Source organism: Mangifera indica, chromosome 1, assembly GCF_011075055.1.
Source record: "Mangifera indica cultivar Alphonso chromosome 1, CATAS_Mindica_2.1, whole genome shotgun sequence".
Lineage (NCBI taxonomy): Eukaryota > Viridiplantae > Streptophyta > Magnoliopsida > Sapindales > Anacardiaceae > Mangifera > Mangifera indica.
The window spans coordinates 28,083,971-28,144,918 of NC_058137.1; the positions used below are offsets into that span (position 1 = coordinate 28,083,971).

The 60,948-nt window shown below is 33.7% G+C and overlaps 11 protein-coding genes across 18 annotated transcripts; 5 read left to right on the plus strand and 6 right to left on the minus strand.

Moving 5' to 3' along the window:
* The first annotated feature begins 3,653 nt into the window (after positions 1 to 3,653).
* On the plus strand, positions 3,654 to 6,545 carry LOC123196169 (receptor-like protein 33). Its single transcript, XM_044610112.1, has one exon. The coding sequence runs from the start codon at positions 3,654 to 3,656 to the stop codon at positions 6,543 to 6,545; it is 2,892 nt and encodes a 963-aa protein (XP_044466047.1).
* A 9,146-nt stretch (positions 6,546 to 15,691) lies between these two features.
* On the plus strand, positions 15,692 to 19,133 carry LOC123229991 (receptor-like protein 6). The gene is made up of 2 exons (XM_044656077.1): positions 15,692 to 18,809; positions 18,885 to 19,133. The coding sequence occupies exon 1, from the start codon at positions 15,871 to 15,873 to the stop codon at positions 18,700 to 18,702; it is 2,832 nt and encodes a 943-aa protein (XP_044512012.1). The 5' UTR covers positions 15,692 to 15,870; the 3' UTR covers positions 18,703 to 18,809; positions 18,885 to 19,133.
* Positions 19,134 to 19,720: 587 nt separating this feature from the next.
* On the minus strand, positions 19,721 to 21,648 carry LOC123229999 (glucan endo-1,3-beta-D-glucosidase). Its single transcript, XM_044656087.1, has 3 exons — positions 21,499 to 21,648; positions 20,065 to 21,423; positions 19,721 to 19,975 (listed from the first exon to the last, which is right to left on the minus strand). Exons 1-3 carry the CDS (start codon positions 21,578 to 21,580, stop codon positions 19,938 to 19,940), a joined length of 1,479 nt encoding a protein of 492 aa, XP_044512022.1. The 5' UTR covers positions 21,581 to 21,648; the 3' UTR covers positions 19,721 to 19,937.
* A 6,664-nt stretch (positions 21,649 to 28,312) lies between these two features.
* On the plus strand, positions 28,313 to 31,397 carry LOC123193151 (endoglucanase 11-like). Its single transcript, XM_044605947.1, has 5 exons — positions 28,313 to 28,551; positions 28,626 to 28,838; positions 29,101 to 29,301; positions 29,419 to 29,673; positions 30,551 to 31,397. The coding sequence occupies exons 1-5, from the start codon at positions 28,324 to 28,326 to the stop codon at positions 31,202 to 31,204; spliced, it is 1,551 nt and encodes a 516-aa protein (XP_044461882.1). The 5' UTR covers positions 28,313 to 28,323; the 3' UTR covers positions 31,205 to 31,397.
* Positions 31,398 to 31,934: 537 nt separating this feature from the next.
* LOC123222700 (50S ribosomal protein L30) lies at positions 31,935 to 33,937 on the minus strand. Of its 5 annotated transcripts, none has more exons than XM_044645609.1 (5): positions 33,694 to 33,937; positions 33,139 to 33,293; positions 32,822 to 32,858; positions 32,439 to 32,654; positions 31,935 to 32,312 (listed from the first exon to the last, which is right to left on the minus strand). In XM_044645609.1, exons 3-5 carry the CDS (start codon positions 32,822 to 32,824, stop codon positions 32,181 to 32,183), a joined length of 351 nt encoding a protein of 116 aa, XP_044501544.1. In that variant the 5' UTR covers positions 32,825 to 32,858; positions 33,139 to 33,293; positions 33,694 to 33,937; the 3' UTR covers positions 31,935 to 32,180. The 5 variants fall into 5 exon arrangements, with proteins under 5 accessions (XP_044501544.1, XP_044501563.1, XP_044501554.1 ...); XM_044645628.1 differs by having other exon boundaries at positions 33,139 to 33,334; XM_044645619.1 differs by lacking the exon at positions 33,139 to 33,293 and having other exon boundaries at positions 33,694 to 33,936.
* A 256-nt stretch (positions 33,938 to 34,193) lies between these two features.
* On the minus strand, positions 34,194 to 34,857 carry LOC123222720. Its single transcript, XM_044645655.1, has 2 exons — positions 34,664 to 34,857; positions 34,194 to 34,580 (listed from the first exon to the last, which is right to left on the minus strand). Exons 1-2 carry the CDS (start codon positions 34,766 to 34,768, stop codon positions 34,314 to 34,316), a joined length of 372 nt encoding a protein of 123 aa, XP_044501590.1. The 5' UTR covers positions 34,769 to 34,857; the 3' UTR covers positions 34,194 to 34,313.
* A 485-nt stretch (positions 34,858 to 35,342) lies between these two features.
* Positions 35,343 to 39,203, plus strand: LOC123222691 (adenylyltransferase and sulfurtransferase MOCS3). Its single transcript, XM_044645598.1, has 11 exons — positions 35,343 to 35,713; positions 35,807 to 35,899; positions 36,152 to 36,207; positions 36,440 to 36,504; positions 36,666 to 36,740; positions 36,865 to 36,943; positions 37,334 to 37,372; positions 37,499 to 37,607; positions 37,998 to 38,116; positions 38,442 to 38,558; positions 38,670 to 39,203. Exons 1-11 carry the CDS (start codon positions 35,470 to 35,472, stop codon positions 39,060 to 39,062), a joined length of 1,389 nt encoding a protein of 462 aa, XP_044501533.1. The 5' UTR covers positions 35,343 to 35,469; the 3' UTR covers positions 39,063 to 39,203.
* Positions 39,204 to 39,780: 577 nt separating this feature from the next.
* Positions 39,781 to 40,709, minus strand: LOC123194999 (stigma-specific STIG1-like protein 4). Its single transcript, XM_044608549.1, has one exon. The coding sequence runs from the start codon at positions 40,679 to 40,681 to the stop codon at positions 40,145 to 40,147; it is 537 nt and encodes a 178-aa protein (XP_044464484.1). The 5' UTR covers positions 40,682 to 40,709; the 3' UTR covers positions 39,781 to 40,144.
* A 991-nt stretch (positions 40,710 to 41,700) lies between these two features.
* On the minus strand, positions 41,701 to 43,537 carry LOC123216318. 3 transcript variants are annotated; one of them, XM_044636762.1, is made up of 2 exons: positions 43,341 to 43,442; positions 41,701 to 42,124 (listed from the first exon to the last, which is right to left on the minus strand). In XM_044636762.1, exon 2 carries the CDS (start codon positions 42,112 to 42,114, stop codon positions 41,905 to 41,907), a length of 210 nt encoding a protein of 69 aa, XP_044492697.1. In that variant the 5' UTR covers positions 42,115 to 42,124; positions 43,341 to 43,442; the 3' UTR covers positions 41,701 to 41,904. The 3 variants fall into 3 exon arrangements, 2 of the variants coding, with proteins under 2 accessions (XP_044492697.1, XP_044492691.1); XM_044636756.1 differs by lacking the exon at positions 43,341 to 43,442 and adding an exon at positions 43,137 to 43,285; XR_006502216.1 differs by having other exon boundaries at positions 43,318 to 43,537.
* Positions 43,538 to 45,009: 1,472 nt separating this feature from the next.
* On the minus strand, positions 45,010 to 47,749 carry LOC123222433 (GDP-L-galactose phosphorylase 2). The gene is made up of 7 exons (XM_044645197.1): positions 47,088 to 47,749; positions 46,879 to 47,000; positions 46,705 to 46,764; positions 46,365 to 46,607; positions 46,089 to 46,274; positions 45,726 to 45,974; positions 45,010 to 45,609 (listed from the first exon to the last, which is right to left on the minus strand). The coding sequence occupies exons 1-7, from the start codon at positions 47,206 to 47,208 to the stop codon at positions 45,241 to 45,243; spliced, it is 1,350 nt and encodes a 449-aa protein (XP_044501132.1). The 5' UTR covers positions 47,209 to 47,749; the 3' UTR covers positions 45,010 to 45,240.
* An 8,050-nt stretch (positions 47,750 to 55,799) lies between these two features.
* LOC123211514 (uncharacterized membrane protein YuiD-like) lies at positions 55,800 to 59,701 on the plus strand. 2 transcript variants are annotated; one of them, XM_044630297.1, is made up of 6 exons: positions 55,800 to 56,417; positions 57,416 to 57,572; positions 58,265 to 58,315; positions 58,548 to 58,640; positions 58,854 to 58,920; positions 59,316 to 59,701. In XM_044630297.1, exons 1-5 carry the CDS (start codon positions 56,272 to 56,274, stop codon positions 58,905 to 58,907), a joined length of 501 nt encoding a protein of 166 aa, XP_044486232.1. In that variant the 5' UTR covers positions 55,800 to 56,271; the 3' UTR covers positions 58,908 to 58,920; positions 59,316 to 59,701. The 2 variants fall into 2 exon arrangements, with proteins under 2 accessions (XP_044486232.1, XP_044486224.1); XM_044630289.1 differs by lacking the exon at positions 59,316 to 59,701 and having other exon boundaries at positions 55,801 to 56,417; positions 58,854 to 59,222.
* The last annotated feature ends 1,247 nt before the right edge of the window (positions 59,702 to 60,948 follow it).

Consider the following 60,948-nt stretch of genomic DNA (forward strand, 5'->3'; position numbering starts at 1 on the left):
TGCCCATTTTTCACTGCACGAACCCATGAACAAACTATATTAATTAATAGCAGTCAAGACACGTTTAAGTTTATCTTTGCCAAAGAAAATCGACATGCTGACCAGAAAATTGATATCATGTTCACACGGTGAGTCTCACAGGTCATCATCCTGAAATCAGCCTAACTCACAGTTTTTTCTACAAGTTAGAAGAGAAAGACTTATAATTAAATTAGTCAAGTGATGTTAGCCCATTCCTCACTGCATGACCCTATCAACGTAAACCTTAAGTTTGTTAGCTTTTTCTACAAGTTAAAAGAGAACGACTTATAATTAAATTATTCAAGTGATGTTAGCCCATTCCTCACTGCATGACCCTACCAACGTAAACCTTAAGTTTGTCAGCTTTTTGTACAAGTTAGAAGAGAAAGACTTATAATTAAATTATTCAAGTGATGTTAGCCCATTCCTCACTGCATGACTCTACCAACGTAAACCTTAAGTTTGTTAGCTTTTTGTACAAGTTAGAAGAGAAAGACTTATAATTAAATTATTCAAGTGATGTTAGCCCATTCCTCACTGCATGACCCTACCAATGTAAACCTTAAGTTTGTCTTGGCATAAGAAGACGAAGACTGAAGCAGAAGACGTGTTACGTCTGGCTCATGGACGTGATAGTTACCACTTGGACAAAAAGATAATTGAATGTAATTTGGAAAAAGTGATATTTTATTTTTCATGGGCAAATAAAAAATTGAATTAACCTATCAAATTTAAATTGTATTCCATCAAATTGACAATCTAGGCAAACACCTGTAGTCCATAGGGCTCAACATTTTATCATGTATTATCTTAAGAATTTATCAAATATATGAATTTATCGAGTTTGGAAACCCATCTTGACTACTATAAGCTCGAAAAACTACCAACAACATCCCATATGTAATTTACTCATCAGTTTCCTTTTTCCTTTTCATATGTTGATGTTTGACGAAGCCCCTGTGGAAGAGTTAGAATCGGTACATTATACGCTATTGTTCTTGGACTTCAACATATATGATGTCTAAGTATCCAATAAAAAGTTCAAGTAATCGCAGCAATACATGTTACTGAGTATTTTACAAAGTAATTTTAATGAACCATTGAATGATTTTCAGAGTTAAAAAAAAAGCCTTCTAGCTCATCAACCTCTCCCTGTTTCTTGCATGGATCTGTAGTAAAAACCATATGCTACAGATCAATGACGGGGTGAGATTTTCTATCACAATCTCTCCTATGTTAAAAGTTAGCTCAAATAGTAAAGTTTTCCTCATACTTATATATCCAGTCAACGTGGGATTCTAACAAGAGATGTAAAAGATTATAATTGTATATCAATGAGAACGTGAGAATAGAGATATGCACATCAGTGTTTTTCAATTAGTAAACCAAAGACTTTGTGCTAAATAAATTATTGAAGGACCCATCATGGCCCAATCTTCACTGCATAACAGAAGAACTTTACGTTTGTCTGTGCTGAAGACATTATTGTTTCTAGTTAATTGACGAAGACTTTTATTTAAATTATTGCGGAAGTCATGTAACTCGTTCTTCATTGCATGAACCTAAGAACAGAACCCATAATTTTCAACATACGTGAACATTAAGATTTATATCGGATAAGAAGACCAAGACTGACGCAAAAGATGAATATATATTTTGAGCAAAAAACATACTCTTAAGACTCAGTAATTATTTTTATATCACTACTCTGAACATGTGTTAGACCAAATTACTAATTAAATTAGCATTAAAATAATATTTAAGATAATTTTATATAAATAATTATTAAATATAAAATCTAAATTATATTTAATCGAAATCTAATTTGGCTTGATGATGCACATATACCATGCATATTGGCAAACGTTACTTGGTGGTGTGGCTCATGCTTTTCCAATTGTGGAGATTGGAGTTCCACTCGACGAGCTCAAGAAGTTTATCATCTATTTAAGTTAAATTTAAGTCAACACATGTTCCACCTTAATTCAGCTGTCTTCAACCTAGTTATTGGTCGGACTAGCCGACCTGATTTGCGTTACTAGAACTTTTATTATTTTTTTATTAGAGAAGGATGACAAGACAGTAAAGTTAATATAAGATTATAGTTCATACCTTGAGACAGATTGTATCTCAAGATCTATTATAGTACCCCATTAATGTTACCACATCGCAGGGTATTTAATCATTCCATCACATATGGAGGACGTGATCCAACGGTTAATATTAGGTGCGTAACATTGCCCACAAATTAGACAACAAAGCAAACCCTCAAGATGATTGTAATTTTGTGGGTATGATGGCTGATTTATGGGCAATGTTACCTTCAATAGCACCTTTTTATTTGGGTTAACATTATACTTAATACCAAAGAAGAACAGCCTCTGTAACATGGTGGTTAATGTAGTCACCTCTGTAACGAAAAATTGGGAGTTCGAATCTCTTCAGTGGCACTCTGTTTATTCCAACTTGTTTTTTGGTGTGAAAAATCATCTTCTTTATTGTCTTCTGCTGAGTTAGGTTTACATATATTTAACTTTTTTTTTTAATTTTACAATTCCTGCTCCCAGGAAATTCCCCTTAATAATTCATAATTACGCCTCAAGCTTTTGCCTTTGTTGTTTCTTTTCTATGTTATCCAACAATTTTTGGGCTGTGGTGACAAGCTAAGAATGGATCTCCGGATGTTTTGTTCTGCTCTATAAAATGCCCTTGCTGAAATTACTTGTCCTATTTAAGTTTTTTGCTTCTTATGCATGAATCTTTAATATGTATAAATCATTCCGTTAAAAAAATGTGCAATCGAATGAGTCTTGGTTTCTCTCTTGTTATAGCAGTAGTGACTAATATTTTTACACCCGAACCGAGCATTGATACAGTTGAAGGGTTGGTTCGGGTCAACCGATAATCGGATCAGATTACTATTTAAATAAATATTAAAATAATATTTAAAAATAATCTTGTCTCCATTTAATTAAAATATAATTTGACAAGGTAACACACGTAACATGTGTATTGGCAAGTTTTGGTCTGGTGGTGTGGTTTGTGCCTTTCCAATGGTTGGGACTTGAGTCCCAAAAGTTGCAAAAAAATTTATGCATGATGTCAACATACATTATTGGGTTCAGTCCTGCTATATAAGTTCACTAGTAGAATGAAGAACTTTGTGGCTATGATGATCGGTTACCAATGTGAATTTGCGAGCAGGAAAGGGAATTTGAGCAATGCAGTGATTTCCAGCTTCTTTCTCTAGTTCAAAAATTTGACAATCAGTGTGAGAAAGGAGAATACTGTACTGCTTGACCAAGACTTTAATGGAGTGGTTCTCACTTGTGAATGACACCGACTCACTAGTCAAATTTCATACAGTCTGTTATAGGACCAACCATTTTTCTTTCCTATTTATAGTCCCATATCTGTTCTTGTGATTTCATCATAGAGAAAACATGGGTTCTCTAACATGGTCTTATCAACTTCTCTTCCTCCACTTTTTGTTCTTCCACTCACAAACATCTGCAACACTTTGTTCTCATCATGATAGTTTTGCTTTACTCCAATTCAAGCAACTATTTTCCTTCCAATACACTTCTTCTGAAGAATGTATATATAAAGAGGTTCCTTTTTCTCAAAAAATGATGTCTTGGAAAGAGGATAATGATTGCTGCTCTTGGGATGGAGTCACATGTGATAAGGTAACGGGTCATGTGATTGATCTCGACCTTAGTTGTAGCGGGCTTTACGGAAACATCCCTTCTAATAGTAGTGTTTTTTTCCTTCCTCAATTGCAAAAACTCAATCTAGCTTTCAATGATTTCGATTACTCTCAAATTTCCTCTAATTTTGGTCAATTGATCAGCTTGACACATCTTAATCTCTCTGCCTCAAACTTTAATGGTTCTATTCCATCTGAAATCTCACATTTGTCTAATTTGGTTTCACTAGACATCTCAAGTGTACTTGATGTCTACCCAATCATTTATCGTTCCTACTATTTGAATGTTCCATTGAGTATTGAAAGACCTGTTTTTGAAAGGATAGTTCAAAATCTGACTATGTTAAAAACCCTTGCTCTAAACTATGTAGACATGTCTACCATCATACCTAATTCATTGATGAATCTATCTTCATCTTTGACTTCTCTAAGTCTTTGTTACTCTATATTGCAAGGGAACTTTCCAACTCAAATCTTTCGCCTACCAAATCTACAAATTCTTAGGTTAAGAGGTAACTTCAACTTAACAGGTAGTTTTCCCAAAGTTAATTGGAGTAGTCCACTCAAGTCTCTGGATGTCACTGACATTAACTTTTCAAAACAGTTACCTAATTCAATAGGCAACCTCTTGTCCTTGAGGGAATTCTATCTTGAGAATTGCACTCTGATGGGATCAATTCCCACATCATTTGGAAACCTTACACAACTTAGTTATTTGAGTCTCGGGTATAACAAATTCAGTGGTCAAATACCATCATTCTTGTCAAATTTGGTCCAACTTTGTCTTTTAGATCTGTCATTCAATAATTTTATTGGTCAATTTCCAGAATTTTTTGTCAACTTAACACAACTTTCTAGTTTAGACTTGTCAAGTAATCAACTCACTGGTCCCATTTCTTCTCATGTCAATGCCCTTCAAAAGTTAGTTGATATTCGTTTGAATAGCAACAACTTGAATGACACTATACCATCTTGGTTATTCACTCTACCATTATTGGAAAGTCTAGACCTTAGTGAAAACCAATTAACGGGTCATATTGATCAATTTCAAAGTAAATCTTTGAAAAACCTTTATTTGGATGGTAATGCACTAACTGGCTCTATTTCAACTTCAATATTTGAACAAGTGAATTTAACCGTGCTCACACTTTCTTCAAACAATTTTAGTGGAATTGTAAAGCTTCACTTATTTTCAAAGCTTAAAAACCTTCTTTTGCTTGATCTTTCTCATAATAGTTTATCAATTAACACTACATTCAAAGCCAGTTCATCCTTTCCACAACTTGATTATTTGAAGTTATCTGGTTGCAACTTGAGTGAATTCCCAGATATACTAAGAAGTTTTAATCAATTAAGGTATTTAGATCTCTCTGAAAATAAAATCAGTGGTCAAATACCTAATTGGATGTGGGAAATTGGAATGGATACTTTAGCCTATCTAAATCTTTCCTTCAACTACTTGACCAACATAGAAAAGCTTCCATTGGAGAATCTTTTTATTCTAGACCTTAATTCAAACAAGCTCCAAGGATCACTTCCAATTCCACCGTCTTCCTTGACAGTCTTATTTTTGTCCAACAACAAATTGTCAGGAGAGATACCAGATTTGATTTGCAATAAGAGTGTCCTGGAAATTCTAGATCTTTCTAACAATAGCTTCAGTGGCAACATTCCAATATGCATGGGAAACTTTAGCTATCTTCATGTGTTGGATTTGAGGAAAAATAAACTCAGTGGCACAATTCCAGGAAGCTTTGCAAAAGGCAGTCTATTGAGGACCCTCAACTTGAATGAGAATGAATTGGAAGGGCCAATCCCACGATCTTTGGTCAATTGTACGATGCTTGAAGTTCTAGATATTGGCAACAACAAGGTAATTGATACCTTCCCATATTGGCTACAAAGTCTCCCTGAATTGCAAGTTCTTGTACTTCATTCAAATAAATTTTATGGTTCTGTACGAGGTTGCTCAGAAATGAATCATTGTTTTCCAAAGTTGAAAGTACTTGACCTCTCAAAGAACAAATTTGGTGGTCCATTGCCAGCCTCGTATTTCAAAAATCTTCAAGCCATGAAGGATGTTGGTGAAGTTGGGACGAAGTTACAATATATTGGTGAAAGTTATTATCAAGATTCCATTACAGTAACAATGAAAGGGCATCTGTTTGGATTTATGAGAATATTCGTGGCTTTCACTGCTATTGATTTTTCAAATAATAACTTCTGTGAAGAGATTCCAGAAGTAATTGGAGAGCTTTATTCACTTATACACCTCAATCTTTCTTCAAACAATTTAACAGGTTGCATTCCATCATCACTTGGAAATTTGAATGCTCTTGAGTCTTTAGACCTCTCTTTCAACAAGCTTGGTGGAAAAATTCCATGGCAGTTGGCAAATTTAGACTTTCTTCAAGTGCTAGACTTGTCTCAAAACCAACTCACAGGGCCCATTCCACGGGCACCGCATTTTGATACCTTTCCAAATACGTCATACGCCGGAAACACGGGATTGTGTGGATTCCCTTTGTCAAAAGAATGCAAAAGTGATGGAACACTACAACCGCGGTCAGAAATAGAAGATAATGCAGAGTCTACAAATGGATTCGGTTGGAAAGTGGTGTTGATAGGCTATGCGTCTGGAATGGTGATTGGACTGTTCATGGGATATCTTGTATTTTCAACAGGAAAGCCTCAGTTGCTTGTAAGGATAGTTGAAGGAGAAACCGTAGAAAGAGGAGGAGGCCGAATGCGAGACGTTGAGGAAGAAGAGAATAGTGGTTTCATGTTCTACAGGCCAAGTATTGTTTTGAACTAGTGAAGGAATCTTGGAGTCCTTAGACAGTCTTATCATAGCATTTCTGATAAAATTTGTAGTTATAATTAGCAGCTAGAATGTATGCTTCAATATCTTATCTTGTTGAATGCCAGTTTCATACATGTTGAAGGTCTGATATCATGAACTTGCACCCTCTGCCTCATGAATGTTGCCCTGTATTTCTACACTACAGAAATTACATCAGTTAATATGGAAGGTTATTTTCACAATATCACATGCCAATTTAGATATAGCTTCAGCAGTATTTTAATGAACTGTTTGTGTTCACTTTAACACCTCTTACACAAATAATTAAATAGATCGTAACTGAGTTATCAAAAATATCATTTCTTTTCGATTCATCATTCGAATCCAACACGTTAATCCATTTTTCGACTCATGGTAAAACATATGCAAGATTCATCTCCAGCAGTTTTTTAACTCTGTGGCGCTATTCCAGGTAGCTTTGCAAATGACAGTCCTTTAATGCTTCAGATACTACATATCGACAACAACGGGGTAATTAATATCTTCCCATACTGGCTACAAAGTCTTTCTGAAACTAATTAACAACAAACATATCACGGACTTACGTTTCTGATTGTTGGGCTAAACCCCATTAAAAAATCATTTAATTTTATTTTCATTATAATGGGGATGGAGATTTATTAGCTGATTCTAAAATCTCATTAAGAATTGACATTTTCTTCAAGGCAGTGCTCAAGCATTAGGGAGAACGATTATTTCTCACTCAAACGATGCGTTATTTTTAAATTTTGTTACATTCTAGAACAAAATCAAGAAAAAGGCGAAAATGTCATTATTACAGGAAAAGATGAAAATGCTAATATAAGACCTACATACTGGAGAGATTATAACTAAAAATGTGACTTCCAGCAGCAATACAGTGATTTCCAGCTTCTTCTCCATTAGGCAGTGCATGACCAAGACTCTAATGGAATGGTTCTCACTAGTATATGACTATATAAGACTTGGTTTTATAACTGACTCACTACCCAAAATTCGTACTGTAATCCGCTGCATGAGACAAGATTAAGTGGAAAGAGCATAACGTCAAATAAATGTAAAATATTTTCACAGTGGCTAAGAGATCTCAACATTTTATGTATGGAAACCAAAATGCTAATAATGATGGCCAATGTGTTGCACATTTTAATTACTTGACATGGCCATATCATATTGTAACCCACCATTGTTATTTCCTATTATAAATCTTCATCTGTTATGGTGACATTATCATAGCCAAAGATGGGTTGTCTAACATGGCCATATCAACTTCTATTCTACCTATTTTTGCTCTTTCATTCTCAAACTTCTGAAATAATTTGTCTTTGTAACACAGGTTTTGCTTTACTCCAATTCAAACAACTGTTTTCCTTCAAAAACACTTCTTTCAAATGGGAGGAATTAGCTTCAAAACTGATGTCTTGGAAAGAAGACACTGATTGTTGCTCATTGGATGGGATCTTATGTGATATTGAGACTAGTGATGTAATTGGCCTCGGCCTTAGTTATAGTGGGTTTTACAGGAACAATTCTTCCAATGGTAGACTCTTTTTCCTTTCTCAATTGTAAAACTCAATCTAGCTTTCAATGATCTCAATCTCTCTCAAAAGTCTCTGCTTTGGTTGATTGATCAACTTAATATATCTTAATCTCTTCACCTCAAAATTTCGTGATGTTATTTTATTTGAAATCTCTCATTTATTTAATTTAGTTCCACTAGATATTTCATGCACTTATTATTATCCCTTAACAACTATTTATGTCTACTCAAAGATTTAGAGTATTTTAATAAGAATTCAGAGACTTGTATTTAAATGGCTAGTTCAAAATTTGACTGTGTTGAAAAACCTTGCTTTCATCAATGTAGACATATCTACCATTGTACATAGTTCATTGAACAAATCTATCTTTATATCTTACTTCAAAGTCTTTGTTATTGTAAATTGAAAGGGAACTTCCCAACTAGCGTCTTTCGCTCACCAAATCTATAGATCCTTACGTTAATAGATAACTTTAACTTGATAGTTAATTATTCCAAAGTTAATTGGAGTAGCACAGTCAAGTCTCTGGATGCCTGTAACATAAGCTTGTCAGAACTATTGCCAAATTCGATCAGCAATCTCTTGTCCTAGAGGGAATTGCATATAGAGAATTGCACTCTAGTGGAATTAGTTACAAATAACTTGAAAACCTTACATAACTTCGTTATTTGAGCTTCCAATATAACAAATTCAGTAGTCAGATGCCATCAATCCTTTCAAATTTTGTCTACCTCTGTTTTTTATAGACTGCTGCATATAAAACTAGAAGGACAGAGCTTCATTTCAAGACTATTAAGAGGGCCTCTTTGTTATTGTTCCACAAACATATAAAAAATGCGTTATAGTTAGGGTTTCGTATTATTTTTTTAAATGAAATCTCTCACAATCGTTGCTAGAATCTTTCTTATTTTTCTCTATGAACCTTTCATGCGTAATTTGTGTTTGATGATTTTCTGCTAGTTCAATGATTTACTCACATAGTATCAGAGCACAAATTAAATAATAGATCTAACAGTTTAAATTGTTCTTAGATATAAGTGACAATATACCAACAATCTAGACAATTACACTTAAGTGAGAGTATTAGAGACTCAAATAAAAAAAGAAATAGAGTATCACATCTAATAAATATAATATAAGTGAGTGGTATGGTTTTGTGTAATATAAATTTCAATCTCTACACTTGTAAATTCAATATATTTCTGACAACCATCTTCTTAAACCTATCACAAGTCTTATTATGTGTTGCTCAAACAATGTAAAATTTAATTTAATGTTTCTTGATTCTAACTCTTCTTGTGCTTCCTTTTTAATCTCTTTTAATCCTTGTATTTTGATTAAAAAAATAATACATTTATATAACATTGTATTTTGAAAATTTGATAAAAAGAAATTTTGAGAGTGAAATAGATGTTAATATGGTAGATCTAAGAAAAGAAAATGTTGGCAGAAAAATGGAAGAATAAGACGGTTTAATCGAAAGAGAAAAAACAGGTGTAAACAGAAAGGCCAAAATACTTATTCCTAGCAAGGGTTAATGCAATCCCAAACTCTAACCTGTTAAGTTTTGAAAACTCAAATACTCATATATTTATTAAATTTTGTTATTATTATTAAGGGTAAAAACATCATTTAGAGATTTTATTTTATTATATATATATATATATATATATATATATATATATATATATATATATATATATATATATATATATATATCTCATTTTTCCACTTTAGTTTTAAAAACTAACAATTTCTCTCTTAGCTTAATTTTAAAAAATTAAATTTTCACTCTACCATCTAGGATTTTCATACTTTAAGGTTAATAACAACTCTCTTAAAGTTCAAAAAATTACACTTATACCTCAAAAAATTCATTATCTCTTTCTAACGACCATTCAGTGATTTACTCTGGTGCATCATCAACCCCACCATCGATACTCTCTCCCTTCTCGATGGTTTTTCAGCACAAAAATCACCCAAAATCCAATCAAAATGGTGGGATTTTGTTACACAGGTAATCAACTCATTTCCATTCCTTTATTTTTTTAATTAGCACAACTTTCTCATTTATACTTGCAGGTAATCAACTCATTGGGCCAACTCCATCTTATGTCAATGCCCTTCAAAATTTAGTTTATACTGATTTAGCTCTCAACAATCTCAATGCTACTACACCATCTTGGATATTTGATCTACAACTTTTGGAAGGTTTGGAAGTTAGTGATAACGAATTAATTGGCCATATTAATCAATTTCAAAGTAAATCTTTGGTAGACATTGCATTGGATAACTGAATGACTCTATTTAAAGTTCAGTCTTTGAACAGCTGAATTTGGCTTCTCTCTCACTTTCTTTAAACAATTTTAGTGGAATTGTTGCGCTTCACTTATTCTCAAAGCTAAAAGACCTTGTTTTGCTTGATCTTTCTCATAATAATCTATCAATTAACAATGCATTCAAGGCCAACTTATCATTTTCACAAGTTTGGACTTTGATGTTATCTGGTTGTAATTTAAGTGAATTCCTAGGTATCTTAAAAGGTTTAAGTTAATTAAAATGATTAGATCTCTCTAAAAATAAAATCAGTGGTCAAATATCTAATTGGATATGAGGCATTGGAAGGGATACTTAGCTTATCTAAATCTTTCACACAACTATTTGACCTACATAAAACAACTTTCGTGGAAGAATCTTGATGTTCTAGACCTTCTTTCAAACAAGTTCCAACGATCACTCCCAATTCCACCACCTTCCTCGATAGTCTTATTATTGTCAAACAACAAATTGATTGGGGAGATACCACCTTTGATCTGCAATTTGAGTTCCATAACAATTCTAGATCTTTCTAATAATAGCTTCAATGGCAACATTCCAAAATGCATGGGAAACTTTAGCAATCTTCATGTGTTGGATTTAAGGAAAAATAAATTCAGTGGCACCATTCCAAGAAGCTTTGCAAAGCACAACCCATTGAAGACTTTCAACTTCAACAAGAATGAATTGGAAGGGCCAATCCCACGATCCTTGGTCAATTGTATGATGCTTGAAGTTCTAGATATCGGCCACAATAAGGTAATTGATCCCTTCCCATATTGGCTACAAAGTCTTCCTAAATTGCAAGTTCTTATACTTCATTCAAATAAATTTTACAGTTCTATATCAGATTGCTTAGAGACGAAGCATTGTTTTCCTAAGTTGAAAGTATTTGACATTTCAAACAACAAATTTGGTGGTCCATTGCCAGCTTAGTATTTCAAAAATCTTTAAGCGATGAAGGATGTTAGTGAAGCTGAGAGAAAGTTGCAATATATAGGTTAAGGTTATTATCAAGATTCTGTTGTAGTAACATTGAAAGGTCATAAGATTGAACTAGAGAAAGGTAATTCTATTTTCGCAACCGTTGGTTTTTCAAAAAATAACTTTCATGGTAAGATTCCTGAAATGATTGGAAAACTTCAAGTGCTTCATCTGCTCAATTTTTCTCACAATAATCTATCAGGTTGTATTCTTTCATCCCTTGAAAATTTGACTATTCTTGAGTTATTAGACCTCTTTTTCAACAAACTTTCAAGAGATATTCATATTTAGTTGATAAGTCAAATATTTTTTTTATTGTTGAATCTCTCATACAACCAACTCAATAGATCTATTCCACGAGGCAAACAATTTAACACATTTCAAAATGATTCCTCTATTGGAAACCCTGGGCAGTGTGGACCGCCATTAGCTGCAAATAATGAGCCATAGTCACCTATACCATCAATCTTTCAAGATGAAGATAATGATTCGAGCTGGCTCAACTGGACAATCAGATTGATCAGTTACGGATGTGGTCTTGTATTAGGCATTTCTATGGGATATATTGTATTTACAACAAGGAAACCACAATGGTTTGTAAGAATGGTTGAACGAGTGCAAGCAATAATACTAAGAAGGTTGAATAGAAGGTACAGGGGAAGAAGAAATTAGTAAGTTCAATTCTATTGTTGGGGTTGTGGTTATTCTTTTGTCAAAATCTTACATTTTCCTTTGATGTTCATTTTTTCAGATTTCAAAGAGTTTGAATGCTTGGGATAGCAGTATCTGCTGGGAGAGAGCATGAGAAGCTACCACATGTAATTTAGGATCCTCATCTTGCATAAGTAAATCAAAGCATAATCTCCTTATGTAACAGAAGTCCCTGTTTCATACAACGTAGGGAGAAGCAATTAACATCCATTAAAGAGTATAAAATGAATCCTCTGTATTTCACATAATTATTAAGTGGAAAAACAAAAAATTGAACACTACAACAACCGTTCAAATTAGAAGACGATACAGAATCCAAAAATGGCTTCGGTTGGAAAGTTATAGTATATTAGATCTTGAATAAAAAATTTAAAATCCTAATAGTAATTCATAATCAATGATATTATGTTTAAAATATTAAAATCTCAAGAAGGGTTATTACTTTTAGGTGGTTTATATTAGATATTTCTTCTTGTCTGACTAGAAAATTTATAATATGTTTCATTTTACTTCTTTGTTTTACAATCTAAAATACGTCTTAATAACTTAATAGCTCTCAAGTTATTTAATCTGTCCATGTTTCTTGAATTGGTTTATATATATTAATTTCTTTTCTAATTTGTAATTGTAAAATTGATTTATGAGTAATTTAATTTTCTCTATATATATAAAAACCTTGATTATAACTGGATTCTGTTTAAATAAGATTAATATAAATATAAGACATATACTATAGATATAATATATTAAAACTGTATGTCACTAAGAACGTAAGATTGGAGAAATACACATGGTTGTTTTCAATTAATAGAGCAGGACTTTGTGCTAATTTAAATCATTGAAGGAGTCTTCTTGCCCATTTTTCACTGCACGAACCCATGAACAAACTATATTAATTAATAGCAGTCAAGACACGTTAAGTTTGTCTTTGCCAAAGAAAATCGATATGCTGACCAGAAAATTGATATCATTTTCACACGGTGAGTCTCACTGGTCATCATCCTGAAATCAGCCTAACTCAGCTTTTTCTACAAGTTAGAAGAGAAAGACTTATAATTAAATTATTCAAGTGATGTTAGCCCATTCCTCACTGCATGACCCTACAAACATAAACCTTAAGTTTGTCAGCTTTTTCTACAAAGTTAGAAGAGAAAGACTTATAATTAAATTATTAAAGTGATGTTAGCCCATTCCTCACTGCATAACCCTACAAACGTAAACCTTAAGTTTGTCAGCTTTTTCTACAGGTTAGAAGAGAAAGACTTATAATTAAATTATTCAAGTGATGTTAGCCCATTCCTCACTGTATGACCCTACAAACGTAAACCTTAAGTTTGTCAGCTTTTTCTACAGGTTAGAAGAGAAAGACTTATAATTAAATTATTCAAGTGATGTTAGCCCATTCCTCACTGTATGACCCTACAAACGTAAACCTTAAGTTTGTCAGCTTTTTCTACAGGTTAGAAGAGAAAGACTTATAATTAAATTATTCAAGTGATGTTAGCCCATTCCTCACTGTATGACCCTACAAACGTAAACCTTAAGTTTGTCAGCTTTTTCTACAGGTTAGAAGAGAAAGACTTATAATTAAATTATTCAAGTGATGTTAGCCTATTCCTCACTGCATGACCCTACAAATGTAAACCTTAAGTTTGTCAGCTTTTTCTACAAGTTAGAAGAGAAAGACTTACAATTAAATTATTCAAGTGATGTTAGCCTATTCCTCACTGCATGACCCTACCAATGTAAACCTTAAGTTTGTCTTGGCATAAGAAGACGAAGACTGAAGCAGAAGACGTGTTATGTCTGGCTCATGGACGTGATAGTTACCACTTGGACAAAAAGATAACTGAATGTAATTTGGAAAAAGTGATATTTTATTTTTCATGGGCAAATAAAAAATTGAATTAACCTATCAAATTAAAATTGTATTCCATCAAGTTGAGACTCTAGGCAAACACCTGTAGTCCATAGGGCTCAACATTTTATCAAGTATTATCTTAAGAATTTATCAAATATATTAATTTATCGAGTTTGGAAACCCATCTTGATTACTATAAGCTCGAAAAACTACCAAGAACATCCCATATGTAATTTACTCATCAGTTTCCTTTTTCCTTTTCATATGTTGATGTTTGACGCAGCCCCTGTGGAAGAGTTAGAATTGGTACAATATACGCTGTTGTTCTTGGACTTCAATATATATGATGTCTAAGTATCCAATATAAAAGTTCAAGTAATCGCAGCAATACATGTTACAGAGTATTTTACAAAGTAATTTTACTGAACCATTGAATGAATTGAATGATTTTCAGAGTTTAAAAAAAAGCCTTCTAGCTCATCAACCTCTCCCTGTTTCTTGCATGGATCTGTAGTAAAAACCATATGCTACAGATCAATGACGGGGTGAGATTTTCTATCGCAATCTCTCCTATGTTAAAAGTTAGCTCAAATAGTAAAGTTTTCCTCATACTTATATATCCAGTCAACGTGGGATTCTAACAAGAGATGTAAAAGATTATAATTGTATATCAATGAGAACGTGAGAATAGAGATATGCACATCGGTGTTTTGAAAATAATATTTTCAAAACAATTTTATATAACTAACTATTAAATATAAAATATAAAATATATTTAATCGAAATCTAATTTGGATTGATGATACCCATATACCATGTGTGTTGGCAAACGTTGCTTGGTGGTGTGGCTCATGCTTTTCCAATTGTTGGGATTTGAGTTCGACCTGAAATTCTGTTATGACAGAATCCTCATCTTACGCTAGCAAATCAAAGCAGAATCTGCTTCTCTTGTAACATCCATCAGAGATTATAAAATGAATCATTTGCATTTCACATAATTATAAAGTGAAAAAAGAAAAAAATTGAACACTAAAGGAATAACATCTGTTAATATGGAAGGTTATTTTCACTTGACAATTTATATATAGCTTCAGCATTATGGTAATCAACTGTTTGTATTCACTTTAACAACAATCCATTTTTCCACTCATAGTAAAAATTATGCAAGATTCATCTCCAATAGTTTTTCAGAATTTGCGCTGTTAGGAATTAGTGAAGAGAGATTACAAATTGGAAGAGTTCTAAAGAATTCTTTGAAAATTATGCAACATATCAGAAAGATATTTTGCGACCAGAAGAATAATGAATACTAGTTCGTAGACTAAGACTTATAATTAAATTATTGAAGTGATATTAGCCCACTTTTCACTGCATGACCCTACCAACAAATTAATAGTCAAATTTGGAAGCTATGTATATGTAAAGTTTGAAAACATTAAGTTTGTCTTGGCATAGGTAGACAAAGACTGAAGCACAAGATGTGTTTATGGCCGATGGATGTGATACTCAGCTATTGCAGGAGCTCTTTCTTGTTTCTTTGTAATTTGGAAAAATAGTTATATAAATATTAATATAAACCATATATTAAAGATAATTGATTACAACAAGGCTACCGTTGACCAAGACTTTGAGTAATCACCTTCTATTTTTCTTTCCTATTTATAATGCTATATTGTTCTTATGGTTTCATCATAGAAGAGAAAAGATGGGTTGTCTAGCATGGTCTTATCAACTTCTCTTCCTCTATTTTTTCCTCTTTCATTCTCAAACTTTTGCAACACTCTGCCCTCATCACCAGAGTTTTGCTTTACTCCAATTCAAGCAACTCTTTTCCTTCAAATTCAAAAACACGTCTTCTCTTCTTTGTGATGAACCTTATCCAAAAATGACGTCTTGGAAAGAGGATGATGATTGTTGCTCTTGGCATGGAGTCACATGCGATAGGGTCACGGGTCATGTGATTGATCTTGACCTTAGTTGTAGTTGGCTTTACGGAAACATCCCTTCTAATAGTAGCCTCTTTTTCTTTCCTCGATTGCAAAGACTCAATCTAACTTTCAATGATTTCAATCTTTCTCGAATTTCACCTTATTTTGGTCAATTGATCAGTTTAACACATCTTAATCTCTCGACCTCAAAATTTATTGGTCCTATTCCAGTTGAAATTGCTCTTTTGTCTAATTTGGTTTCACTAGACATCTCAAGCGATTACTATTTCCCCATAGGAAATAATTTCTACGGTGTGGATGTTCCCATGAGTATTGAAAGACATGTCTTTGAAAGACTAGTTCAAAATTTAACCGTGTTGAAAAACCTTGATCTCTTATTTGTAGACATGTCTACCATTATACCGAATTCATTGATGAATTTAACTTTCTCTTTGACTTCCCTAGATCTTTCTTATTGTAATTTGCAGGGGAACTTCCCAACTCACATCCTTTGCCTACCAAATCTACAGATCCTTCTGTTAAGAGATAACTTCAACTTGACAGATAATTTTCCCAAATTTAATTGGAGTAGTCCACTCAAGTCTTTGGATGTCTCCGACATGAACTTTTCGGAACAATTACCAAATTCGATTAGCAATCTCTTGTCTTTGAGGGAATTGTCTCTTGACAATTGCACTCTAGTGGGATCAATTCCCACATCACTTGGAAACCTCACACAACTTAGTCTTTTGAGTCTCCGCAATAACAAATTCAATGGTCAAATAGCATCGTTTCTTTCAAATTTTGTCCAGCTCCGTCTTTTAGATCTTTCAGAAAATTATTTTACTGGTCAATTGCCAAATTTTTTTGTCAACATCACACATCTACATATTTTAGAATTGTCAAGCAATCAACTCAATGGCCCCATTCCTTCTCATGTCAATGACCTTCAAAATTTATATTTGGTTAGGTTAAATAACAACTACCTCAATGGTACAACACCATCTTGGTTATTCACTCAACCATTATTGATATTCTTGGACCTTAGTGATAACCGATTAACTGGCCATATTCATCAATTTCAGAGTAAATCTTTGATTTATATTTGTTTGAAAAATAATAGATTGAATGGCTTTATTCCAAGTTCAATATTTGAACAGGTGAATTTAACCGATCTCTCTCTTTCTTCAAACAATTTCATTAGGAATGTTGAGCTTCAGTTATTCTCAAAGCTAAAAAGTCTTTTTTGGCTTGATCTTTCTTATAATAGTGTAGTAGTTAACTTTGCATTCAAGGCTAGCTCATCCTTTCCACAACTTCAGTATTTAAAGTTATCTGGTTGCAACTTGAGCAAATTCCCAAGTAAGACTGTATTAGAGGTTAACTCGTCCTTTCCACAACTTGATTATTTGGATTTATCTAATTGCAACTTGAGCGAATTCCCAAGTATCTTAAGAAGTGTAAATCAATTAGCGCGGTTGGATCTTTCTAACAATAAAATCAGTAGTCCAATACCTAATTGGATGTGGGACATTGGAAAAGATACTTTGTCCTATCTAAATCTTTCCCGCAACTACCTGACCACCATAGAGCAACTTCCATGGAAGAATCTTCGTATTCTAGACCTTCATTCAAATAAGCTTCAAGGATCATTTCCAATTCCACCACCTTCCTTGGAAATCTTATTGTTGTCAAACAATAAATTGATTGGAGAGATACCGCATTCAATATGTAATTTGAGTGTTATACAAATTCTAGATCTCTCTAATAATAGCTTTGGTGGTAACATTCCAAAATGTATGGGAAACTTTAGCAGTCTTCATGTGTTGGATTTAAGGAAAAATAAACTCAATGGCACCATTCCAGGAAGCTTTGCAAAGGGCAGTCCTTTGAGGACTTTCAACTTCAATGAGAATAAATTGGAAGGGCCAATCCCACGATCTCTGGTCAATTGTACGATGCTTGAAGTTCTAGATATCAGCAACAACAAGGTAATTGATACCTTCCCATATTGGCTACAAAGTCTTCCTGAATTGCAAGTTCTTATGCTTCATTCAAATAAATTTTATGGTTCTGTATGGGATTGCTCAGAGACAAAGCAATGTTTCCCTAAGTTGAAATTTTTTGACCTTTCAAACAACAAATTTCGTGGTCCATTGCCTGCCTGGTATTTCAAAAATCTTCAAGCCATGAAGGATGTCAGTGATGGTGAGAGGAAGTTGGAGTATATTGGTGAAACTTATTATCAAGATTCTATAGTAGTAACATTGAAAGGGTATGAGATTGAATTAGAGAAAGTTATTTCGATTTTCACTACCATTGATTTTTCAAATAATAACTTTCACGGTGAGATTCCAGAAGTAATTGGGAAGCTTCATGCACTTCATCTTCTCAATTTTTCTCACAACAATCTATCAGGTCGTATCCCTTCATCCTTTGAAAATTTGACAGCTCTTGAGTCATTAGACATCTCTTTCAACCAACTTTCAGGAGGGATTCCTAATCAGTTGATAAAGTTATCATTTCTTTCATTGTTGAACCTCTCGTACAACCAACTCATAGGGCCTATTCCTCGAGGAAATCAATTTGACACATTTCAAAATGATTCCTATATTGGAAACCTTAGGTTGTGTGGACCGCCATTGTCAAAGAAATGTACAAATGATGAGTTACAGTCAACAATACCATCGATCTTCCAAGGTGAAGATAATGATTCGAGCTGGTTCGACTGGAAAATCAGCTTGATGGGTTACGGATCTGGTCTTGTATTAGGCATTACTATTGCATAGATTGTGTTTACAACCAGGAAGCCACAATGGTTTGTAAGGATTGTTGAACGACTGCAGGCAAGGATGCTGAGAAGTTTGAACAGAAAATACAGGGGAAGAAGAAATTAGTAAGTTCAATTCTATTGTTGGGTTGTGGTTACTCTTTTGTCAAAAACTAATACCTTTGATGTTCCTTTTTTCAGATTTCAAAGAGTTTGATTGCATGGGATAGCAGCATCTGGGAGAGAGCATGAGAAGCTACCACATGTAACCTTTAAACTTGAATTTTGGTGTTGAAGTGTCTGAAGTTTCTGATGTATGAATAAATAAGTGTTAAAATTTCTTGGAATGTAGTACAAAGTAATATAGTTAGAAGCATTTCAGTTCTACAGAAATGATTGAAATTCCTGTCCACCTTACATTGATATGGAATGTACTCTTATCTCTATTGAATTCGAATTCTCTTCATAAATATTGCAAGTAGTGAAAGCATTAAGCATAGTGGCCATGCACTTAAACCCTCTGCCTCATGAATCTTGCCCTGTTTCTACACTACAGAAAGTATATATGTTAATATGAAGGTTATTTTCACACAATCACTTGACAGTTGCAAACCTATTCGACATATCCCACATTAGAAATAAACACTTTAATAACTCATTTCGCGTAATATAAATAAGTTTTACCTTATTTCCAAAATCACATATTACAAAGAATTCCCTCATCATAAATGACTTGGTTCGGATTTACTCTAGTGACTACAACTCATTTTATACAAAACAGATCTAATTTACATTATCACAAGTGTTTACTAGGTAGAGGTTTTTATTAATAGTAATACTAATTATTTAATTTTATAGAGGTTCGACAAAACAAATACTGCAACTCTGAACCCAAAAAAGACTATGTTTAGGCGGAGTCACAGCTCATCTCCCTGTTCTGTTTTGTTATCAGCATGGTTAATTTTCTTTTGTCAGTGAAAACAGTTTTCATCCTTTGAGTTGCTAAAATTTGGACCATAGAGCCATAGAGCCAAGAATAGAATACAAAAGAAACAATGTAAATCACATTAATATATGGTCTCAACAATAATTTCATGTACGTTTTATCTATCAGGGAAAAAATAATTATATTCCTAATCACTAAAATACCAAAATTAACTCTAATATTTGCAAAAATACGATATCAATTTCGGAATAAATCGTTACATAATTTATAAATGGACCTAAAACTTGGACTAAAAGCTTGAAATCAATTCAATATCCTGTTGGGTACTCGCAATTCCCACCAAAATCTGCAGCATTCAAACCAAAATTTAATTAAAGTAAATATTTCTGATTAGTAATTAATTAAAAAAGTGTAGAGATTTGATAGAGTGCTTACCAGGCTGTTCCTTCACTACGCGGGCTGTCCCACCAAAGTCGCACGATCCAGCCTTACGTCCCTGCTTCTGATAGTAGCTATTGAAGGCGTATGATGCATGTGCTTCTAACGTGTTGGGATCGTAACACGTGGCCCCTTGTTGAATTGGACGGCAATCAGCCGCTCCTTCCCCACACGCGTAATCTAGTGCAGTTTGCAGCTTGTTCGCATCAACATTAGCATTTGCCACGCACCAAGTCTGGGCCTGGGTCGGGCTTGGGGTTGAAGTCGGGGTTTGGGTCTCATACGTACCTGTTGAAGCCGTTGGGACTATGGGATCCGGGCTAGTTGTCGGGCTCGGAACTTGAACGTGGTTTGTAGTTGCATTACCAGACTGCCCTTCGCTTTCTGCATATGGCATATCATACACTTCCTCTTCGCTGGGGTAAAACAGACCATAGTTCCTTTCTGAGGTCGGACCCGGTTTCAGATTTTCGTTGAACAAAGCGAACAAATAAACGTTGAGTGGATTATTTGGTCTGACAGGGGTCCCACCACCGGAGTGAACTCTGAGCATTAGATTTCCGTTATACGACGCTGCATTCTCCTTGCTGGCGCCAATCTCATTCTCGTCCCCGAGCGAAGGCCACCCGGTTTCTGTAACGGTCAACTTCACGTCGTTGAAACCGATCGCTGACATAGCAGCGTAAACGGCGTCCACTTGGGCTTCAAACATGTTAGAATATTTCAAACCGTTACCCGAATCCACCACACCCGGGTTGTTTTTAAACAAAGCATAATCTAACGATATATCTTTTGAGTCCGCTGAGTAAGCGAAAAACGGGTAAATGTTAACCATAACATATGACCCGGATTTACGTAACAATTCTAACATGGGTTTAATGACCGGGACCAATTCGGGTTTAAAAATACCCGCGGAAGCCGGGTACGAGTTGTTCAAGGCGCTTAGAGCTATCGGAGAAGACACTTTAATAGCAGAATCGAGCTTATATTTAACCAAAGAGTTGTAAATGTTTGTCATAGCAGGTACGAGAAACGGTGTCGTGTTCTTCGGATCGACGAAAACCTCATTACCTACTGCAATGGCTTCAATGTTAGTAGCGGGGTAGAATTTACTGATGTTGAGTTGAACCCAGTTGTCGGCAAATGATTGGTCGTTCGCGGCGTTGGAGAGAACCTCGTTGGGAAGTGCGACGACGACGCTTATGCCGGAGTTCGCGAATGCAGTAAGTACAGTTGAGTCAGTGTCGTAGAGCTTGACTTTGGTTACGCCTTTCGACTGTAAAAGCTTCACCACTTGCGGCGGCGGCGGTAAGTTGTCCGCCACTCTGCCATAATTTATTCCCACAAATCCACTGTCTGCAAAATGAAAAAAAAAATTGGAAAAAAAAATGTAGCTTTCGTGCAAATCAATGAAGAAAGTTGAGTACTTACCTGCAGAAGCGAAGTTTGAGAGAAGCAAGAAGAAGAAGAAGAAGGAGAAAGCTATGGTCGCCATAGCCATAGCCAGCGCCATTGTATTTCTATTTCTATTTTATTTTTCTGGTTTTTGTTATTGAATTTATAGAGAAATTTAGTAGATCGACCTGAGAGTGGGGTGAGTGGGGGAGATATGGAGAGGGTGATGGGAGGGCCCACGTGACAAAAAAAACGGAAATTGATCCTAATTTTAGGCCGTACACGTGGTTTGATTGGTTGCAGTTTCAGGGATCAATGGTTGGTTGCCTAATTGGGGTATTTAGGTGAATTTTCGAACGTTGGCTTGGCATGAACCCGAAAGACAAAAAAAGAAATGACCGTTGGATTGGCCAGCTTTCCTCTTTAAATTCCTTTTAATGGCTACAAATATAATTAGTTGGTAAATTGTTAAATTAGTTGGCCAGAATTGATGTATTTTGGATTCTTCATTTAGTAATAATTAAATATCAATAATCAAATCTATGATAATTAAGAAAAGTCAATTGATTATTTGAAGAAATACCTTCATAATTAGGGTTTTTTATCTCCACCACAAGCCTTAGTCAAAAAAAATAAATTCGTATTGATTATACAATTATAATATATTAATACCGTGGAACCTAAACCTTTATGGGTAGAGTTGAATCATTAAATTAGAAAACTCGAATAGATTAATTCTATAACATATGATTAGGATCCTCAGTTACAATACATATATATCATAAAGCACTAATATGGGTAGAGAATATATATCAAAAGATGTTAATCATGATAATTAAATGCAATTAATGAATATTTATAGATAGATTTATTTTTTTAAAATTTTATGATAAGGTTCATACAAGAACACTTAGCAACGAAGTATAAACCAAATCTGTTGGCTTATTTGTCTGCTTCTTAATGGAAGGAACAATTGAATATAGTTAATATATGTTATGTCAATTGCTTTCGATATTACATGATCTTTGTTTGTCTTATTTCATAATATAAACGTTGAGAATAATAATATGAGAGTGATTAATTGATTAAGATTATGACAAGAGCGAGATGGGGTCGGTATTGTTATTTGTCAACTTGTCACAAGCTTTTCCAGCAATTGCTAGGAGACGAAATAAAATTTCCCACTTGAGGATATGAATTTTTAATGTAGATAGTCTACCTAATAAGTCTTCCTTGTATATGTTACGAAACCCTGAAGGAAAAACAAACAAAAAAGTACATAAATATTCAACACAAAAATATAAATATTTACGTGAGAAACCACGGATAGACAATGGAAACAATTTCTCCATGAACTAAAAATATTACGGAATAAAAAAAAATTATTTGATATGGGTAGTCATAATGAACATTTATGGTGAGTTGTATTTATTTTACTATTACCTGTTGTGTTCATTTAAGTGTAATAAAATTTTTATCCGTTGATAAATCTTTTGAAAAACCATATCTGGAATTCGTCGTTCTTGAAGTTAGATAACTTCTTACATAATTCAGGTCATTACTATACAAAACTATATTTATATTGTATATGTAGCTTTCCTTGTAAGGTTGGAGTGTTTTACTTTACTTCCTCAAGTGAACAAATATATGTGTCAGTATGAACCCTAATTAGGATTGAAGACCTTGGTTTCAGCTTGAGATTTGAACAGTGAGAGAGAGCTGCCATTTTGGTTGTTCTGATGTGGTGAAGAAATAAGAGGAGATGGCAAGAGAATCAATGGCATCATTTCATCCATGACTAACTTCCACAGCTGCTTTGAAATTTGACAAAGTTGTGTATATCTATGAACGCCCCTATATTATTTGTGTGTCGGGTGACCCAAACAAATTACCAACTCAATATTATTCCATACACCGGATAAGCCAACCGACTTAACCCTACAAGCATATATAAGATTTTTAGATGTCGGTTGCGAGACTCAAACCTAAGAATGTTTGTATTGTTTAATAGCAAATTTGTCATCAGACTGAATTTTTTTATTAATTCAATTTAATATATGTATATATAATTTAAATTATATTATTAGTATTACCAATCCGATTGTTCAATTAGATCAATTAAAACCCAAATCGATTCTTTTATCAAATCAATATCTGAATCATATTTAAAAATTTTGATAAAAACAAATCATGCCTTTGTATAAACATGTTTGGTTCAAGATGAATATCTCTCATTTTGAGTTGACCATAACCATCATTATTGAAATACATATACTTATCTAAGAATAACCTGATGTTTATAAACAAATTTAGGTTCTCATTTATTTAATAATATGTAATGAGAAAATATTCATATATTGACTTTAGGATTGAATTCAATTTAGACTGAATCCAAATAAGACCTATAATAAATATTTGAATTGACTCAAACATCATTGTTTAGATCAATTCAAACTCAACCTATTCTATAAAAACAAGTCTAATATTTAACGTAAACTTTACTTGTTCAATCCAACTTCATATTTAAATTCCAATAACTTAAATGGCATCTAGCCTAATCAACTTATAATAAACTATAACAAATGCTTTCAATGTAATGTTTGTGTAATGTTTCATATTATAAAATCATTAGTAATACAAATTTATTAATTGAAAAATATTTCTTCCATTGTTTATCAATGATAATCAACCAAGCAAAATGTCGAAATGGACCCAATTGATGATGAAACCTTGGTTGGAGACTTGAATTACACTCAAAGAAGATGAGCATGAAGATAATATTATTAAGTGATTAGAAAAGTTAATAAAGGTAATTAATTAGGCATGACTTAGGAGACAGAAATGTTGAAAAGGACTACGGCTTTTTAGAACCTGCCCTCGACAAATACGTCAAATAGTTGGTAAGTACAGTTGAGAAATTTGAGGCGGCTATAAATTATAATAAAGTTTTTGAAATTAATTATGATTTCAATCAATGTGTTCACAAGAAAATGTCAATAAATCCAACTCCATTTTGACTTTTTTCTTCTCAAGCGTGTTCTTTGGGCTACCTTCTCTTAGGTATTATGGCCCTCCATTCAATCATCTTCCCTTCTTTCAATATAATTCAGGAAGCACAAATTTGTCTTATAATGGAAGACACTTGCCTTCCTTCCCGCTGCTAATTGATATGTTTAGTTCAGACTAGTAAGAAGTAATCCTGATGCATTATGGTACCAACAATAAAGATTAGATTATTAACTTTGGTATTCATATGGTGTGAAATAAATTAATGTGATGAAGATATATCATACAGTAGTTTTCTAATATGGTTCGACTTATTACTAAAACGTTTACGTTTATGATCATGATATTAATGACTTTAGAATAATACTTTAATAAAATATGTATAAAAATATAAGAAAAATATTATCGGAATGATTTAAATTTTTAAAAATATTCCTGAAAAGAGTTGTTGAATTTTATAAAAACTTTTTCAACTAACTTACGATGATAACTATGACATTTTAAGTATATGATAGTTGATTTTTATGTTTTTCGACTTTTCTCTCTTCCTCTTTCTCATTTCCCTTGAACAAAATTTCCTCTCTTTATAATATAGGATCTAAGAAAGAGATTATAATATTATCAATTATATTGAAATTTAAATTCAAATAATAACTTTTTAATTTATTTTATTTGAAAGATAAATAAACATCAAGAGTTAATAAAGTAACAAATTATTATATTTTATTGTAGACAAATAACACGGAATGAATGTTAATTAGTAAATTATATTCTCTCCACGAAGAATGTCTATTCACAAATCAAAGCACGAGTCATTGCTTTTATAGTTTGTTTCTTCTCGGAAAGGTGTTCCACGGCTAGGCAAGTATAACTAATGTATTGTTCTAATAATAAGATACATCTCACACGGTATATGACTAGGGCAAATGGGCCAACTATGTTGTCATATTATGTAAATTTAAGGATTAATTTGCCTTTTAGAATTTGTGGTTTGTTTGTGAATTTAAGAGTGAAAATAAATGTCAAATAAATGCATAGAGGTCGGCAGATTTCTGTTCACCAAAAAAATAGGGCAAAGGAGAGGTGGTGGTAGTTCACTTTGGTTGCCTACACTGGTCGACTTCTTCTAAGGGATTTTGAAATAGGAGTTTTATGAATGCATTGAATTGATGACTAAATTAATTTTTATGAACCGTTTTGTATCTTGTAATTTATGGGCAGGCAGGCAGGCTGCCACATATTATAAGCTCAATTTCTTTCTTTACAAAGTTTCAACCATTCCCACTATGTGAAAAATAGGCAAGAGTCCATAGTTGAAATCAAATAGAGATCACTTAGTGGTGGGGAGGTGATTGCATTTGAGGTCAGGAATTCTTATAGGAATAGTAAAGTTGAATGAAAGAGAAAGTGTCATGATAGCAAGAGCATGGATTACTAAAGGCCTAATTTGATGTTTTGGGCCAATCCAGATATTGGGCTCTGTCTCCCGTAGGATTTGGAGAAAATAAAACTTGGGCTGGGCTACCCAGACTTTGATAGAAAGGAATATGAGATTTAAGGATGGATTTGTCTTAACTGAACCCAAATAAAGGTTAGTTTGACTGAACTTTATTTAAATCTAAAATGGTTAGTTTAAACTAATAAACAGTAACACTAAAAATGAATCATCAATATCGATTTTAAGTTAAATTCAAGCTTTATGAGCTAATCCTTCTTCAATCGAGTCTAATTCATGCTAGCTCGACTCAAATCCATCTTTATCTAAGACTTAGTTTATAAGTCTGAAATTTTAAATAAATGTCTTTTAGGTGATGGGTATAACTATTTCATTAAATACTTTTTAAAAAAATTATAAGCTTCAGTTTGTTCAATTTAGAGACATTTAAATAGTTGTTAAATTTAGGGAAAAAACAAACGAAAGTTTCAATTTATTTATTTAATTTACAAACACTAAATAATAACTTTCTTTAGAGACATGTATTATGAAGTTTTTCAATAAAACTATATGTACTAAGATTTAAATATCAAATTAGGTACTTAAATAATACATTATCACGTAATTAAATGATTTTAAATTAACGATAAAATAACACTCAATCAATATAATAATGGATTTAATCTCACACAAACAATACTTAATTTAATATTGGTTTAAATCTAAATAAATCAGCTCAAAATCAATAAACTAAAACTCAAATTTTACTCAAAAATAATATAACTTTAAATTTGATTTTAGTTAATTTAAACTTAAATATTTAAATTAATTCAAATTTAATTCATTTATAAAAATGAATTCATTCCTTTATTCAAACTTAGTGCATTCAATGCTTTGTCAAATAGTTCAATCAAACCCAAACCTAAACAAGGCTAGTATAATTGGCCAGGATTTGGCCTGACCAAACTGGATCCAAGTTGTCACTCTAGCCATGGGGAAGGCAGTGTCTAAGTCAATTGACAATCAGACTGAATGACTATGGTCAAATCGATGATCTATTTAGAGATAATTTTATCTCCTTCGTTTTGTTTAAGGGTCAAACTGATATATACTTAAGAATGAATTTATCGTTTTCATTTTATGCAGAGACCAAAATGATATTTTTTAGGAAGTATAAAATGAAGATGAAAAGTCACACAAAAAAAAAAAAAAAAACCATATCTGCAAATAAAGCATCAATTGGGTCGGGTTAGCCCACGACCCAGCCCATAGGTTATCCAGTGTGAGTCACCTAGGCCTGTGAATTAGTCTATTATTGTTGACGATTTAAAATTTTTTTTTAATTTGAAGTGTTGTGTGGTATAATTTAAAATATTTTTAAAAAAAGTTAACAACTGGTGTGACCCTATATATTTAAGGTTGGGTCGTGAGCCTCTACTTTCATCAAGTCAACTCGACCCATAAAACCTCCTACTATGTGGGTCTTACGCTAGACCCAATCCGACCCACTATTGCTTCTAACAGCAAACCACACAAATCTTAACTATTAATTTTCTTTGTGACAACCCTTTTTTATGTCAATTTTGTCATTTTCAATTCATCCCGACATCAATATTGTCATTTTTAGTTTCATCTCATATCAATCTTCTTTTCGATCTCTTCTCTCGGCCCACACTAATTTTATCAGTTTTAATTACATCTAACGCCAATCTTCTTTTCAATAGTTTTTCCCAAAGCTGATCTCACCAAGTCTAGTTATTTTTTATATTTGTCTTATCACACTTTCGACAACTCATTCTCAAAGTTGATTCGGTGACTTAGCCACAATATGATACAACTTTTTTAATTGAATAGTGGTTCATCCACGATCCGCCTGTAGGTGCTGCTCAAACCCGTTGAAGGTTATTAAAAGCATGACTTTTGCGTGGCCTCGACCTTGCCCAGGTCATAGTTGGCTAGGTCAAACCAAATATGACCTTGATTTGGCTTGGTCAAGCCAGACAGTAGCCTTTACAAACTTCATATATGGCAAGAGAAAAAGTCAAGGTCTATTTTTCTTTCTTAGAATTATGTTTTTAATTTTTTTTTTCTAAAATTGAAATAAAAATGATTACCGTTTTTTACCTTTTAAGTAAAATATTTACTGAATTTTTTTAATCATAAAACCAGTTTTTCCCCTTTCTATTTAAATTATTTTATTAATTTTGTCTTTCCTAATTTATTATTAGAACTAAAAAACAAAATCAGTTGGTTAGCCACAAGAACAAAGCTGCCTTAATATAGTATTTATATAATTATTTTAATTAATAAATAACACACATATTTTAATTAGTAATTAATTATGCATAAATAGAACAAATTAAATCTCTCAACTGCAGAGAGGAGATCAATACAGAGAGAGATTGTGTGTGGAGGAAGAAATGAAAGCCAAAATACGAAAGCAAAAGCAGCAGCCATGCATGGTTGTGTTAAAACTTTGCATAATTTTTGCCATTTTACCTTTAAACCAATCTCTCTCATTCAACTACACTCAAGCCCTCTCCAAGAGCCTCCTCTACTTTGAGTCACAACGCTCCGGCCGCCTCCCCCACCACCAGCGAGTCACCTGGCGCCACCACTCCGCCCTCACCGATGGCCTCGAACAAGGAGTAAGCGTCCCTTCATTTCTCTACTCTACTGGCAATGTTATGTTCGATGGTGTTACAAAATTTTGTGTTTGTAGGTGGACTTGGTGGGAGGATATTATGATGCTGGTGACAATGTGAAGTTTGGTTTCCCTATGGCATTCACTATAACAATGCTCTCTTGGGCAGTCATTGAGTACGGCGGAGATATTGCTACCGCCGGTGAGTATGACCACGCGGTGGAGGCCATCAAGTGGGGGACGGATTATTTCATCAAAGCTCATACTCAACCTAATGAATTATGGGTTGAGGTACATTTTTCAAAGCGTCTTGAGCTTGTTTAATTATGTCTTATTATATTATTATTATTATCGATAAAACTACGTCTAGATCTAATATATTTAGACACAGTACATAAAATACATATACAAATATATTTTGATGATTTTAAAGCAAGAATAAATAATATTTAATAACATGATTATACATAATCTGTGTACTTATTTTATATATTCAAAATATATACACATAGTATTACTCTTTTATTATCGCTAATGGTAAATACTTATTTAGGTTGGCGACGGAGACACCGATCACTACTGTTGGCAGAGGCCGGAGGATATGACAACTTCACGGCGGGCATACAAGGTGGACGAGCAGAACCCGGGATCAGATGTGGCAGGGGAGACCGCAGCAGCAATGGCGGCAGCATCAATTGTGTTTAGGAAACAAAACCCACGTTACTCTAAGCTACTATTGCACCATGCAAAACAGGTAATAAAGTTTGTTAAGATTAGGTTAAATAATTACCAAAAACTTGAGGGTTTAGAGAGGACTGGTTCAACTAATTGTGACTCTTGAAGATTTAATTAGTATTTGATTTGCGTGCAGTTGTTTGAATTTGGTGACAAGTTCAGAGGGAAATATGATAATAGCATTGAGATAGTGAGGGGTTACTATCCGTCGGTGAGTGGGTTCATGGATGAGTTGTTGTGGGCTGCTTTGTGGCTGTACAAGGCCACCGACATGGAGGTTTATTTGAAGTATGTGCTGGAAAATGGGCATCCCTTTGGTGGGATCACTTGGGCCATTACTGAATTTAGCTGGGATGTTAAGTATGCTGGTGTTCAGGTCATTGCTTCCATGGTAAAAGCATTCTCTTCCTCGCTTTCTTAATCTGTTTCTTGATGTTTGATTATATATAGTATTGATACAATGTATATTTTATAATACTGGTGAGAATTTCCTTGTACGTACATGTCCATACCCAATTTGTTTAATTTCCAATCAATGTTGGGTGCTCAACCATCCTCACCAATTTGTCCATTAACTAGGTCAATCAAAGAATTAGAAGCAAACTCCCCTCAATTAACCAGGTCTAACGGGGAGTAAGAAACAACCTCCCCTCAACTGAGTCTTCATTTGAGCTTCCTGAATCAAGCAAAGCAACCTTCCTTCAATTGGGCCTTCTTTTAAGCTTCTTGAATCAAGCCAAACTCGAAGTAAGAAGCAACTTCCCCTGATCTGGACCTTCAGCTGAGCCTTTTGAACCAGGCCGAATGGGGAGTAAAAAGCAACCTCCTCTCAATAGGGTTTTCATCTGAGCTTCCTTAACCAAACCAACCTGAGATTTAAGAAGTAACTTCCCTCCAGCCAGGCTTCTTTTGAACCTCTTGAACCAAATCAAACAGGAAGTAAGAAGCAATCTCCACTCAACTGGGTCTTTATCTAAACCTCCTAAACCAAGTCAAATGGCGAGTAAGAAGCAACATTCCTTCAACTGGGCCTTCATATGATTTTCCTGAACCAAGACAACCATATTCACGAGCCTCCTGTATCAGGCTAAGCAGAAAATAAGAAAAAACCTTCCCTAAACAGAGACTTTGGATTACTAGGGTGGAATTGGAGAGTGCCAACAAACATAGATGGGGTTCTCGGTTATCAAAAAAAAAAACACATACAAATATTTGCGACCAAAACATTGGTCAGATTGAGATTCATGACGCTATTCTTTGTGTTTCAGTTGAGGGAAGAGAAGCACAAGAAGGAGAACAGGCTAGCACTAGAACAATACCGTTCAAAGGCAGAGTATTATCTTTGTGCATGCCTCAACAAGAACAATGACACTAACGTGCATCGCACACCCGGGGGCTTATTGTACATCCGCCAATGGAACAACATGCAGTACGTATCAACGACGTCGTTTCTGCTCACAATTTACAGTGATTATCTTCACTCCACAAATCAGACGCTCAAATGTGATCGTGCCATTTTGACCCCACAAGAAATTTTTGCCTTTGCCAAATCACAGGCTGATTACATCTTGGGCTCTAATCCAATGGCTATGAGTTACTTGGTTGGCCACGGCTTAAATTTCCCTCAGAGGGTGCACCACAGAGGAGCCTCTATTGAATCATACAAAGAGAATAAGGGTTTTATTGGGTGCACTGAAGGGTTTGATAATTGGTTCGCACGGCCTGATCCTAACCCTAATGTTGTTGTTGGAGCCCTGGTTGGAGGGCCAGATGAGAACGATCAATTTAGAGATCAACGATCAAATTTCCAGCAGACGGAGGCATGCACGTATAATACGGCGGCTGTTGTCGGAGTTTTAGCTAAATTACATAGATTGTACAGTCATCAGTCACATGATAGTCCTTTGATTGTTTCTAACTAATACAGGTTTTATCCATTGATATGAAACCTAGGTCAAAGCCGGTTGTGAATGCGTTCAACCAATGTTATACCCCGTCTTAGTCATTAGATAGAATTGACCTAAAATTGAATCGATGTAAAACAATATCAAAATACAACTCAATATTTCGGATCATTGGATTTTGAATTTATTTTATTTATTGATGACCTTTGAATTGGGATCCTTTTTGTTTGTTTTATATATGCTATATTGTAATTAGATTTTAGACTTGGATGAATCAATAGAAACGTAAAAGAGTCAGTTCAAAATTAATGACTATGACTCGAACTTAATTCAAAAATAATAAAACTTTGCATGCTATCTAAATTACTTTAAACTCGGTTTGTTTATAAAAACAAATCTAATCTTTTACTTGAACTCAACTCGTTCTATTCAAATTCAAATTCAAACTCTAACAATTTGAATCTAATTCAATCCTAATCGTACCTTCCTAAACTGAATGCTTCCTTATTCAAGTTGGTTTATAATAACATAGAATGATCAACAGTTCAACATAGAACAGAATTGGCAATCACTAATACATAAAAATTATGAACATATTTTAAGCGATTACAAATCGATAAAACTACATAGCCAAAGTTTTGAACAAACAATTAGGTGCACATATGATATATCATCATATGATTAGATGATTTTGAATTTAAAAAAAATAACACTCAATCACAAGATGACACATCGTTTGGATATCCAATTATATACTCAAAACTATATGCACATAGCATTCCTCATCGCAAAGCATTACAGGATTTTGATCTCAGAAACAATCAATTCCACAACCAGGTATAAAAAAAGAGCTTGCGTCTAACACGAAAAATATAGTTAAAATAGACTTTAGCAGAGTTTATCAAAGTAACATGAGGCAGAAATTTGAACAGAAACAGAATTCCTTAGAAAACAAGAGGTGGAAGAGCAAGCCTGAGAAAATTTTCCAATGTTGCTAACTAGATTTAGTTACAGATCTTGGGACATGACTACTGACCAAAGGGGGGCGTAAAGCTTGGTGATTGAACAACTTCTCTTTGCGAGCCTTGTACATCTCTTCTGTCTCGATCACAACCAACCTTTTTACCTGTGCAACAACATCAAGATTATATAAATCGAAGCAAAGATACCAGCAAGAGACTAAAGAAAACTAAGAGATAGCAAAATGTCCCCGGCAAAGCTAGAATAAATTCATTCAAAATTTGTTGTATACCTGTTCAAGCATTCCCCTGGCCGAAGGAGTGTTCCTTTGCACAACAGTGCGGTTGCATTTGCCAAGGCCTAATGCCTCTATAGTGCGCCTATGAAGCCTCCTTGTGCCCGGCATCCCCCTCACAAGCGTTATATATAGTTTAGGGCTCCATTCAATCGGAACGCAAGCTTTGAAAGCTTTAAAAGCATTCATTTCTCTCTTGCTCCACTGACACTCCTACAGACATCAAATTCATTAACACTGCTGCAAATTTCACGTAGGAAAAAGATAAAGTACCACAGAACACAGAAGACATTTTAGTATTTATAACCCTAAACCCAACTTTAATTGGCTGAGAATATATAAGCAAAAGCGAAAAACACAAACGTTATGTAATCGCCTACCATCCCATATGTTCAAATTACCACAGAAGAGGTCAAACTGAAAAAGAAAAGGATCGAAAATATTTCAAAAACCAGATGACAACTAAGGTTAAATGAACAAAGAAAGAGTAAATTACAAACTACACACACAAAACATATCAATAATGCCAATGCATTGCAATATCGAATGCAAAACCTGCAATAATACAGTGCCACATACAGAAAACTTAAGCATACAAACCAGGCAAGGATGCTATAAAATCAATAAAAGCATAACCTGTAACAATGAGCATACTACTAGTAGCAAAATATAGGGCTGAATTCAATCTAAGACCAACCTGAAAAAGGCTCAGCTCAAGACAGTTTTGAGATCGACGAATTGAGACTCAAAATGGACTAACTTTAGATTTGACCTGATAATACTTTGCTCGAACTTTGGCTCATTCGATTTGAACTCAAATTCAAATTTGAGCAGCTCTGATTGAATTCAGCCCTAGAAATATGAGGTCCAAAAAATGAACATTAGACTTTTAACTGTAACAAGTTGAAGTTTCAATATTAGTAAGCAATCTCTTATATTCAAACTGATTTGCCCAATTATATAATTTCAAATAGTAGAATTAAAAAATGGAACCCGTTAATATTTAAAAATTTTCAGTTACAGGTTTGGATTTAGAGCTTACTACAAAGCTACGCTGTGATCTTGCAGGAATTATTAAAGTTTTGATTTTTCTTTTAAAAAACGTTAAACCAAATGAAACTTACATGAATTTTGAACTAGGTAAAACAGAATCTGTAATAAAATTAAACTGTAACCACTGAAAGCTATTATCTAATATTGCCTTAAGACGAGGATAGTGTACAGAAAACTAAGGAAATAAACATGCACTTACTAGGAGAGTGGTAGTTTTTCCAGTATTGACAGAAAATGTCGGTCTTCCGGTAGCGACGGCGGCGGGAGACGGTGATTTGCGTTGGATGAGAAGAGTCAATGAGAGAAGCAGGCGAAGAAGAGGAGAGAGGAGAGGTCTAGAGATTTTGTTGGGCTCTTAATGGACTGAAATGCTTTGCTTATTGCGCCTAAACGGCCCACAGTCTGTCTAATTCTAATTTTGTGAACTTCAGATAAAATTGGATTCGCTCATTTTTATAAACTTGTTAATTTTGAATTCATTCGAATTTAGACTTCAATCAACCTGTTCGAGCCTCAGTTTATGCTGAAGAATAAATTTATTTTCATAAATCGAATTGAGTTCAAAACAAATCCACCATTCCAAAATTCAAGTTAACTACTTGAATTCGAGAACTAATTAAATTATTTTCTACCCAAATTTAAACTTGAATCCTTTTTGAGTTTCTCTCCTTTGATTTTCATGGCAACAACAATCACAAATTCAAACAAACATAAATTTGGCACCTTCATGGGGCTTCTTCAACTGTTGGAATTTATTAAGGAACATAATCACAAACCCCTGCAAGTATATATACATACAATCTTTGAGATTTCAGAACTTTAATCTTCATCGCCCGTCCAGCGGTAATCAACTCCTTCTTCATGCTCTTCGAATCTCTTCTTCACAGCTTCAACTTTAGACTCACCAATGGTGGCCTCTTCCGGTACATCATAAAACCTATCACCCGTCTGACTTGCCACTCCTTGCTCCGCCGCTTTAAGCTTCTGCTTCTCCTCCGCTACCCTTTCGAACTCTTCAGCTGTCGACGGCGCTCTCTCCTCCATTACGTGCCTTTCATCACGCAGCCGGTTATCTTTGCCATACCTCTGCAACATTCAATTCACCGACTGTCATCAGAATCAGTGACTAATAATTAAACATGATATATAATTTTATATTAACTAATTACCCTAAAGGGATTGTAGAGGCAGGCGGTGAAGGGCTTCATGGAAGAGGGCCGGGTAGATTTGTAAAAGAGAAAGATGAAGCCTCTCACTTGTGATAGCAGTGACATGGATGAAAGCTTTCAATTTTCAGAAACGAGAGTGTGAGCGAACGAGATTGAAAGTTCTCAAAGTATGGAAAATTGGTAACAAGATAGAACTAGAAGTTCCGTGTCTCTCTTGGCACTTGAATGGACACGTGGTGATTTCTTATTTCCCACTACATTTTAATCTGACTAGCTGTTTGGACATCGTAAGTTTACGACGTCACCAGTCCTCCTCTGTTCATCTGTTTCAGTAGTTCAACGAGTGGACGATGTAAATGTGAGAGAAAAGGATTATTTTTACCTCACTCAAGCCCTTATATTGCCTAAATCTCGTCCTCCTCCACTTGTTTCAAGGCTAGATTTATCCCTTTTTCATCAGATTTATTCAAACTCTAATTTTAATTATTAAAAACAAATTCTACATATTTATTAAAATTTAACAAAGGATTAGAAATGAACCTTTTAAATTTAGAGAGTGAGAATTATTTCATCAAAGTTTGGGTGGAGAGTTGTCATTCGGCTAAAAATAATGAAAATGGTTGGCAATTTTTAGTAGTGTTATAGGAGATTTTGCAATAAGATTTTTTTCATCAGCTATATTGTATATATCTGAAAAGTCAAACGTTTGACCTGGGTAACATGTGGTCTTCTTTCTGAAATTAGGGTTTCTCTGAACGGAACTGAACTTTGCCGTCGTCTGCCACAACTTTTTGTCTCGTCACGATATGGAGACCAACGGAGATGGTGCTGACGTGTCTCGAATCCTCAGAGAACTAGAAAGCTTAAAGGCTTCTAAGAGGGAAATTGAGCATCGAATTTCCGTTCTCGAAGCTCAGCTTCATCAGAAAGCAAACACCGTTAGTAACGGTTCTTGTGCTTCAATGACCACCGTTGATTCCAATGGCTTATCACCGGACATGATCTACCGTTACAGTCGCCACCTCTTGCTTCCTTCCTTTGGAGTTCAAGGTCTTATTCGTCAGTTTACGGCTTCAAATTTATTATTTTTTATAATTATGTTGCTTCAATTTGAAGTTTTTATTTGTTTAATTTTGGTTACAGGGCAGTCGAATCTGTTAAAATCTTCAATTCTAGTCGTTGGAGCTGGTGGTTTGGGCTCGCCAGCTCTTCTCTATCTTGCAGCTTGTGGGGTTGGTAAGAAGAAAAATTTATTGGGGATTTGAGACTTCGTTGACAACCTCGTTTTTATAAAATTTGGACTTTGCTAAAACACAAACTTTTGATTGATCTCCTGCCAGAAACTGATGATAGTTTGCAAAATTTTGTGTTTTAGTAAGCTCTCTTTGCTGGAGAGACATGTTGCTATGTATATTCCTTTCAGTTTTTACAATTTGAACCTTTGAGGTTGTTGAAACTTGAAACTATTTTAATGGTTTTGCTTCTCAGGGCGATTGGGTATTGTGGATCATGATGTAGTTGAGCTTAACAACATGCACAGGCAGGTATAAGATTTAATGTTAATATCAACTAGCTCGTAGGCAATGGCTTTGAGAACCTGTCTGCTTGTGGTGAAAACATCTAATAAAATAGGATTTATGATTGCTTAAGATTATTGATAATATTCATGAGTTTGAACCTTTTCATGATTTTTTTTTTTTTCGCTTTCAAATTATTGTTTAAGATTTTGATTTAATCCCCCCTTTAACTATTGTTTTCATAATTTCCTGCTTTTAGATTATCCACACTGAAGCATATATTGGTCAGCCCAAAGTGAGATCAGCTGCAGCTGCTTGTCGCTCGTATGTTACACTTTTCTGATTTTTGTGTACTAAAATTTTTTTGCTGAATTTCTCTGCTTTGAAAAGGCTAAACTCACCTTTTCTTTTCACTTGAAGTTCAATGCAAAATTTTTGTTGTATACGTTTTTTCTTGTTTTGTCTAACATGGAATTTTCTTCCAGGATCAACTCCACTATTCAGATTGTTGAACACCAGGAAGCATTGCGTACCTCAAATGCTTTGGAGATTTTGAGCAAGTATCCTTGATTAAATAACTTTTAACAATCTCTGTGGGTTTTTTCTTTTTTTTTTTTTGTCCTTTTCAGTTGTAATGTTGTGTGGTGAAATGTTAAGGATTCCATGACTGCCATCACTTTTAAGATATGACATAGTAGTAGATGCAACTGATAATGCACCAAGCCGATACATGATCAGTGATTGTTGTGTGGTGTTGGGGAAGGTAAGCTTTTCTGTACAGTGCACATTCTTTTGGATGATTGTCCAATGATGTATGAATTGACTTCAAAACATGGCAATTGAAGTTTTCCAAAGTTACCTTCCGATTAGATCTATTCTTTGCCCTCTAAATGTTTCAACATTGAAATGTATAACTTGAGTCCCAAGCAACAGCGTGATGAAGCAAACAAAGTTTCTGTCTTTCTTTTACTTCATCCTCAATCAAATATGAGATGATAATGCCTCTTATATTTATAAGATTTTCTCCGGTTATATTTACATGCATGAAGCTTTGAGGCTTTTTCTTTGTTTTAAGAAATAGAATAGGAGAGTCAATTATGTGCCATCACTTTCTTTTTGGGAATAATTATCATTTGTATGTTGTCACATGCAGCCTCTTGTATCTGGTGCTGCACTGGGATTGGAAGGGCAGGTATGTATGCCACAGTTTGGGTACTCTGATTGGTTAAAGCTATAATTTTCTGTATATATAACTTGGTTTCTGTATATGTATTGTGCAAATTATTGGCATACCCACATTGTTAGAGTTATCTTGCAGCTTACAGTTTACAACCACAATGGAGGTCCATGCTATCGTTGCCTATTTCCAACTCCACCTCCTACGACGGCATGCCAAAGATGTGCTGATAATGGAGTCTTAGGAGTAGGTGTGTTGATAATTTCTTTTTGACAGGACCTTTGATCAATTTTAACTTCAAGTTGACCACCATATATTTATATAAGTTATGAAGCATGATTGCTGGAGAAGTTCTTGTGAATAAAAAAAGAAATTATCATACTGAGTCATAGTTAAAGATGTTATCTTTGATCTTGGTAATTGTGCTGCATGTTAATAGATTTTTCCTTGTGGGGATTCATCATCCCTCAGATAATAATGCATATTGAAATCAGAATTAAGTATAGAAATTTGTGTTATGTATTGGTTTTAAGAATGAGAAAAATAAATATTGATCCTTGCTGTCAATGTGCTATTATTAAATTTAATATCTAAGCAATTTTCTCCTCAAAAGGCTAATTCCTCTATTTATGTATTTCAGTTCCAGGAATTATCGGCTGTCTCCAAGCTTTAGAGGCCATTAAAATTGCTAGTGCTATCGGTGAACCACTCTCAGGAAGGATGCTTCTATTTGATGCTTTGTCAGGACGAATTCGTGTAGTAAGTTGCATTTTCTTCCTTTTGTTGTGTCTATTAAGTTCAAATTTAGTATCAGAATGCAGGGTTCTTTTTGTCTATCTCTTCTGTTCTCCAATTAGTGGTTAATGCTATCAGTGCTAGCAAACTTAAATGGCTGATACTTATCACCTTTATACTTGCTGAAGCTTTATAAATATTTGTCAGGGTTCTGATTTAAGTAGCTTTTGTTTGGCTTTGTGACCTGATTGTTTTCTGTCAATAGTTCAAATTTGACCCATCCTTTATATATTATCTCTGTTGGTGCGGTATTATCTTCTTATCCGATATATTATTCACCTTTGCTTAGGTAAAGATTAGAGGCAGATCATTACAGTGCAAAGTTTGTGGAGAAAATTCAGCATTTACCAAAGATGTATTTAGAAATTTTGATTATGAGAAGTTCACTCAATCTCCTTTATCCACGGTATTACTTCTTGTTTCAGCTGCATGTGTTTGATTGCATCGGTTTCATTATTTAGCCTAATACACTGAATCTTTAACTAAATCTAATGCATGAACATCCAATTATTTGCAGCTTCCCTTAAAGTTGAATTTGCTTCCGGCAGATTCCAGAATAAGCAGCACGGAATATAAAGAAAAAGTCATTAAAGGAGAGGCACATGTATTGGTGGATGTACGGCCAGGACATCACTTCGAGATTGTTTCTCTTCCGAACTCTATAAACATCCCACTCACAAGTTTGGAGTCAAGACTACCTGAGGTTTCATCAGCATTGAAAGAAAAAGAAGAGCAGGATGGAACTAATCCTGGTTCCGGTGTTAGCCTATACATGGTATGTAGAAGAGGCAACGATTCACAGAGAGCTGTGCAGCTTCTCAAGACCATGGGATTCACTTCAGCTAAGGATATCATTGGGGGGCTTGAGTCCTGGGCACGTGACGTGGATCCGAACTTTCCTACGTATTAGCAGGCATTCTTGAGAGGCGTGTTTGTACCATTATTAATTTGTCACCATACTTATTTGTTCCATTTTGGTATTGTTTCTGCGAAAATTACATGAAACCGGCCATTGGAATTAAAGAGTGTCCCAGTTGCTACCTTGAAGTAACCTATAATTTTGATTTTTTTTTTTTTTTTTTTTGGTATTCAATTTTGATTATTTGCCCTTTGTGTTGATGTAAAAGAACTTAATGAATGATGTCATGGGTATGAGTCTTCTTTTTGGTTTTTTTAGTCACTTTCAGTTAGCAGCAATGGCCAAGCCCAGACTCCTAAAGAAAATAGGGCTTTAACTTGATTTCAAGAAGTATAGCACTGCCCAATAAATGCCGACTAGTTGGCGTCGGCAAAAGTAATATTAGACTCGAGAGTTAAATTTAAACTGTCAGGAACTTCAGCTCAACTTGATCTCCATCGTGTTAAGGCTGGTTCAATTTACATATCTATACATATGTTTCATTGATTCAAGTAAGATTTAATTATATAATAATGAATAATATTATATGTACTTATAAGTATCAATTTAGATTTTATGTCATTATAACATTTGGCTTTGTTTTATTTTAAATTTAAAATTATTTAATCATATAATATATATATCATTAATATCATCATTAGACTTATTATAAATATATATAGTTTAATTAAAGGCTCCAAGAATTTTTGAAAAAAAAAAAAACCGAAGCATTAATAAACTTTCAAATTCTTTATATCACAACACAACGCGCAAGAAAGCCATTCCAGAGATGGAGCATGCACATATAAGCTCTGCTCTTTCTGAGGGACATAAAAGGTTAACAATAGAGTATTCTTTTGCTCTAACAAATCGAAATTAAAGAGCAATGACAACGCAAAATGGTCACTACACTTGTTAAGCTTTGGCATGGTAACGAAAAACAAGAACAGTGACTGTAGAAGATTGATAAATAAAACGCAAACTCACACATATACTGATTTATAAGCAGAACAAGATCATCGAATTGCTGAAACATGAAATATGCAGCTTGCCTTCACACAATCCACACACTATCAGAGACATAAGAACATTTATTATATGTTGCTAGAAGGTGGCTGATCACCCCATGGTGGTTCTTGTCTGCCTTTGCCAAGTGGTGGTGGGTGTGTTGGCCGCGGCCGAGGTTCAGGCTGAGCATAACCGCACATACCATAGTAGCAACGCACTCCCCAAGGGCATCTACTGCCACACTTGCCACAATTAAAGCGACTAACACTTGTATTGCTACAAAAGCCACGGCAACATTGCCATGTAAATGGGCACCTGATCGCACACAAACCACAGTGATTTACATCGGAACTCACATCAACACAACGGTTCCTGCAACATCTCATCTGGGTTCCTGGCTTCTTCCCTCGACTACATATCCGTGGCCTGTTCCGGCACCCTGGTCCTGGAGGCCATGGATCTCGCCCCCGCCCTCCATTGGTCACTTTTTTAAGCCAAGGCGATGATACTAATGAGCCATTGTTGGCACCTTGGAGCACCCTTTTGGCCATAAATTTGCTTTCAACTATTGCAAAGGGTGCAAGTATTAGTATTAAGAAAGTGATTAGAGCATAATTGGCCATCCGGGTCAGTTCAAGATGCAGTACAGAAAATTATGGCGGCTTCATATATTTATATAAGCAAAATGCTGATTCAGTTACTATTATGAAGCTTGCTTTTCTTATAGGTTACTATTAAATTCTCGTGTTGTGGGAGGTGCTAATTACTAATTACGTGATTGACAGGAGAGTTGTGCTCTTCTTAATTTGTGCTTGGAGTTGATTGACCTTCAAGAAATCTTTTTTTCATAACTTATAACAAATCCCAAATGAAAAAGTTATGTGCCTAGTCCTTGATTTGTGGTCACATCTATTGCTAATTGTTGGATCTAGCTTAGGTTGGTGGTCATTTTGAATTAGTCGAACTCGAATTAAGGTAGTCCCAACTCAAATTTGAGTTGTGTTAGATAGAATCGAGTAATTTGTTAATATATTTAGTTTTTCTAACGACTTTTCATTTTCTACATAAGCTTTTTAACTTTTCTGAAGATTTTTTTTTTTTCATTGTTTTTTTTCGATGATTCTTTTTTCTTCTTCAATGTTTTCCAACAACTTCTCTAACAATTCGTTGTCAACTCGAGCTAGACTTTCTATATTTGAGCCAAGTTCAAACTAATTTTTGTTCAAGAATGGCTCGGCTTGAATCCACCTTCACTCATCGGCCAAATTAGATGTGCTTTATTTTCTTTTTATTGGTGAAGTGTTTGTCATAAGGTAAGCCTGATGCCTGTCACGTTGCAATTTTCATAAACATTTTCTCAATCTTTGGCAAAAAGGAGCCGAATTTTCTTGGACTGTTTACATGAGCAAAAAGGAAATTCAGAGGAAAGGGTTGTTGAGGAACCCATCAAAGCCAAGAGCTCCAACTCCTGAGTTCTTCTCATGGCTCTGTTTCCAGCAGACAAGTTACTGAGACCTACTCATTCAAGAATATAAACATAAAAGAGAGGGCAATTGCCTCCAATCAACATTGAATGATATCCAGAAGCAATATCAGATGAATCATAGCGTGATTTACTCATGGTTTAGGGTAAAAAAACAAATTGTGAAAACTTGATTGAATTACTGAAGATAACTTGAAAATTGTGTTGCCTCACAACTATAATCAAAATGAAAATTTGTAAATCTAAGCACACATGGAGTAGAAAAATGATGATGTCCCTCAGAGAATCAGGTTTTGGTTAATTTTGTAAAATAGAAATACAAGTCCGGCTACAATATCTAACTTCACTCTGGACCTTTGCTTTTCATTTTTCATTGTTTTCGGTATTCTCCTGCTGCTCATACCGGCGCTTAAACTTAGCAAGCTGTCCAATACTTTGAGCCATCTGGCGTCTTGCCCTAAAATGGTACACTTTGCCGACATGGTGTATTTTTGTCATCATAACATGCATCAATCTGCCGCTCTGGGTCACATAGGATATCCATTGCATCTGAGGGTGTAGTCCCTTCTTCATTTCTATAAATCTGCAATCCAGATTCAAGACAGAAGCTTATGTTACAGAACTTTATGCAGAAAGAACATCAAAATAACTAGTGTTGCCACTTTAGAACATCGATAACAACATGAGAAAAACCAATCATCAGATATCAATGCAAAACTCACCGAATACTTAAAAGCCTAATAATTATTTTTAATATACCTCTGATAAAAGGAATTCAGTATATTAAAGCGGCTTCCTATGCAAAATTTTGCTGTGAATCAAGTTTCCAAATAAAGTGAGGACTTACTTCATTACCTTTTTTTCTATTAGGCAGGAAAGATATGCAGAAATATATACAAATGATGGGTTCATTATCTTAATTATTTAACGTTTAACAGAACATAACCTACAAGTGACCAGGTCATGAAAATGTAAGCATTAAACAAACATCTTGTTTCACCTTTAGATAAACTAATTATATGATACTATTGGTTGAGTTTTTAATTTATCAAAATTATCCATTCCTTCAATTCCCATTCTTTTGAAGAGCATGGATTCCACTCAAGTTATGTTCAACCACCTTTAGCTAAATTAGCAAGCTCAGCTCATCACTACAAAGTTTAAACATTTTTATCATAGTATATAACACCATCAACCATCAGTTTGACCTAATTTTGCATAAAACTGTGTTAGGAAATGAATCAAGTGAAAAGAAACTGGAAATCAAAAATCAATCGCACTAACAAAACAAATTTACGTTGTTCGGCTAATAATGGTTATGACCAGGGCCACACTAGCCTAATATACACAATCTACACTCTCATGCATAAACATTACTCACGACTCCAATGCGCCTGATATGATTAGCCACGACTAATTGTTCAATTATACCAAAAAAAAAAAAGTTAAACAAACAACAACTAATTTCTCAGAGGCATTTCTGCGAACATCTTGAAATACAACAATTTGTGAAACCCATTTACATAAAAATCATATTCAGAAACATAAATCCCTTAATTTACCAAACTAACATTCAAAACCCACTTCTTGCTTACTTTGAACAATCAAATCCTACTTTGTGATTCATTCCTTAACGCCAATAATACATACACAACGAATAATGCCTCACAAGACTAAATATTCTTCAAATTTTTACACTAAATCAGAAGGATAATAAGAAACTATTATAGAAATACTATGTGAGTATTTGGTGAGAGTGTGAAGTTCGGAACTTACAGAGATGGAGAGAGCTCACAAACCTCAGTTGGGCGATACAAGTAGCTTAAATGCTTAATTCTTATTTGCTTTGTTCGTATACCGGTATACGTATATTTCTGGAATTATAGGGGGTGATGGATAATTCTGATTAACATTGAGGTTAAATTGGAAAACAATAATTCGACAAACTAGTGATTGTATGGGTTATTCTGTAATTTACAACAAAATAAGGATTTTTATGGTGATTCATCATTTCGTTTGATTCAAAGAAAATTATGCGCCAAACTAGCGTACCTATATAAAATGACAAATTAATCCGATAATAAGCAATTGAAAGGTATGTTTGGTTATTATTTTATTCACTTTAAAATCTCATAATTATATAATATCATATTTAATTGTATAAATAAATTAAAAAATTTATTTGTAAATATAAATAATTGTTACAGTTACTTTGATATTTTGTCAACTAGAAACGGTTTTATTATTTTCCACAAAATTATAGAGTTGATTATTGAAAAACAGAAATTGGGGTTTAAATGGGGTTTTCTTAAAATTAATATGAGATAACGGTTATTTTTAAATTTGATACCCAAATCGGTGCTTTGATACTTGATTAAATAGTTGAAATTTCCCATTTTTTAATATGTTAAAATCTTAAATGTGGGAAGCTGAGGCCAAAAAAAAAATAAGAATCTAATAGTTGGGTTGCACCAAAATTTGTTTGATTTAATTCTCAAATTTAAATTTAGATCTAACGAACTGAATTAAAATTAAATATTAAACTTTTTTTTATAAATAAATCAAATTTGTGTTAATTTAAATATTTGAATTCGAGCCTAAATTTATCATTCTCAAACTATTTTTTTGGATTGAAACCAAACTTGAGTTGGGCATTCATCAGGCAAGCTTGGATCAAATTCGAGCATGTACCAAACCAGAGATTACTTGTATCAACTATCGACTGATAATTTAAGTTAATTAGCATTAATTTGAGTTAAATTATTAGCAAAAATTGTACTGAAAAGGTTTTCTTTTTCCTATTTGAAGGGAAGTAGGTCAAAAGTTATTGGGTTAAGAAGAACCAATGCTGCAAAAGAAAAGATTATTTTTCTTGTCTTGCCATTTTTTCTTCCCTGCCTGCCTCATTGCTTACGCAAATTATGCAGCATCTGGGCGTGTCATCCTGATTTGATCTTGCCTTTTATCATTTCTTTAACTTACAGTTGCAGATAAACATGAGGTAGGACTGTTACTCAATAGTTTAGATTATATCCAAGGTCCCAACACCTCAATCATGAATAACAATTATATTCGAACCAAGCTAAGTTCAGACAGCAACTAACGTAAATTTAATTTGAATTTATAATACTTAGTCTAAACTCATTACGACTTACATATAGTCTCATAGAAAGTTACCAACAACACTACAATTCTATAAACAATATCACCGTAAAAACAAATGAAATCAAACTTAAATCCAACTGTCAAACCAAAATTTTAGCATCAACCCCTCCTGCAAAACAGTAACATGATGCATGATAAACGTGGAAATCAATTATTTGAAGGGGAGAGGGCCCCTGCGCAGAGAGAGAGAGAGAGAGAGAGAGAGAGAGAGGGGAAGAGGGCAATAATTGAATACGAGAATATCGCTAAATATAATTATAAAAATATTAATCATGCGCATGTAAGAGAGGCAAAAAACAAATATATCACACAGCAAACACTGAATCTTACATAACACTGAAAGCATATATCAACAGTACATCATGAGTCTGATGAGACGTTTCAACAGAAACACAAATTACAGCAACCACTGCAAACAGAGTCTGCTTATTCAGGCAACCGCCTCACTCCATGAAACACAAACTCATATGGTAGACCCTAGCATGAATGAGCCAGACCTAAATGCACAGATGGTCTGGTTATCCAGCCCAGATCTTACCGGAGAAATAGGCATTCCTGAGTCCCCGGCACAAAGGTGCAGCAGGAGCTTGGGTTAACAGCATTATTGACTTCTTCAAGAGCTTGAGATTTGACACCTGCCTCAAGCAAGTTCTCAGCAACATTGCCATTGGCAATATCACCACAGGAAATGGCTTCAAAGATGAGAGCACTCACTTCCTGGAACCTCTCTTCAGAGAGAGAGACTTCAGCAAGCAGCCTCCAAGCATTTTCCTCTGATGCCTCCTCATAGTCCTTCTTCCTCTTCAACACCATATGCCCACTAATTTCCCACACAGCTGGGTTGACTTGGGTGTCGAGAAGCTCGGCACTTACTTCCCCAAGAGCTTGTTTCTCAGCATAGCACTGTTTGTTTAGTTAGTAAACAACATAAGGAGTCGGTAAAACAAAAAAAGGAAATATGGCTCACATACATATCATTCATAACAAAATAACCTCAATTATGGTTCTAAATTCATTACCTGTGGTAAGAGAAAGATGCGCTTTCCACAATCAGAAATAAGCACATTGTAAGGTATGTTGTTTTCTTGAAGGCAAATGCAAGCATCCGAGACACTGTTGGATAAATCTACTATAGCATTTCCACCCTCAAAGACAAGACCTCTGACTGGATATTTCAAAAGCTCAGAAATCAGCACCCCATTATCCATAGAGGTCATCTTCTTGGTAGAGGCCTTCTCAATTGGGAAGAGCATGGCCAGGTAGTAAGCCTATAGCAAAGAACCAGTGAGTTGGATTGTTATAACTAGAAGCGGTACAAGTACTTGTTGCAATTCATGAGCCTAAAACTGAATTTTTAGAGATATAGTTACATAAATATAAACCTGGAAGTGAAGGTGATTGATGGTAGCAAATGCACCCAAGCTATTGTAACCCAAGCGGAAGTACCGATTCCCAGCTTCGGCGGCCATCTGAAGTGCAAGCAATAAGCTATCACGGTCAATCCTCTGAGGTAAGCACTCAAGAACCCGTGGGATCAGCAGCACATGCCCATATTCAATTGGACTAACCTGTTTAAAAGCATGTCAGTAAAACATTATTTATTTGGTTGTTCTTTCTGAAGGAACTAGGTCTCTTAGAAACTAAATCAAAAAACTTACATTGATGGCAACAACACTTGGCGAATTCTCAACATCAATGGGCGCATTTGGGAAGAACTGAACTTCACCATCTTGACTTGCTTCGAACTGGAAGAGCACCTCTTCCTGCCCAACTTTAGTGAAGTTAAATTTGTTCCCATCAAAAGGCTGGAGGACCTTGTCAACACGGAATTCAGTTGGCCTCTTCTTCAGGTGGCGGCCCTCGTTCAGCTGGGCAATGAAACCATACTCTCCCGGAATCACCTAAACCAAGATAAAATAACAAATAAAGATCTCAGTGAAACCCATATATAAGTTTAAAAACATCAAAGCAAAAAATAAGTAAAACCCAGAAAGAGACCTTGGTTTCACAGGCAGTGACATCATAGCGAAAGAGTCCTCTCTGCATGCGGTCCTCCCACTACAAGTATAAATAAAAACAAATTTAACCTTAATATCCAAGAATTTAAACCAAACGCACAGCATAAATATTCAAAACCCATTTCTTTTCATCATTTGCTAAACAAAATTTTACCTCCCCAAGAAGAAGCGAGTCTAGAAACGCAACCGGAGGCTCGCTATTCTCCTTTTCAAGCACAACCTTCGCAGTCTCAGTCTTGCTTACGCTCTTGAACAAATACAAGGGAAGATTTGCCCCTATTAAACCAAAACATAGAACAATTAATTCATAATTTAACGGAAACATATGAAAGGAAAAATTCAGGGGGGTATTTAAACAAGCACCTTCGATGCAGCACTTGTTAAGGCAATTCCGACCACACCCGCCTCTGCGACGAGCACCCTCTTCCGCCTCCTCTTTCTGGTAATTCGAAACAACGGTTGGCACTCTCTTGATCCTCAACATCTTATTTATATCTTTCTTTCAATAAAACAAGTACATAGACAACAACAAGGAGAAGAAGAACAAGAACAACAACGATGACGAGGAGAAGGCTTTTGGGCTTTTTTTCTTATTTAAGAACTAAAAAAATTCAAAACACAAACTTACTCTTAAAAAGCAAAATAAAAAATCTAAACTACTAGCAAAACCTAAAAGACGCCTCCGCCAGCAAGAAAGAGGAGGTCAGAAGGGCTACCGCCTTCGGAAGGCAAAGCACCACGCCCGCCGTGCGGCGAAGGGTTGCTCTCTATCACACAACCCTTGCGTCGTACCGCCCGGACATGAATTAGAGGCCGAGTTACTCTGTGTATAGCCGTGATGTCTACAACTTGCTTGCCCGGGTTTTACCCCAAAACACCAGCTCCAAAAACTGATTCGAGCTTTCCCTCCGAATTTACCTTGCAGGAAGAGAAAAAAAGGCTTGATTTGTTGCCGGTGAAAATGGGATGCGAGCTTGGAGGTGAATATATAGAAGGGGATAAGAGGGAGGGTGTGGCTGAGGTTGAATTGAGGCGCGTACGTTGAGTGAGTAGTTGTAAGGTGAATGTGCTGTATTGTTACTGGGACAAGCAAGCAACAGGCACAGAAAAAGAGAAAGAGAGCGTGACCCTCTTGTGTACGAATGGGTAAGGGGAACGTGAATTTTGTGTGTGTGTGGGTGTAATCCACGTGGTAATGTTAAGTTAAAACTAATCACCAATCTAATCCCAATTAGTTGGGAAAGCTGCTAACTCATGCGCTAATTCTTGGATTACAGCTTCCACGTGTAGATTTTATTTTATTGTTTTTTTTTTAAGAAAACAAAAATTAAATATTAAAATGCATTAAAAATGGTTATTAATATACTAGTATGCTCAATACAATACTATGCATGTAAAAATTCTACCGATTTTAAAGTATATAAAAAATTAGTGTGATATAATAAGTATATTATATAATATGACAAAAATGATTAATATAACATTTTAGAAAAATGATAACTTAACATGAGTGTATCTCATAAATTTTAAAAATTTAAAAATATTTTTAATATTTTTAAAATTAATGATGTAATAATAAAAATTCTAAAAAGGCATATTATCGATCAATTTGCCAACCGAGTTTTAAATCTATGGTATTAGCTTAATTTAGTATGAATATTTGAATAAAAGGTTAGATTCTATCTTGATGAACTCAAATAAAACTTATTCCGATTGATTCGAATCTAATTATTTAATTTGAGATCAATTCAAAACGATGAATTTAAACTAAAATTAGGTTTAAACGTAATTTAATATTAATCTTAAGTTTGCATCAAACTTAAATTATTTATGAAAATAAATTTAATATTTAATTAATTAATCTCAAATAACTTAAATTGAAACCAACCTTTGTTAATCATAGCATGCCGCAAAAGTTGAAGCAATTTATTTTTTAAAAAAATGAAAATTGACGTCAAAATATAATACATGCACTTTCCTACCAATTTCATGGCCAAAAACGGGGCCCGATTGCATCAGAAAAATCCACCACTGGAAATTTCTTAAAAATAAGAAATATCTCTCACGACCAGTCGGGTGTGTTGGGAGACTATGGTACACACGTTTTATGGTCATGTGTGAACTCCACGATATTCAGATGGGGACCACTTCTGAAAAATAACACGTGGGTTGCTCTTTTCCTTTCTTTTTTTTTTTTTTAATAGTAATTTTAGATAATTTTTCCTATCATTTTAAAAACTATTATTTTAATAATCCTAAATTGGGCATTTAGTAATATTATTTTTATTTAAAATTAATATATTATTTAAATATTTAATTAAATTCTTAAAATTAAATCTATATAATTTTATTATTTATCTTAATTGTGGGTGTTACCTCAATTTAGCATAATTTGAGATTTTACGTCAATTCAAATTCAAACTTTAATTGAATGAATCTAATCTATATAAATAATTTAGCTGTTTTTCATAAACAAGTTGAACTCAAATTTATCCAAATATTTAAGTTTAAATTGACTTGAATTGAATTTTAATTAAATTATATTCAAATCAAGTTTGAGTCTCAATTTATTTATCTCAAATGAGTTCTTTTATATTTGAATTAATCTTAAATCGAACTGTATTTAAATTCAACCCAAATTAAACCCTACTTTTGCATAAGTATTACATTGCACCTTTAGGTCATGAGCCATTTTTTGTATTAATTATGACAATTCATAAGGCCGAAGGACTATTTCTCACCAAAGGATTGTTGTTTTCCCAAGTATCTTCTCTTTATCTTTGAAAATCCTAAATACCACTCATGAATAGTTAAAATTAACAGTAGTAAGGGTAAAATTATTATTATATCTATAATATTAAAATAAACTAAAATAAAAATTCATTTTCCTCCCTTAAACTTTGAAAACTAAAATTTTTCCCCCAACCAAAGTTTTAAAAAATAACAGTTTGCCCCTAGGGTTAGTTTCCAAATCTCCAAAGCTAAATCCAACGCCATTGTCGGTCGTCTATCCCTCCTGAAGTTTTTTCTCCTGTTGACGAACTCTCTTCACCCATTTAGATGCCTGATTGATATTGATTTTCTTTTGAAAGACAAAGAGTTTTGTCAAAAAAAATGAAGCTCTTCGTCTTCGTTCATCTTCTTAGATGAAGACGAAGTTGTCATCTTCATCTGGAAAGATGATCGTAATATTTAGATAGACAAATAATTATATCATAATCAAATTCAATATTATGCCTATAAATCGTGTTTCATGACTCACCAAATGGTATCGTCTTGCTCAATCAAACAAGCACATGGTCATGGATTAAGATTAGATTCGAGCCGAGCTCAGCTCTGTTCATATAGAGCTGGCTCGAGTTTGAGCTCGAGCTCAACTAAGATCAACTCGTTTTTCGTTATCAAAACGACGTCGTTTTAATACATATTGATCAAAACAACGTCGTTTTGTATAAAAAATTTTAATTAGAAAATCTAACAAATAGCTCGAGCTCGAGTTGGCTCGGTATCCAACCCTACCGTGGAGGGGAGATTTTACAATAAACAAATGGAGAGCACTGATTCTCCAAGTCAGTGCCTTCAGGTTCAGCCTCTCCATGCTCATGAATTTACAATACCGCAGGAGGGGATAACGTTACCGTATGTCAACATTTTTCAAAAAAATAAAATAAAATATATTTTTTAGTATAATCTGTGATTATTAGAATTTGAAAAAGAGTTGATCAAGATTCGGAATATTTCGATTGGATCATTCTCTTCTTTAATTGCTGCCTCCAAAATTGTGGTTCACATTCTGTTCAATTCCCGTCTTTTCGCTTAGCTTTCTTGATACTCCTATTGCTTTTTGTGTTTCATAATTTTCCAACCAAACAATTTGCAATATCACTTTCCAATTATTCCAAATATTTAAAAATTTAATAAATTATAATATTTTTATGTACTAGTATAATCCACCGTTGATTCTAAAAATCACATCAAAGCTAAGAATATCATATTATAGGTGTAATTTTATGCAAGTTATTATAATCAATTGTAATATAGTAATATTTTTAAGGTGGTTTGATTTTTTATTTAAAAATTTATTTCCATCATTATATTATTAGTATTTGTAATAATTTAATAAATGTAACAATATGAAAATTAAAAGTGTCATTTGATGTCTTTAATTTATAGAATAAGAGACAATATTACATATGTAATTACATGGTTAAATAATAGAACATTAATACAATGATTGTGGATAGAGTGGTTGATCACAATAATGGAATCTAAAAATAAAATTTACGGGGTCAAAATTGAATAAAAGTCAAATGTGAAAAGATAATTGAGAAATAATGAAATTTAATAGGGGTTAATGAAATTTTAGGTTTTATATTTATATTTTATATATATAATACAAAAAGTTTATTAATCCCCCCAAACCTCTAAGCAAACACTAGCACAAATGGTGGATATGAACTGAACAAATTTAAAATATTTTTTGATTTGAGTTTGATTTAAATGAAAAATAGCTCAATTCAAATTTATTGATCTAATATTAAAAGTGTTTAAGTTTAATTTAAATAAAAATGGTTCAATTTGAGTTTAATTTGAATTTATGATTCAAATTCAGGGTTTGAACATGTGACTCAAATTCGTAATTTGAATTCGTGACTCATTAACAAAAACAACATCATTTAATAATTATTTAACATAATTCAAATCAAATCATAAGTTAAGTTTAAATCGAATCAAATTATCTATCTAATTTATAAATCAAACCAAACTAAACTTTTTATAATTCAAATTAAATTAGATTTTAAAACAAACCGAATCTTTTAACTTAAATTCGATTCATATTTAAAACAAACAAATTTAAATTAACTCAGACTAAACCAATTTTTAAACTTGAATTAACTTAAATTGAAACCAATCCTAACTAGCCCCCTAATTAGTTATGCGCTCTTGATCTAATAGTTAATCATGTAATGGTTGGTATAAAAACAGAGCATGAAAATGGTTATAACTGTTAGAGAGTTTTCACAATCCCATATTATAAATAAAAATATTTTGTCTGTATTATGTCGTGTATTCACAAGTAAATGACGTGGACGGTTTTTTTATCGTTTTTTCTTTCGTTCTATGGAAGGAAATACACTGTTAGCAGCTAACTGTGTGGATTTTTATATTGCTTGGCCACGAAGCAAATACTAAGGTCAAATGGTTCACATTTGCTTCATTATTATTATTATTATTCTTCTTTTTTTTATCTTGAAATCTGGTATCATTATATTAAATAAATAAGATAAATTTTAAATTTAATAATTAATTATTAAATTAAATAAATAAATAATTTAATTTTAGTATATCATTAAAAAAAATTAAATTCATAATTTTTTATATAACAAATCTTTTACTTTATTATTTAAGGAAAAAAAAAAAACCACAATAGGTGTTATGGGTAGATAATCAAATACAAAATTTCACACCCTTCAATTGCCCTTTTGGAAGATAAGCTACAGAAGCTCATCACATTGAAATGAAATGAGATGAAATGAAAATTTATCTTCATCCAAATTCTCACATGAACAAATCTGCCAAACCCAATGCAAAGACAAATTAGACAGTGACAGAGGAAATCTCATTAAATGTTACTGGTGTGTGTGTGTGTGTATATATATATATATATATATATATATATATATATATATATATATATATATATAAAGAGCAATACTATGTGTATCTATCTTGGATACACAAATATATACACACTCATATGTATCATTATATGATTAGTTATTATTTTATTCTTAATTCAAAATTATTTAATCATATAATGACATATATAAATGTATATATATTTGTATACCTAAAATAAATACATATAATTTTATTGATATATAAATATATAAATAATAAAATAGAAAACGAGTACAATGAAATGGAGACCATACAAACATTTATCAGAAGTGGGATTCTAAAATATAAAAAAAAAAAAGTAAAAATATGAAGGTGTTAAGCTTTTATTGGTCCTTTGTACTGAAGATGGGGCAAGAAATAGAAAGGACTTTTGCCTGTTATCTTTAAACGTAGTAGGAAAATTTTCTGAGAAGATACATACACCACAGTTTTAAATGGCATTATTACAATAATATAAATATATATATATTTTAATAAATTAGTAAAACATATCATAAATACGGATATATTTAATTTAAATTAAATTTAAATAAAAATTAATTTAATATTAATTTGAATTTAAGAATAAGCTCGAGATTAATAAGCATAAATTTCTCTATCTTAAACTTAATTTTAATTTATAAAATTGATGTTCAGACTTAACTAATATATAAAAATAAGCCTAATTTTATACTCAAATTTGAGTTCGATTTGTTCAATTTATGTTTGCAAGTCATGTTTGAACTGGTTCATATTGCATCTAGCTTTATTCTTAAACAATGAGACATACATGAAAAATTATCATGTGAAATTATGAAATAAAATAATTGTAATTTTGCTACACCAAGCTTGATTATTGTTGAACCAAACTTGAGATAGTTGTTTCTCGATTCTATGGTCTCATAAGCTCGTGACTCATCTTGAGTATAATATAAATAAATCTCTAAAATTTTAAAACTTTTTTACTCAAATCCCTAAATCCTTAACTTAAACTTTGAATATGAAAGTTTAAACCCTTAAACTTGGGCTAACAACCCTTATATTAGGTTTGAGTGGTAGAATATGAGTTTGTCGAATTTGAGTTCGAGTCTCCCTAAAACTCAATCGAGATGAGTTTAAATCTTACAATAATTAACTCAAATTAATTCCACTCATAAAATGCTATAAGTAGACGATGGAAAGATAATTACTTGGTAGTAATTTTTTGAAATAATATTGAATTATATGGTTTTTTTTAATCCTTTTTCTTTTTTTTTTTCGTTGGGTTTTACAGATTTGAACAAACACGGTGCATTCTTATCCATAGTACATTTAATCAAAATGGAACAATAGCATTTGAACATGCAGTGTGTCAGCTTTTGTCACGCCCAACCCAATTCAGAGACACATCAATTTCAGTTTTAATTTAGACATATGGCATGTACCCACCATGTGGACACCATAGGGAGGCGTGATTCCTTAGTGTGGTCAACCTCAAATAAAATTATGGATATTTAATTTTTATATATTAATTAAATATTTAAATAATATTTTATTATATAATAATTTTAAATTAAAAATAAAATAATATTTAATAAAATAATAATAAATTATTTAGATATTTAATTAAATATTTAAAATTGAATAAATATAATATTGCATATTTTATAATTATTGACATAACCTTGTGAAATAATCTAATTGTTGAGACTTGAATCAAGTTTTATTTAGTAAAAAATATAGCATCCGGTTATATTATATTTAATTAAATATCGCTCTAATGTCTATTTAAATAGTATATTGATATGATTGGGACTTGTTCGAACAATACTTGATTTAAGTCAAAATTATAGATATAGCCTCATGAGGACACAATGCCCCTTAAATTAAAAATAGGCCGAAGGATTATTCCACCTCCAAGTTTAAGTGCTATCTTAAAGTCACATTAATAAAATTTAAAAAATTTAAAATCTCATTCATCCATTAAAAATCACAGTTATGATTAGAAGTAAAATAGTTATTTAATAAAAAATTTTAAAAATATAAAGTTTTGTTACATTTTCTCTTCTCAACTTGAAAATCTTATAATTCAACCTCAATCTGAAGTTTGAAAAATCAAAATTTTTCCTCTAAGATTTGCAAATCATGGTCGGAGTCGTCGGAGATGGGCGTCTCCGGTGATGTTAGCTCTCCATCAGGGCTTAACTTTTCCTGTCGATCACTTCCCAGTCACCGGTGTAAGTTATTTCCTCCAATAAAGATGAAATCGTCTTCGTTGCAGTGTCTTTGTCAAGGACAAAGACGATTTCGTTTTCTTCAAAGATGAAGATGACAGTCAGTGGTCTCAGACAGTCACGTTGTCTCCGTTTGAGACCTCTGATAGACAAAAACGAAATCGTCTTTGTTCGAGATGAATAAGTGATCGACAGAGAGAGCCAACACCACTAGAGACAATCATCTCTGATAACTTTGACCATAATTTGTAAACCTTAGAAAAATTGTGATATTTTCAAGTTGAGGGGAGCCAAATCAATAAAACTTTAGTTTTTTGTTAAAAGACGGTTTTACCCTTAACCCTAACTGAAATTTTTAGGGCTGGACTCGAGCTCGAGCTTAGCTCGGCTCGGCTGGATCGAGCTCGAGCTGGCTCGGATTGGTTCGGTAGATTTTTTTTAAAAAATTTTTTATACAAAATGACGTTATTTTGATCCATATATATATACAAAACGGTGCCGTTTTGATATGAAAAACGAGTCGAGCCGAGCCATAAACGAGCCAAACTCGAGCCGACCATAAAAAAACCGAGCCGAGCCTGAGCTGGCTGCGAGCCAAGCTCGGCTCGGCTCAAATCTAGCCATAGAAATTTTTAATAGATGAGTGAGATTTTAGGTTTTTCAAACCTTATGGATATGTTTTTGGGATTACACTTAAACTTGGGTGGGAAAGAGTTATTTGGCCTTAAAAATATTATTCATTTTGAACATAATTATCAAAAATTCATAATAAAGCGTGATTTGAGATGGGAATAGACTCTATGATGCCTATCTGTAAAAATATGGGCCTTGACGGATCATGCTAGCCTACCTAATCTCAACGCCTATAGCACAACCTATGATACAATAGGTTGTGTCTTCGTGGGCCTTTTGTCGGCTAAATTGAAAAAAAAATTTTTTTTTATAATTATTTTTTAATTTTTATGGACTGTGTCATGCCAACGGCCCTTTTGACGAGGCTTCAATGCTGCCTTGTACATGCGGCCGACTACAAGGGGTGTCTTTGCCTCTCCACTCCCACTCAACATAAGAGCAATGTTACCATTCTTTTTGGGCTAGCCCCTATACTTAAAAAACGCCCAACTCTACATCTGAAGATTGGCCCAAGTTAATTGTGGTTCACACGCAAAGCTCTAAAGGAAGCAACAAACTGCAAACTTCTGAAAATACGTATGACTTGCAATATCAAAGGGGAGTATAGGGTTACATTCGATTTGGACCAAACCCCATCAAGATCTAGTTTGAATTTGATGATTCCTCGAAAATGCTTTTAATCTAAGATTCCATTCAAATCGACTTGAACTTGTCTTGTTCTATTAGAACGAGTCAACTCCTTAGCCCAAAAGAATTCGACTTGTTCCATAGGGGCTACCTAGATTCATCCTTGGTGGATGTTTGCGTCATGAACGGAAACTGAACAAGAATGGAAGAAGGAAGCGATATAGATATATAAAGGATAAAACGTCACGAATCTAAATCCCAGTTGGATTACGCTAACCTTCGGCTTTACCAATTATAAACAAGCTATATTTCAATAATTACCTGATAAAGCAGACAAGTACATGGTCCAACGCAAAATCTCTTTGTTGTTTCGTCTCTGACTCTGTGTTGCAGCATTTTGGCTCTGGGTTTCAATGGATGAAGCCTTCACAACCGTTGATGGGTCGTCAAGCGTTGCATCGGACTCATTACAGCCGTCCATTATCCCCTTAAACGTCCCTTTACTGTCAGCTTTTCTTGCCCTTTCTCTCGCCCAGTTCCTCAAGCTCTTCACCACCTGGTATACATATATTTTGTTCCCTGCTCTCCCTTCATTACTATTCTGTTTGGCTTCCATGAAAACGCAGGAAATACAAAAGAAAAAAAGTTAGGCGTGTTATTGGTTTTCTGTTTACAATGGTAGCGTTATTGGCAGTTGATTGTTCCTTAATATTATGATATTACATGTTACAAATGTGACATTGTTGTTGCTACAAGCTGTTAATTATAGGAATGGTGCTGGAATTTTAGTTTGTTTTCTATGAACTAATACATGGTGAACTGTAAACCCATGCACACTTTGGACCAAGTTCTACTTGTGTAACGCAAATCCTAAACTTGAATGGTATTTTTTTTTTTTTGTGGGTTCTGTACATTTAGCACGAGATTTGACTCTTAAGGTGTGGATTTGTCTTGGTTATAATGAGAGGAAAAAGAGTCTCAAGATTTTGTCTTATCCCATTCATCTGTATGTTGTAGCTTTGTGTAAGTAGTTTTGTTGTACTTTCGTGTTAGAAGTTTTATTGTAGCTTTGTGTGAGTAGTTTTGTTTTGGTATTCTGATTAATGGCTTTGGATGGATTCTTTTTTATTGTGTTGGGTGGTGGTTTTTAATCTTCTTTTGATTGATTTCAAGCCTTTTGTAATGTTTGCAATAATGATTTGAATGGTCTCTTGAGTACTACTACAGGAGAATTTGCTTTCATGTGTTGAGCTCTCTGTAAAAATTCAATGAGTTGATGTGGAGAAAAAAATAACTTGAATTTGAGAGCCTTTGCACATGTGGGTGTGTTTTATTGGTTTTATATATTATTTTATGCTGATTAGCTTAGTACAGTTCTTCACATAGTGACATTGCATTAATATGTTAGTTATATGCATTAGTGGATGACTTTAAAGATTCGATTTTGAAGGGGATTGCTCCAATGTGAAGGAAATTCATTTTTTTTTAGTCCCTTGTTTGTTTTTATGACTGAAATATCTGTGATTTGTTCTTTAATGGATCCTCCTGGACGAGCAGGTACAAGGAGAAGAAATGGGACCCGAGAAGATTGGTTAGATCAGGTGGAATGCCATCATCCCATTCAGCGACTGTAACTGCTCTTGCTGTTGCCATAGGTTTACAAGAAGGGACTGGAGGATCAGTGTTTGCTGTTGCACTGGTTTTAGCATGTGTAGTACGTACTTTTAAACCAGGTCTTGTTCATTCTTTTGTGTTTGTATGCGTATTAATATTTGATTAAGTGATTTAATTATAAACAAATTCTCAGACTTTCAAAGTGAGGTAGTAATATATTTCCGCTAGAGTTATATTGTAGTTTGGGTGAATTGGAGATCAGAGTTGACTTCTCATCACATATCTTTCATCTCTATGTGGGCTTATGAACATTTTACTTCTCATTTAATATTTTAGTCTTGTGGTTTTATGGAATATAGTGAACAATTTTCATGGCATCGATACCTTTAGTTTTTAGGGGATTACATTGTTTTTTTTGGGGTATCATTGAAATGCCATGTGTGATAGCAAAACTCAATATTGTAATGTAATAGTATTACCTTATTTTATTAAAAACCACAAAGTTAGCTGCCAATTGGACCAGGTGGATTAGAATGTTTTGGTTACAATTTGTCTGTTTTTGGTTTAAATGAATTCTCTTATAGAAAAGGATCAGAAAAAACATGTGCTCTTATTTTCCTGTCATTCTCACTTGTCCTAATAATTTATACTAAAGAATATATATTTTTCTGGTTAGATTAAGTACCTGGATAATTATTTTTTCATGCTTAGTACCCCACTCTAATTTTAGTCTTTGTGCTTATTTGTGTTGGAAAGCTATAGGGGTTGATAGTATTTCATGGTCTCTTGTAGGTAATGTATGATGCTTCTGGTGTACGGCTTCATGCTGGTCGTCAAGCTGAAGTAAGCTCGTTGCTATAACGTAGTCATTTCTTGAATCATACATATTTAATAATTCGGTTCCCCTTATAGAAGGGCCCTAGTGAAATGAAGAAAGACAGAAGAGAAATGCCTGGCATGGTTTTTGTTACCTTCATATCCCTGTGGTGATGCTGAAGTAGACTATTAGTGTTTCTCTAAGCTTTATTTCACATAATTACTTCAATTCTTTTACTGTATAATTTATTTCTTGCAGTTACTAAATCAAATTGTATGTGGGTTACCTCCTGAACACCCTCTTTCCCATGTTAGACCTCTGCGGGATTCACTTGGTCATACACCAATTCAGGTACGTGACATTTTCTTATATGGTATGCTTTCATACAATTGAAATCCTTGTGTCTTACCTTCTCATGCTCTTGATTAGCAATTTGGAGCTATTGCTTACTCAATTAATGATTAAATGTCATTCATAACAATAACAAGATTGCATGCAATTTTTTATCACCAGTCCCTATTCTCCACCAAATTTTAACTTACAGTTTCATTAATGTTGCTGCAGGTTGCTGCCGGTGCTTTGCTGGGATGTTTAGTAGCATACCTAATGAGAACTTAGAAGGGATGAGTAGGTGTGTGGCTATGAGTGATTCTTTGAAAATTCTAAATAACATTTAAACATTTGATGTTGTTGCAAGCTTCCCTGCTCATGTAACACAGCAAACTAAATAAAAAAAAATCTACATTCCTGGAGGCCTGTTGCTATTGTAATTACTTGCAGTCTTCATCAGAAGTTAGGATAATTTACTAGATATGTGTAACCACTCCCTGTGATTGTTCTCTGTGTCAATTCTTTTGTAACATTAATCAAGACTTAATTTCTGTACGTAATCTAAGTCTATGATAATCTCAAAGAAATTTGCATCCTTGTGTATGAGATTTTACTGTAAGATTTATTGTATTCAGTTTGTCTCAAGTGTAAATGAAAGTTTCTATGTTTGATAAATGGATTGAGGTGGTGATGCAGGGCCTGAAATTACCAATTCAAAGTTTGCTCAACATCACATCACAAGCAACTTTGATAGCTCTGTCTCGTGGGTAAGTAACCAGACTTCAATCTTGTAAAAAAATCATTTCCTATAGGTGAAGTAAAATCTAATTGTGGGGTGTCTTGTGTGGACATCTTGAATACCTTGAAAACACCTATATTTGACATCCTATTTTAAGGATTTCATTACTAATGAAGCCCTAGATGCTTCATTCACAAACCAAAATAACATAGGGTTGCTTGTCACATTGGTGGATAATAATTTATGTGTTAAGGTGGATAAGGAAGATTAGTAGCTTCCATATGTGAACACTCTTTCATTGTATGTTTGCTATATAAAGGAAGAGGAAGATTATAGTGAATAATCTAGGCAGAGAAGAAAGGATATCCAATTGCCCATAAAGATAAAGGGAGGTAACTTGTTGAAATGGAAAAAAGATTTGGTTGAGAAAGATCAGAGGAATCTGTTAGCTAATATATCATGTCTTTGTTCTTCCCCTTAAAGTTTAATCAGTGTCCAGTGTAAAATATGATATCTAATTGGGACCCAAATGGGTTGGTGTGCATAGCCACTATATTTGACCAAAAATAGTGTTAATCTAATGCTATGCTACTGTCATCCATGCAATAGGTTTAATATATGGTAAAAATTACTTGGTGGGTAGAGATTGCTTTTAGGGACATAATGGATAAACTCAAGCGAAAAATTGGACAAAAGGTTTGTAAGTAATACTTTATGTATAACCAAAATATAAATATTAATATGTTATTATATAATTTAGTGTTATTTTATTATTAATTTAAAATTATTAAATTATATAATATTTTATTATTGTTTATATCTAATTTTTTATTTGTTAAAATTTGGAAATGGGAAAAGGATGCACATGCCGGTATTTTTTTCTCCCCCCTAGCTTTATTCACTTTTATCAATAATCCCCTAGGAATGGGAGAAGAAAAACACTATAAAATTGCCTATTTTTGTTACTTTCTTCATGGAATAATCCAATAGATACATGAATGAATCCCTAGTATTCTTTGTCTGGAAATTAGTCTTTGACAGAAGTCAACAAATTTTAAATTTCACTGTAGTTGGCATGTTATGCTACCATAAAAAATCAAAAGAACAAAATAGGTAAATGTGGATTCAATTTGACTCAAGTCAAGGATAAACTTGAGTTTAAATTGAATCCATAATATACATTTCAATCTTGAATTTAAACTTATATGAGTTGATATAAATTATAACTAAAGAGTTATTACAAGAATAAATAATATTATAAATAAAATAAATAATATTATTAAATAAATAAATAAATCAACCTTAAGTTACAATAATAAACTATAATTTTATTTTAAAATTGATTTATTTTATTTAAATCAAATCAAATAAAATCGTGACACGTGCAGCCAGACCCAACCTAAAAATAATCCCATCAGTACTGAAAAGTGGGCCAAAATGTAACATGAGGGGGACCACACAAGCATTATTATTACAAGTGGGAGGGACTCATGTTAATTGGACGAACATATTCTTTAAGTGGGCCCGGCTCAATGGGGCCAGATATTCTATAGAAAGGCCTAGGGGCCCACGCCCAGGTACTAAGTGGGG

What these genes read in the sequence shown, in the direction of transcription:
- LOC123196169 (XM_044610112.1), top strand. Translation starts at nt 3,654, where the DNA reads ATGTCTTGGAAAGAGGATAATGATTGCTGCTCTTGGGATGGAGTCACA.
- LOC123229991 (XM_044656077.1), top strand. Translation starts at nt 15,871, where the DNA reads ATGACGTCTTGGAAAGAGGATGATGATTGTTGCTCTTGGCATGGAGTC.
- LOC123229999 (XM_044656087.1), bottom strand. Translation starts at nt 21,580, where the DNA reads ATGGCGCTGGCTATGGCTATGGCGACCATAGCTTTCTCCTTCTTCTTC. An exon ending in CTCAAACTTCGCTTCTGCAG is followed by an intron (nt 21,424 to 21,498) that starts GTAAGTACTCAA and finishes TTCATTTTGCAG; the next exon opens with ACAGTGGATTTGTGGGAATA. An exon ending in CGTAGTGAAGGAACAGCCTG is followed by an intron (nt 19,976 to 20,064) that starts GTAAGCACTCTA and finishes TGAATGCTGCAG; the next exon opens with ATTTTGGTGGGAATTGCGAG.
- LOC123193151 (XM_044605947.1), top strand. Translation starts at nt 28,324, where the DNA reads ATGAAAGCCAAAATACGAAAGCAAAAGCAGCAGCCATGCATGGTTGTG. An exon ending in CCGATGGCCTCGAACAAGGA is followed by an intron (nt 28,552 to 28,625) that starts GTAAGCGTCCCT and finishes TTGTGTTTGTAG; the next exon opens with GTGGACTTGGTGGGAGGATA. An exon ending in TTCAGGTCATTGCTTCCATG is followed by an intron (nt 29,674 to 30,550) that starts GTAAAAGCATTC and finishes TTTGTGTTTCAG; the next exon opens with TTGAGGGAAGAGAAGCACAA.
- LOC123222700 (XM_044645609.1), bottom strand. An exon ending in CCAGGGGAATGCTTGAACAG is followed by an intron (nt 32,313 to 32,438) that starts GTATACAACAAA and finishes GTTGTTGCACAG; the next exon opens with GTAAAAAGGTTGGTTGTGAT.
- LOC123222720 (XM_044645655.1), bottom strand. Translation starts at nt 34,768, where the DNA reads ATGTCACTGCTATCACAAGTGAGAGGCTTCATCTTTCTCTTTTACAAA. An exon ending in GCCTCTACAATCCCTTTAGG is followed by an intron (nt 34,581 to 34,663) that starts GTAATTAGTTAA and finishes TGAATGTTGCAG; the next exon opens with AGGTATGGCAAAGATAACCG.
- LOC123222691 (XM_044645598.1), top strand. Translation starts at nt 35,470, where the DNA reads ATGGAGACCAACGGAGATGGTGCTGACGTGTCTCGAATCCTCAGAGAA. An exon ending in GCTGCAGCTGCTTGTCGCTC is followed by an intron (nt 36,505 to 36,665) that starts GTATGTTACACT and finishes ATTTTCTTCCAG; the next exon opens with GATCAACTCCACTATTCAGA. An exon ending in GCTTTGGAGATTTTGAGCAA is followed by an intron (nt 36,741 to 36,864) that starts GTATCCTTGATT and finishes ATCACTTTTAAG; the next exon opens with ATATGACATAGTAGTAGATG.
- LOC123194999 (XM_044608549.1), bottom strand. Translation starts at nt 40,681, where the DNA reads ATGGCCAATTATGCTCTAATCACTTTCTTAATACTAATACTTGCACCC.
- LOC123216318 (XM_044636756.1), bottom strand. Translation starts at nt 43,168, where the DNA reads ATGAATCACAAAGTAGGATTTGATTGTTCAAA. An exon ending in GTAGGATTTGATTGTTCAAA is followed by an intron (nt 42,125 to 43,136) that starts GTAAGCAAGAAG and finishes TCTGGATTGCAG; the next exon opens with ATTTATAGAAATGAAGAAGG.
- LOC123222433 (XM_044645197.1), bottom strand. Translation starts at nt 47,208, where the DNA reads ATGTTGAGGATCAAGAGAGTGCCAACCGTTGTTTCGAATTACCAGAAA. An exon ending in TCACTGCCTGTGAAACCAAG is followed by an intron (nt 46,608 to 46,704) that starts GTCTCTTTCTGG and finishes ATCTTGGTTTAG; the next exon opens with GTGATTCCGGGAGAGTATGG. An exon ending in GCATCTTTCTCTTACCACAG is followed by an intron (nt 45,610 to 45,725) that starts GTAATGAATTTA and finishes CTAAACAAACAG; the next exon opens with TGCTATGCTGAGAAACAAGC.
- LOC123211514 (XM_044630297.1), top strand. Translation starts at nt 56,272, where the DNA reads ATGGATGAAGCCTTCACAACCGTTGATGGGTCGTCAAGCGTTGCATCG. An exon ending in CTCAAGCTCTTCACCACCTG is followed by an intron (nt 56,418 to 57,415) that starts GTATACATATAT and finishes CTGGACGAGCAG; the next exon opens with GTACAAGGAGAAGAAATGGG. An exon ending in CACTGGTTTTAGCATGTGTA is followed by an intron (nt 57,573 to 58,264) that starts GTACGTACTTTT and finishes GGTCTCTTGTAG; the next exon opens with GTAATGTATGATGCTTCTGG.